Source organism: Atractosteus spatula, chromosome 7 (genome assembly GCF_055471065.1).
Source record: "Atractosteus spatula isolate fAtrSpa1 chromosome 7, fAtrSpa1.hap1, whole genome shotgun sequence".
NCBI lineage: Eukaryota > Metazoa > Chordata > Actinopteri > Semionotiformes > Lepisosteidae > Atractosteus > Atractosteus spatula.
This window is the reverse complement of record NC_142712.1, coordinates 35,175,556-35,247,644: the sequence shown is the minus strand read 5'-3', so window position 1 is coordinate 35,247,644 and position 72,089 is coordinate 35,175,556. Positions and strand designations below refer to the sequence as shown.

Below are 72,089 nucleotides of genomic sequence, written 5' to 3'. Positions count from 1 at the left end.
TCTTTTTGAAACCCAATTCATTTATCTACAGTATATAGTGAAATCCAGTATAGCACATCATCAGTGTTTTAGTCTAAGCATTGCACAGCATTAGTGTTTTAGTCTAAGCATTGCACAGCATTAGTGTTTTAGTTTAATTCTCTTATACTCCATAATATTTTGCACTGACTAAAATGATGAAAAAGAAACCACACAAAATGGAGGTCTTCGGTTCACAATGTGTCTATTTAGTAGCATCATATACGCTAAGCATACGTGACGAATGTACACAATCCTAAAGAAGTATGTAAATCCATATAAAGAAGTTCTAAATGCACAAAGAGAATGACAGCTACACTCTTAGAGGTCATTTCATTCCAACCATTGAACTGTTTGCCAGAAACAGAAGGCTAAGAGCCAAGTCTCCGTTATTGGAGACATCTTAGTATCTCTTCTCACTGCTCTTATCTCTATCAAGCCAGTGTACCACACTCCTGATATAAAACGGTGGTCTACTGCACATTAGTGTTAGCTTATGTCCATCATTATTAGGAGCTATTTTGTATGTACTCAGGCATCAAGTTGAATGTTTCTTTGCTGAACATAAAACTTGGTACTTAAGCTCAAGTTCATAAGGGTTTGTCTGAATTGCCTATACATGTTGGAGGGGCATCGTTTTGCATCTTGTAAAAAATAAGACTTGTGTGTATCAATATATAACTTATCACCATGATTTTTTTTACTTTTGGACAGCTGTCACATGTCATCTCAGCTACAGGATTAATACTATTCATTACAAAGGAGAGATCCATATTAACCCCTGCTTCTAAACAGCTTGGCAACACTGCATGACTACTTTTGATTTCTTGATAAAGCCCAGTGAGCTCTGGATACCAAACAAACAAAATGTCATGTATGAGTCACAGTTTGCACACCCTGTGAAGCTGATTCCTGTGCGGCAACCATATTGTCCCACGCTTTCCAGCCTGCTATGTTTAGAACAGCCTTATGTTGCTTTGGAATACTGCAGAAAGGGGTATAGAACTTTTCTGGTTCTGTTCAGTACTTTGGAATATTGCAGAGATTGCTACAGTGCCTTTCTGGCTGTGTCCAGTATGTGGGTCATTCCCAGTTTACTGATCTTATGTGACACAAAAGAAAAGAAACTAATTCTAACTCTAAAATAGTTAGATCTTGCATTTTCTTTCTGTTAGAAATAACTTGACATTGGGTAGCACAGTACCATAGCGGTTAGCTTTGGTCTCTCACAGATCGTTGGTCCTTGTTCGACTTTTACCTAGGTCCCCTTCTGTACTGAGTCTGTATGTCCTCACAGTTTGTGGGTAGTTTCACCAGCTGTTCACGTTTACTTCCATTTCTCAAAGACATGCCAGCTAGGTTAACTGGCATCTAAATTGTCCCTGTATGTGTCGTACTGGTACTGCACTTGTTACACAGACCTACCTGGTCTTCTACTGACCCTTACCAGGAGTAACCGTCTTTCTAATGAAGACAGAAACATTAAAAACAAGAGGAGGCCATCTGGCCCACCTCAATGGTTTGATAGGGAGTACATAATTGTTCTGAGAATCCCATCCAGCCATTTCCTAAATGAAACCAGGGTTTCATCTTCAATAACAAGGCTGGGCAGCTTTGTTCCACACTCCCACCTCCCTTTGTGTAAAGATGCATTCCCAGTTTCAGATTTAAATGTTTACAGTCGCCACTTGTGACATTTGGATCACATTTCACAGCAGATAATTAATCGAACCTAAATATTGCAAATCACAAGCTAAAACCTCTGTTCTAACGACGAGTTTGGGATCATCTGGTGATGGATGATTAGAAGCTATGGCATCTAAATATTGATCTTTTACTAATCCACAGCAACCATTTTCATTTCTTTCACTTGAATGCACAGATCGAGTGTCTCTTTTGAGGTACACAGTTCATTTACTGATTGGTTATCTAGCCATAATCAGACATGTCTTCAGAATCACCAGAGGGGTTGACTTGTTATGTTTTTTCGCTGTCACGACCTCCACTACTCACTCACGCTGTGTTACATTCAATTTGAGCTGCCATATCAGCAGTTAAGAGTTGTGAGGCTAATAGGAATTTCCTATATGGGGATTTAATGCTTTCTGTGCAAATAAGGGCATATAGCAAAACTGCAGTGTACAGTACAGTACATTAACAAGTGAACTAAAAATCAAGCTGCGTCTTTCATATTTCAAATGAACAGGGATGAAAAGTCATTATTAAATTAAGTCCATGGGTAATATGCTACATAACATTTAGCAGACTAGGGCAATTAGCCAACATTTGCATTTAAACATATTTGAGGTTAATTAGTTTCAACCTTTGCAATAATGAGAAATTGAAATGTCCATTAAGTGGCACAACCACTAGTTGTTTAGTTTAAGATTAAAAAAACTGTAGTAATTGATGTGGGATTATTTTATAGTTTATCACACCATAAATTTCAACAACCTAATGCTATACAATCTCTGCTGCAGCAGGCACTCATGAGTCAAACTGGATGACTCCGTGTCACCCTATAATTAGAGTGGAGATAGCAGCTACGCAAAGTCAAGCCACTCCACCATTTCAGCCAGTCGACATCCTTAATTATAGTCCAGGAAACATTAATTAAAACAGTGCCAAAAGAGATGGACAGCCCTCTGAGAACCAACTTTGAAAAGAAAAAAAAAGAGACTGGTCAACAGAAAAGTGATGTGATAGCTTAATAAAAAAATATTGAGTGGTACAGTGTGGTGTGAAGTTAGTTCAGGCAATACATACACAGGGAGGCGGAATTAAATGTTCATCATGAAAGGTGCTTGATCATTGCTGAAGGTTTCCCTGGTCTTTGGTCAGTCAGACCAGATTGTAAACCATTTGTGACCTTTACTTAAAATTTTCCAGCCTTCAATAGCACCTGTGATTATCATCACACACACCCCACACGTATACTTTAAGAACTGAAAATATTTTTAAAAAATAACATCTAGCTCTGTCAAAACCCTAACTGCAATGAAGACAGTACCCTCTTTCCTCACACTACTGCAAAAGACCCTTTTTACCATTTTCGAAAGTAGTGACTACTGACAACAAAAGAAGCACAACTAAAAATGTAAAAAAGATTCAACTAATCATTTAGTAAACTGCTCACATCGGCCTCTAGTGGCGCCCCATGGTCACTGCGATATTAAGACTCAGATTTTTAGATTTTTTTACATGAAATACAATCACATTGTATGCAACAGCATAGAGAAAATACTGAAATGTTAAGTATATACACTCACCAGTATCTGCCAGATATTTTTTGTGATCTCACAGCGTCGGTTATTTTTTCCATCAGTGTCAATTTTCCCAAACATCTTCAAGGAAACTATGGAATGGGCTTGACTACGTGTGGCAGTACGCACATACCTATATTAGTTGATCCACTCGCATCTGTGTAATTGAAGATCGCAGGTAATTCTTTTCGAGGCTGATTGAGGAAAAGCCTCACCCTGCAAATACTGTACGTTTTTCTGGATGTAGGTTCATTTTTTTCGGAAGGACTGGACACAAATGCATTATTTTGTGTCGACGCTTACTCTTGCGTGGAGAAACAGCACCGTACACTTAAATAACGCAAAGTTTTACAATTAAAGTATTTTGATTAAAATTAAACTAAATTGAAATCACAGATCGAGCTGGCTGTTATGATGCTGTTCTTGGTTCATCGGGTATGTGTATCTTTTAGTCTGTTGTCTGCTTTAGAAGGGAATTTTTGCAACTTTAGCTTAAGGCTTAAGCAATTTAAATATCTACACGGGTGGATCGGGAGATAGGAAACTCGACATCTGGTGCAATGAAAAGACCGTCTTTAGCTAATTTTGTAGTTTTAACTTTTTACTCTTTTTAAGTTTCAGTTTTTAAAGGTGGTAGAGGCATGATCCGCCTCGTTTTTAGGTCTGTGACAAAATGTACTGTATATGCATAAAGTTATTACATCTCTTAAAGTCTATTACTTTTAGAAAGAGCGCTTGTAAAACAGCGTTAGCATTTAAGAAACCCAACATACAGTCCAATTAATTGAAGAATTCAGCATGTTCAACAGATTAATGAAAAGTGTCTTTCAGAAAGAATTGTGGAGAAAATAAAGCAGACTGAGTTTATATATGTGTAATTAATCACAGTAATTAATCACTAAACCCCCATTGATGAAAGAATTGCATTTTTTTCCTTCTCTGCCTGAAAAAGCTATTCCATCTTTTATACACAAAACATTTGATGTTACCTTTGTCTCATAATAATTCTGCTTTCTGAACATCTCCCCTTTGAATTGTTTTTCTTGCAATGAAATTGTGCTGCATTTGGTACAAAACAGTACTATACACCTATCAAGGACAAGATTGATGGTGCACTTTTAGAAAAGTGAAAATGGGTGATGACTAAAAAGCCCATTTCCAGAGGTCTTGCAAATATTGTTTTTGGCAGTTCACTCCTTCAGCAGGTTAAAAACATCACTGTATATCAGCTTAAAAATGTTTCCATAATACTTTTCCTCTTCATAGAAAAATGAAATATATTTTACAGGAAAAGAAAGTAATAAAGTTTACATTTCACATACTCTTTTTAAGTTAGAAAAAGGCAGAGTCAGATGTCTGGTTTCTTATCAGTCTACTAAAAGGAGAAAAGGATCAGCTAGATTTTGATTATGTAATCCATCCATCTTCTAACACCACTTCATCCAACTCAGTGTCAGAAAGGAGCTGGATCCTATCTCAGCAAGCCATGGGCACAAGACATTTTTCAGGGCAGACACAGACACACATGGGTCAGTTTTCCCAGAAATCAGTTAACCTACCAGTATGTCTTTGGACTGTGGGGGGAAACCTGGAAGAAACCCACACAAACACAGGAAGAACATACAAACTCCACACAGATAGCACCCCTGGTCCAGTATTGGACTCAGGACCCCAGTACTGCGAGGCAGACGTGCTAACTGCTGTACCACCTTGCCACCACTTTAATTCTGTATTATTTCTGCAAAATAATGGTTCTTCTTTGATGTGCCCTCATAATTTTAAAACCTTAGTTCTGGGCACATTGAGGTACAATACAGCTTTTGAAAGTCAGAGATGTCAAGAGTCCCCACTTGTCATCAGTCATTTCCAAACATATCCAAGTTCAATGTGATAAGCTGCATTTCAGATAGTTTGAATTTAAGGACAACAACTAGTCTTGCTATTTCTGCACTGTAACCTGAAAACGTTTAATTAATTTGCAACAAAAAAATAATAAATCATTTTCTACCCATCGTATCAGCATTCTGATTTGCTTTTGGCAAAGAACAGTTTTGTAGAAATCAATCGTGGCTTCAGAACTTGCATCTACATTATTTTTGTTATAGTTAATTAGGTGTCAATAATGTCTTTTTCAACATAAAGGTAGCAAAACATACAGTACCAACATATCATAATTGTTTCCTGCAGCATGTGGCTTTATTATGCATGTATTTAAAATCTACCAGTATGTCTTTGGACTGTGGGAGGAAACCAGAGCACCTAGAGGAAACCCACGTGAATTTGGGAAGAACATACAGATTCCACTCAGACAGCACCTCAGGTCTGGAATTAACAGTACAGTAATGCTACCACCATTCTTCCTATATTCTTTCATCCTAAAGTCTGAATTCTGATAAGATTGGAATGATGCCAAGTGCCTCTCCTTGTGTATTAACTTTATTTGAAAATTGGTTATCCTGCAATCTAAAAGGAGAGCTAATCTATCAAAATATTTCACTGCTTGCACTCTGATTGTACCCATTTGGAGACAGAACTGTAATATCGCCGATGCAGAAAAAAAAATCTTCAGTGAGATTAATTGCATAATGTCACAGAGATCTGAAAACAGCTAAAGCTGGATTATGACTCAGGCTGTTGAATCACAGCTGCTACGTTTTCATGATCTGAGTTTTAACATTTTAATTTCAGATTAGTTTTCGGTGCAATAATATAATATACAGTATATATATTATTTTTTTCTTCTCTTGCACAAATATTTCAGCATTGAGTAAATCTGTTTGAGAAGTTTCTATATAGAGTGGACCCTACAAATATGATAGTGGCTTAAAGCTTATTGCACAAACCTCTTTATTGCCGTGTAATAGTGATGTTGTGAAAGGCTTCAATTACCTTCACTACCACCATCAAAGTTAACGCCTGAGTTTTTGATTTGAGAATCAGTACACATTTTTGATGTCCTCATGGTAAACCTGAAGTAAAAAAAACCAACAGCTGCAAATTTCAAACAGTACTTGAAGCAGCTTTCCAACAAGCAAAGAGAGGAAGACCCTCAAGCAATGAATGAGAGATGTATAGCTGGCATGAGGGTCAATGTTTTGTATTAAATTCCCCATCTTAGTCAGTTTATTATTGAAAGACACTCGTAAAACCTACAAGACTCCAACCCTTGAAGAAAGCAGTTGCTCTTTTCCTGGAATCTGTGTCATCCTTTTGCTCTGTTACATACTGTATGTAACATGAAATCCTTACAAAACACTTGCATAGAGAAGTATTGGGTTTTCTTATTACTTGCATGGTTTTCTTCCCCAGGTCATGAAGAAACCTGTGCGCAACTTCCCCAAAAATGTCTTTGAGTGCCATAGATCACGACAGAATGCTTCACAAGAGGGAGGCTAGGTAAAGCTAACCCTTAATTTTGCTAAACCCCCACCACCTCAGAGTGAGAGGGTGAGAGACGGCAAGAGGTTTGTAATTCTCTCCGATATTCTTGGCTCCTTCTTCATCCTATCCTTCTCTTCCACTCCTCTGCTGTGTCTCAGAACCATTCTTTTGAATTTTCTGACCTTTTTGTTACAAAAAGGTCTTTTCCTCATCATTGAAGACGAATGGTAAAGTGGTTTATGTGCTTCAAAGGGCAGTGAAATTCTAAAGCAGTGATGGCCACTCGCATTGCTGAGGTGCAAACGGTCCCGTTGGCAGGGACAGATAGGAACGCTCTGTTGACAGTCTGTCAGGCTTGCGACAGAGGCCGTTTTGTTCTGGAAACAGAGGGGTGTGAAATGCCAGGGAATGTGAGAGAGAGATAGGAAAGAAAAATGGAGAAGTGCTGACTGCACACAAGAAAACTGAATAATCAAATCTAAATATTCCCATAAATAAAAAGTGTGCGTTTGTGTTTGCACACAGTCATGCTGAAAGATAGCCGGAGTGCAGAGGAAATGGAGAAAGCGTGTCGGTGTTAGAATCCCTTTCTGAAATGTTGGAATGAAGTGATAATAAAATAAACTGTCGAGTGTGAGATGTGTGCTAGAAGAGGAGAGAGAAAGAAACTCGAGGCTCTTAGGCATCCCTTCATGCACTTAAACAGATTTTACTCAACACAGTAATTTAAGGGACAATCTGCGAGCGTTTCATCCCAGAATACTGTATAAAATCGGGTTCTTTTATTAATACAATTTTACTTCTTTTAGTGGATTAGCTTCCCCCCTCTGTTGGAAGACGTGTCAGGGGAGGTCAGGCAACACCTGCTGATGTTCTATTCTATTTTTTTTTTATCATCAGCTTGATCAGTGTCAGTCTTGGCAAAACAGAACTGTGTTCTTAGGCTTCTGCCGCTGTTGAGTCTGCTGAAATGTGATGTTTAACACACGGAGACCACAGATAAAAGTGACACAGGCAACAGAGTTAACCTCCTGGTGATAAAATCTACCAGTGGTGCTCCCTTTCTTACTCAGAGGAGGTCATTCTAAACACATGGGTTGTGAGACACAAAGGGAACATTCTTTCAGAACGAAACCATTTTCAAACAGGATCTAGAGAGATGATTGTTTTGATTTATTGCCTAAATGTAGCCGTTTTAACTGATTTTTAAAGCATAAAGTATTTGTTTTTAATTTCAGTGATTTCATTAGAGGCAATTAGAAAACTGTAATTATTCTCTGTCTCAAGACATTATTCCCAGCAGGCACAGCATGAAACTGACACGTATTAAAATTTGGTATGATTATGGTTACTGAAGAAGTATCTAGACAGTGCCTTAAGCAGAATTTAGATGTGCTTTTCAGTTTTCTGTTCAGGGCCACAGAGATGGGCCATTTTGAAATATCAGTTGTAAATTTTTTAGTACACAACTGCTGACAAGCTTATTTTGCTTAATACTGTATTCATTGCCACAATAAAACACAGAAACCCATGAGCCTTCAAAAACAAAACTATGGAACGAAGAGGCAAGACATTTTAAAATCTCAGACAAATTAAGACAATGTGCATTAATGTCAGTCTTCAACACTGTTGTTTGTTTTAATTGGTTAAGACAACCCATTGATATACTATATAAACTGAAAGCTCAGTGGTCTCGGAAGAGAGTGAGCCTGCCCTGGTTCTCAAGACCCCTGTGTCACCCACCTAAGCTTTTTTTAATTGAACTGTAACTCAAAATAATAATTTGCATAATTCAGATGGTTTAATTGATTTTAGCTCTTAAAGTGCTGTGAGATTTCAGGTTAGCTGTGACATTTCATAAGCGGCTTAAAGTACCATTAAAAATGGTTGTATCTAAGCAGAAAATTAATTCTTTTAAGCGTTCAATCAAGTAACTCTGCCCAAGTAGAAGGAATACCAGCAGAAACGGGGGAAGGAGGGCCAGGAACAGGAAGCCTTGTTTAAAACAGAATTTCTTCACTATCCATTGCTTGGGAAAACAGTACAATAGGGTAGTGCTCTCCTTGAATAGAAAGGTTTATTCCTCACTTGGCTTGGCAGAAGACTGCACTTCTCCAATTTAGTGTGAGAGCTCAAGTGAATCCGAATGTGTTGGGAGTCCTGAGCAGGCAGGAGCCAACGGCAGCGGTCAGGCAGAGGCCTTCTTCCTCTCAAGCAGAAAGCACTAATGGCAAGTGGGAGGGTGAGCTGATCTCCACTTATCTGAATACATGCCGTCCCTGTAGAAATGGCTTTAATTAATATTTTTCCCCAATGTAAAAAAAGAGTTTCCTTACAACAAACACTTTTCTACAATTTCTGTTGCTTTTTTCTTTATGTCTATATTTTCAGCACTTATTTATGCCAGGTGGGTAGCTGCATCAGCATGCGTGGGCTGCAAAGTAATAGGTTTATTCCATGCTGAATGGAGAAGAAAGAAAACACAATGTTTCAACTGTGGAGCCTTCTTAGGCTTATTTATGCCTTCAGGGGTCCAGAAAAGGGCAGCACAGTGACACAGTGACTACCATTTCCGCCTTGCAGAGCTGTGCCCTTGAGTTCAGTTCCTGGGATACTAGCTCCATGGAGTTTGTATGCTCTCCCTGAGTTCTCATGAGTTTCCTCCCACAGCCTAAAAACATACTGGTATCTTAATTGGTTTCTGGGAAAACTGTCCCTGGTGTGAGTGTCTGGGTGTACCCTGAGATGGGCTGGCTTCCCATCCAGGAAATAACTGGCTTTGGATAGTCTCCACCTTCCCTGCAACCCCGTGTTAGATGAAGTGATCAGAAGATTGATGGATGGGTCCCTTTAGGGAATATATTTTAAAGGATTCCAGGGTGTTTCTCTCACACAATACAATAGAATGTAGCACAGTGTCGAACATAATCCAAATCTTAAACAGTGACATCACACAAGAAATAATTTTCCAGGTCATTATGCACTTTGCAAAAGCTAAAACATTAACTCAAAGATATCAGTCTTGCACTGGGATACACAGAGACAGGTGCAGAGTCTTGTTTGTAATGTTCTTATGTATGGGATATTTATATTGCCATGATATGTAAACTGCAGTGCAATTTTATAGGGCTACCCTCTTTGACTTAAATGAGAGAGAACGTTAGCTCAAGGGGTTCCTATTCTTGGTTCTCAAGGTCCAGAATACAGCCAGTTTTCTATAACTCATTTAGTCATAAACCACACTATATCTGGGATAACAGTTCCGTTTGCTCAATATTTTACTGTATGTCTTTTTTTTATGAATGTCTCTTCTTCGATACCTTAAGCTACTGGAAAGCAGCATCTGGGAACCAACCAGATGTTTTTTACAGCAGCACTAAGACAAGATGGGGTTGCTTGGTAATGTCTGCTACAGTCTGACACGTACAATATCTACTGCTGGGGCACCCATGGGGACAAGAACAGCTCTATGATTAGGTACAACATGACACATATCACTTTGGGCTGGCTTTCTTTCTGGACATGGGTAGTTAGATACTTCAGTGTTCTCAATGGATTTGGACTTTATTAAACTGAAGGCTTGAATAATTCATGAAAAGTGGCTCATTGAAAGGAGGACAGCAGAGTTTGAAGAAGCCAAAGCCCAAGAGATGAAACCCAGCTATTTCCTCCTGTGGAAACCCTGTGAAAAAGGATATTTTTTAAATCGGGAAATAATATTGATGGATCATTTCATGCCTGTGAATCTGACTCCTATCCCAAGTTGCTATAGGAGCTTTTATCTTATAAAAGACAAGGTCTGCATCTTATAAAACATACTTATGTAAGGGCTTCACATTGCTTTTTACTGTGCAATCCAGAATAGAGTGCCACTGTCAGTTTTAATGGATTTTACTTTTACGAGAAAACTCTAAAATGCATTAGGCACTGTAGGAGCTCCCACAGAAAACATTTCCTAAAACCAATCACACAGGGACTGTAGATTATCCAGCCTTTAGGGGCTACCTGAATAGAAGCAATCCAACACAGGACATAAATGGCAGTGTCTAAATAATTAATAGGAATGCCAACTGCTTCAAATAAACATGTAACCATGCAAGGTTTTGTAAAACTCAGGTGTCACCGGCCAAGCGACTAGGTTTGGCTTCATAACAAACACTCCCAAAACAGTGGTCTTCAAATGCAAACAAAATTGATCAACAAAAAACCTCAATAGAAGCTACTCTCAGCCCACCATTTCCCTTCTGAGCTCTCCCGGTCCCAGTACCATCTTTCCTTAAAGCAACTTGCTCATATCTTTTATAGAAGTGGACAATTTTTAAACAAATAAAGTAATATAAATCCAGAATAATTTACAAAACTTATAAACTTCAACAAAGTCATGTGAGGTTTTTTATACTTTTAAGCAAGAAAAAATAGACATACAGTACAGTCAGTTATTTATGACTGGCCTACCAGTAACCTTTCCCCTTTAAGAACAGCAGTTTTTCATCAGAGTTTCCACAATCTTCCATTCATTTGATTAGAAAATTTACTTCACTGCATCAAAATATTAGTCTGAAAAGACTCAGCAACCTCATGAAAACAAAGAGAATGTATCAAGAATGGTAAAACTAATTTTTGACAAGGTTTCTGTTTTATGACATTGTTTTGCTGAATGGGGCCCTGAATGAGTATGGTTTCGGGCTTAATTGGCATTAAAGTCAGAAACAACTAACATATTTTGGCCTTATTTGTTAATATGCCTGTGCATACAATGCGTAATGCAAGAGCTTGAAAAGATTAATCAGTTTTTTTCCACCATTTGCTTGTAGGGCAATTTAGACCACGTTCCCTTTTGGGGCAATGCACTGTATACAGGTATAGGCATATAAGTCAGAAAAAATATTTAGAAAAAAGCCAAATAACTGTTTTCCTAAATATCATATCTGTCCTAAAACACAGCCATGCCATCAAAAATTGTCTGAGTTTTGTGGGAATCCTAACCCTAACCCTAGATTTGGATTTCCCACAGGTTAGGGTTAGGGTTAAGACCTTCGTCAAGGAGTTTCCACAATGTTAAATTCATCTGATTAGAAAATGTACTTCACTGCATCAAAATATTAGTCTGAAAAGACTCAGCAACCTCATCAAAACAAAGAGAATGTATTTTTTCCACATTTGCATGTAGGGCAATTTAGACCACGTTCCCTTTTGGGGCAATGCACTGTATATACAGTACAATATATGCAAAACAAAATGTGCAGAGAACATTAAAATATAACTTTTCCTAAATTTCACTTCTGTCCTGAAACACAGCCATGCCATAAAACAACCTCTATGTTTTCTAATACTAACCCTAACCCTAGCTAAGGGTTTCGGTAATTAGGGTTAGGGTTAGCCTTGCCACACCAAGCAAAATGTATAAACTGTGGTACAGTTTCATTTTTTGACAAAAATTCTGTTATTGGAAATTTAATGTGGAATGGTGCTCTCCATGAGCATGGTATCAGTGTTAAAGAGGTTAAGAGTCAGGAAAACCCAATAAATCTTAGCTACACCTGTTAAAATGCCAGTGCCTTCAATGCCCAATGCAACAGATTGAGACATTAAACCACTTTCCTTCAAACTTTTGCTTTTTGGGGATTTAGACAACATCCCCATTTAGGGCAATGCAGTATATAGAGCCATATATGCAAGGAAAAAAAAGGAATAGAACATTAAAATATCACTTTTCCTAAAATTCTCTTCCGTCCTAAAATACAGCCATGCCATCAATCATACTCTATGTTGTCTAATAATACTAACCCTAACCCTAGCTAGGGGTTTGGGTAGTTAGGGTTAGGGTTCAGATTTTCTTCAATGCAACCCAACACTCATTTAAGCAGAAAATATAACTCAGGGCATCAAAATATTAGTCTGAAAAGACTTAGCAGCCTTGTCACACCAAGCAAAATGTATAAACTGTGGTACACTTTCATTTTTTGACAAAAATTCTGTTATTGGAAATTTTGTGTGGAATGGTGCTCTCCATGAGCATGGTATCAGCGTTAAAGAGGTTAAGAGTCAGGAAAACCCAATAAATCTTAGCTACACCTGTTAAAATACCAGTGCTTTCAATACGAAACGCAACAGATGAAGACATTTAACCACTTTCTTTCAATCTATTGCTTTTTTGGGAATTAGACAACATCCCCATTTATGGCAATGCAGTATATAGAGCCATATATGCAGGAAAAAATGTGAAGAGAATATTAAAATATCACATTTCCTAAATTTCTCTTCTGTCCTAAAACACAGCCATGCCATCAAACGTCCTCTATGTTTTCTAATAATACTAACCCTAACCCTAGCTAGGGGTTTGGGTAGTTAGGGTTAGGGTTCAGATTTTCTTCAATGCAACCTAACACTCATTTAAGCAGAAAATATAACTCTTCTTCATCCTAGCGTTAATCCCGCATCGGCAGGGTCCGCTTGTCGGCATGCCAGTCTCCATTTAGCGCAGTCATAGGTGTCTTCCGGGGCGACGTTCACTTTCCGCATGTCTTCAGTGATCCGATCCATCCGCCGCTTCTTGGCCGCCCTCACGGCCATCGACCCTGCGGGCTCAGTCGCATCGCTTTCTGTGCCACCGTGTGCTCACCACTTCTCATCACATGTCCATACCATCGCAGTCTTCCTTCTCGCATCTTCTCCGTTATTGGTGCCACTCCCATGCATCGACAGACATAGTAATTGAGGATGTGGTCAAATCTTGTTAGGCTGAGACACCACCTGATCATCCTTATTTCCATGACATGGAGGGCCTGCTCGTGCCTGAAAGTTGCTGGCCAGCATTACGATCCATACAGGGCGGATAACGATCTGCCAAGAAGACATCGTCGGCGTAGAGCAGCGACCACGGGTGAGGTGCCTGGAGGTCGGCCGTCGCCGTGTCCATACACAGCACAAAGAGCAGGGACAAAAGGGCCGATCCTTGGTGAACGCCGACGTTGATGGCGAAAGGAACTGCCCACCGGGCCTCAGACGACACTGGTGACGTTGCGGTAAAGCAGCTGGACCCATTGGACGTAGGCCTCAGGGACACTTTGTAATCGCAAGGCGTGCCAGATGAGCTCATGTGGGACCCGATCGAACGCTTTCTCCAAATCCAGGAACGTCATGTGGACGGACTTGTTCTTCTCCTGGTACTTCTCCAAGAGCAACCGGGCAGCGTGGATGGGGTCTGTCATCCCACACCCTTTGACAGAGCCACATTGGTTCAATGTGACACTGACCGTCTTGCGGAGTCTGGCGTCGAAGACCCGCTCAAAGCCTTCTGTGCCATGCAATTACGAATTGGTCGGTAATTTGAGCACTCCATGACGTCACCTTGGCCCTTCCAGATGGGCACCGTGGTCCTGGTTTCCCAAATCAGTGGGACTGCGCCTTCGTCGGTGATTCAGTTTTAGAGGCTCACGAGAATGTCGGCTCCTCGACGACCGAGGATCTTCCACACTTCAGCTGTGATATCGTCAGGTCCAGTTGCCTTGCCATTCCTCATCTTCTTGATGGCGGCTTCAACTTCCGCGGTGGTGATAGGTGGGACAGGTCCAAGGATGGGGTCGGCGCTTTGAATTGGTGCGTGGTGAAATTCTTCATTGCAGATCCTCAAGAAGTAGTCACTCCAACGCCGAAGGATGGTGGGCGGGTCTCGCAGGACCTGGTGGTCGTCATCCTTGACTTGCCTTACTTGGCTGATATCCTGCGTTGAGCGGTGGCATGTGCTGGCCAGGTGGTAGATCTTATACGCAGGCATGTACAATTCTTCATATAGCTGGTCACAATGTGCTGTCTTCGCCACAGCCACTGCCCACTTCGCTGCCGACTTGAGGGTCTTACAATGTTGGTAGTCCACATCATTGCAAGATTGGAGCCATGTTTTGAACGCCATCTTCTTCTCCTTGAAGACTCTCTGCACTTCATTCCACCACCATATTTGCTTGTCGATAAACCTCTTCCCAGGCTTCATCTCCCCAAGGGTGTCGCTAGCCACTCATTGGATCTGACTAGCCACATCGTCCCAGATGGCCGCTGCCAGCTGGTCGAGGTCCATGTCGATCGTACCTAGGCTGGTGACTAGCTGGCTCTTGCATTCCGGGAGACGCCACCACTTGATCCTCTTTGCAGCCGTCGTTCACATTCTCCGCTTCTGCCCAAGGTCAAGTCGGATGTCCATGACAAGGAGACGGTGCTGAGGGGCAACGTTGTCCGACGGGATCACCTTCACATTGGTCACCAACTTAAGGTCTTGCCGCCGGAGTAGCCAATAGTCGATTTGGGTTGCTTGCCTGCCACTTGTGTAGGTGATCAAGTGCACTGGTCTCTTCTTAAAAAAGGTGTTGGCCACAGCGAGGACGTGCGCCTCTGTGCAATCCAGGATGCAGCTGCCATCGTCGTTGCAAGCACCGAAGCCTTGGCCTCCATGACACTGTGTGTAGCCGTCCCTCGCTGATCCGACATGGCCGTTGAGGTCACCTCCAATCACCAGGTGTTCGTCGGGCTCAAATGATTGTAGATGGGCATCAAGGCTTTCCCAAAATTCGTCCTTCACACCGTCAGGGCAGTTGGTCTGCGGGGCATAGCACGAGACGACTCAGAGGTCCACTGCACCTGAGTCAGTCTTGAGGGACATGAGCTGGTCCAATACACGGCTGACTACAATGATGCTGTCCCGGAGTCTGTTGCTGACCACCACGCCGACGCCATTCTGAGTCGGCCGCTCACCATTGTAAAATAACTTAAACCCTTTTCTCTAGGCTTTGCACCCTTCCATTTCGTTTCTTGGACACACGCGATGTTGATGTGGGGTGAGGGTGTCGGCTAGTTCGCGGCTTTGTCCAGTCATTGTGCCGAATCGTAATTGGACTTGCTTCTTTAACACGCCTCGGGTAGCCCTTGCCAATTCCTCATGCCGTTCGGGCGAGGGGGATGCGCTACCCGTTTGAACCAAATCTTGAGCTGACATTGCCATTAGATGCGACCGACTATACTCTAACCGGTGCATCGCACCACCTGCCATCGAAGACCTTCACAGTTAGTTCCAACAAGTCGTTGTATCCAGCAGGCACCGCAAGGAGGTGGTGATAGGATTTTGCCGGTCAAGCAGAAAATATCACTCAAGGCATCAAAATCTTAGTCTGAAAAGACTTAGCAGCCTTGCCACACAAAGCAAACTGTATCAACTGTGGTACAGTTTCATTTTTTGACAAGAATTCTGTTATTGGAAATTTTGTGTGGAATGGTGCTCTCAATGAGCATAGTATCAGCGTTAAAGAGGTTAAGAGTCTGGAAAACCCAATACATCTTAGCTACACCTGTTAAAATGCCAGTGCATTCAATGCCCAATGCAACAGATTGAGACGTTTAACCACTTTCTTTCAAACTTTTGCTTTTTGGGGATTTAGACAACATCCCCATTAAGGGCAATGCAGTACATAGAGCCATATATGCAAGAAAAAATGTGCAGAGAACATTAAAATATCACTTTTCCTAAAATTCTCTTCTGTCCTAAAACACAGCCATGCCATCAAAAATTGTCTGTTTTATGGAAATCCTAACCCTAGGTTTGGGTTTCCCATAGGTTAGGATTAGGGTTCAGATTTTTGGTCAAAGAGTTTCCACAATCTTCCATTCATTTGATTAGAAAATGTACTTCACTGCATCAAAATATTAGTCTGAAAAGACTCAGCAACCTCATGAAAACAAAGAGAATGTATCAAGAATGGTAAAACTAAATTTGGACAAGGTTTCTGTTTTAGGACATTTTTTGCTGAATGGAGTCCTGAATGAGTATGGTTTCGGGCTAAATTGGCAATAAATTCAGAAACAACCAACACATTTTGGCCTTAGTTGTTAATATGCCTGTGCATACAATGCGTAATGCAAGAGTTTGAAAAGATTCATCAGTTTCTTTCCACTTTTTGCTTGCAGGGCAATTTCGAAAATATTCCCTTTTGGGGCAATGCACTGTATATACAGTAAATGTTTTGAATTCTGGCATTACCAGTGAACCAATAAACAATTTGCTGAACAAATGGGGAAACTACAAAAGCCAGTCACAGACTGTCAAACACCAAATTCTTCTGATGGTTGGGAGTTCAACAGAGGCTTCAACATTACTGTACAATATTTGGGACATAGCGGTAAGCAAAGCTGATGGTCAGCGAGTGTAAAATAGAAAATAAAAGTGCAGAATATGGGAAGTTTTATTTTGCTTTCTAGGTCTAATGGGTGATGCAGGGGATTTTTTCTGAGGATACTGTCATAGCTTTTTAAACGCATCACTCAGAAATATCCGATAATCGGGTAAAACAGCCTCTAAGTTCACAGACTGACATTCAATAGTGTCGTTCCCATCCACCTGTCCCTTGCAGACCCCAGAAATTTGGTAGGTGCCCTCTCAGTGCACTCCAGCTTGTTGCTGAAATATGAATTTTCTATTGTGGATGACCTCACTTGACACTAGCAGCATTGGATAACCTTCCCCTCCTTACAACCTAAGACTGAAACCCAAGAATGTCATTAAATAAACACAATGGGTTTGAAAGCATGTTATGTGCCAGTGTTTCTCTGCTCTCTTTGCTTTGCTCAAGTGTGCTGACACCTCTGTCTCCATGGAGCAGACAATAACTCATATTTATTTTCCTTGTGTTGGCAATTAGAGGCGCTGGGTTTTCCACGAGCGAAGGGTCACAAGAGACAGATAGCACTAAACTTCCTAATATTTTTTTCCCTTGCAGCTAGTGATTGCAGGAATCCTCTGAGCTGTTTGACATTTATTCAATTTATTACCCATACAGTCCTGTAGCCTTTCCTTGCCTAAACTGTTATTCTTTTAAAATGCATGCACACTGAAAAAACACACTAAAACACCGGTGCAAGGTTCTCGTAGTCGGAACATTTGCCCTCATTCCTGGGTTGGGACTGGTTACTGGTGCTTCTCCCCACCCTACACACGACTAATCAGCATTCAGAGAAAGAGAGATAAGGGCATTTTCAGAAAGAATTAAGGCATGTTAGTAGATCAAGAAAATAAGAGAAATATGTTAGGTTTTTTTAAATACTCTTTATCGCATTCAAATTCTATCCCATGAAAAATAGCAGGCCTATTTCTTGAGATATATGAAAGAAAAGGTGGACAAGGTGGTGATAAGGAGGTGCTTGGAACCCTTGGAATCACCAGAAGAAATGGGTAGAAATGTCAGTCACTTTTACAGAATGCAACAGCCAAATGAATAAAGTGTACTTAAAATCCTTAGATTTTTTAGCTTGATTTTAGCTAACCAGAGTAATATAGACACTGTATTTTACTGCTTTAACTGTGCAGACATGGGGAAATTCTTTAATGCTGCACACGTACTGGGTGCACGAAGTTACCAGCAGGTTTAGGCATCACCACTGTGTCACCATCTTTTTCTGAGCAATTAATAATAAAAGCCCCTTTTACATTAAATCTAAATTAAATGACAATCAACATTACATGACAGAGATCAGTTACCATTAGAGACACAGCAAGGAAGAAAAAAAAAACAGACAACACTGAGCAAAACCGACTTTCAGCTAACCGCCACTCTAAGTCTGTGCTGCTGTGCTTGTAAAATTAAAACTCCACAGAGACAAGGTTTAAATTAAGGATTACTGACATTTTGGCTGCTTACCAACCTTAGTTTTTGTTAGTACTCTGCAGGCTCTTTAGATTAGGTTTGAATTTAGCGATGCCTGAAAAAAAAAGTGACCTCTTATGTTTGAAAATATACTTCAGTTGTTTTAGTCTTAAAGGATATCGTTTTTGCAAACATTATCTTTGTTTGGCTCTTAATTTTATGATTTGTTGAGGAAGCTACACACTAATTTCTCCTAATTCCCACCTCCTCAAGGTGGGTTGCCTGACATTTAGAGAATGACATCAGTCAGCGTGTGTTGAAGCTCTAACAGTGAGCACGCGTGGAAAAGGCTGCTGTTGACATGGAGGTTAATGAAATCGATGAGCATGAGCTGTTTCTGCTGGCCAGCTGCTCCTGTACCTCCCATCGCGGGCTTCTGACAGCAGGCTTCACTGACCAGCGTCACACAATAACACTAACAATTAGTATCACATTTTCAATTATTTTGGTCTTCAAAACTTAGACATCACAGTCCAAAACTTTCACAGACAGGAATATTCAGTGTAAACTTAATTTCTAGGAAACAAGTTTGACACTCCAAATCCAAAATCGTTGAGAGCATTGCATTGTGGGACGTACTGTACCTGCAAGTACTTCCTTTGAAAGCACAGCCCACCCGCATCTACATTGGCACCAATGAACTTCAGCTACGCTTACAGATCCTACCTCATCCCCTATTCTATTTGGATGCAGAAATTTCCATATTGCAGAAAATAGCACTTTGATAAAAGAAATAGGCATATTTCCTATTGCTTAAAATCTTCAAAGAATCTACCAGATGGTAATTGAAAAACCATTTGGAGTAATGGACTCCAGTAAGCTTTCTAGGGGGCCTGTGCCTCTTCAAGATGATTATTTCCATATGAAATACAACACAAAAAAGAAGCTTATGTTCATTAAACTGCTTTAACTAAATCACATTATACAAGTGTCTTATGTGAAGATTAATTTTTATCTATCCCGTTTTGTTCAGGGTATGCCAAGCTCATTTGTTAACAGAGAAAATCAGATACTACCTCACTAATTAAGGTCTTAATTTTGCCTAGCGTTTTATATCCTGTACCTTATTTTCTATTTCTTGTCCTTCTGTTTCCTATTCGGCTAGCCTCTCAGCATCAAATGTACAGACTCACAAATACAGAAAATCCATAATGAGATTTAAATTGTTGCTTAAGTGTCAAAACAACTTTAGACAATTCAATAAAGATTCAGAAACCACCAATTTATCCCTTTCCTCTATTACAACCAATTGCATTTATTTTATATATACATACTATATATAATACATAATGACAATGGCAACACTGGTACTCAGACCAAGGAGGATTAGAAATGCACTCAGGGTGACATCCAGAGAGAGGCAGAGCTGGAGACATTGATCAGGATGATTAGGACTCCTACAGGGGACAGCAGGCTGCCTTTACTACATATAAAATGACATATACACATTTTAATTCATTTTATACTGCATGCTCTTAAGGCACAAAGTCAAAAATAAATAATCCATCCCGTCCATTACCATTGAGACTGTAGTGCTGCAGCGGGTGAATCATGTCCGAGTTTCACGAGGAGCTAGGAGGGACTGAGCACACACACACTTGCCCTCACCCTTAGCAGGCCAGTCCATCGCAGGGCTACTGAGAGAGGGACAACACTGAAGAAAAATTCCAGCACCATACACTTATATAGCACATTGCATCTCAAAAGATCCCAAACTTACATACAGGAGGTGACCCACTTCACCCACCACTGCAGCCCCACCTGGGTGACTCTGTACCAGCGGCTCCACTACACAGCAGCTCAGAGGGAGGAGGAGGAGGGAGAAATTATTTCAGTAGTTTAATTAAAAGGGAAGTTTCGGGAGGCCATGTCATACAGGCCCAGAGCAGAATTTAGCCATGACAGCAGCAAAAACAACCCTTTTCCTACATTGCCACAGGATCTTTAATGGGCGATCAGGAGCTAAATCTTTTCTCCTTCAGGACTGTCCCTTTCCCATACGGGGGCATTGATCCAGAAGGAAAAGCACTGATGGTACACCAACACCACAGAGTAACATGCTGGTTTTCCTTCGAGGTCCCCCACCCCAGTAGGAAGGAGCCCAGCATTGGATCTAATGTGATCAAGCTAGGATTTGTCAGAATGGTGAACCCTAACCAGCATATCTTTGAAAGCTGGGAGGACACGTGCACTCTGGGATGCCCTACCCATAGATAAAATCTTTTTTTTTTAAATGACAGCCAGCACTTGGAGCACCACCGGCCTTTGCAACCAAGCCATAATGGGTCTTTGCACTACACGCCCAGCTTGCTGTCCTGCTCGTCAATTAGGCAACCAAGTGCAAACCCCTCAACAAGTAGACCATTGCACAATTGCACAGTGCCGATCATGACTGGACATTTAACATACAAAATGCTAACATATAATCAAAGTCACATTTTTTCATGTTTCTATCCTGAAATCCAGCATTTGTAAGCACATATTGAAATAGAAAAGTGAAAGCCTGCTGCATTGGGGATGGTGTGTCAGTGTTGCCAAACCTTTAACATGCAATTTGTACAGAACCACAGTTTCATTTGATTCCCGAGATCATCTCAGTAATCTCCCAGTCAGTCAAGGCAGAAGACTCTGGCGATTAATGAGATTTCACCATTATGAAAACAAATCGGTAGGGTTTAATTAAAGAAACCTCTTGTTCAGGTTTAAAACATGAACTTCCAAATAGCACAGTCACACTTTCTCTCTCATACCAATACTGCTGTCTAGCAAACTCAGATTTTTTTTAACACATCTGGGTTCTATAACTGCAGATTTATACTGGAAATAAATTCTGCAAACCTTTTTACCTTTCACACTGCCAACAATTAAAATACAATGTTAAAGGTTCGGTAAATTAAACTTTCAAATTAATTAATCTCACCCAAACATAGCATCAATTATCACCAAATTTAGAAAAACTCCAATAGGTGTCATTTTTCATACCTACAACAAGGTGTGCGTGGGATTTCTGCATGGTTGGGCGTTGTAGAAGCACTCTCTCCTAAATGCGATTTTAGGCTTGAAAGGAGAGATCAGTCCAAGGCCTTATCAGTCAACTCACACTAGGCAAACACTAAGCCTTCTGGACTCACATCAGCAGATATGATCCAAACAAACCTTTACACTTCTAATGTGACTGTTGCCATCTGGTGTTTGTTTAGCATTAAAACAATTTTCCTATGTCCCAATATCTCACATAATAGCATTTTTATGCTGGGCATATGTGCAGAAAAAAAATCATGGTTAAAATAACAGCACTAACTACCTGCTGGTCATATAAAAATGATTTAATCTTGCAGGTCTCACACTGCTCCAGTTCTAGTCCAAAGGTGTGGAAGAGTGGGCATGTGTGGTTTAGATAAAACAGGACAAGCAGTCACAGAAAAACATCTATACTTTGGTCACTTCCAGAATCCAGGCAAATTATCAATACTGCTGAAGACAACCGAGATTTCAGTATGTGCCAAAGAACTTTTTAATTAAAAATTAATCTCAGTTGCATCTTATTTTTCAATTCACGTGTTTTCACAACAGTCTAGTAAAGATTAATACACAGAATCAATTTTCAAGCTGAAGTTTGACAGCAATTTCCTCCAGCATTTCCAAACATTCCTGCAGCAAAGAAATTACATTTATAGCACAGAAAGGTGAAATCAATTCAGAATTCTTGAGACAATTTAAAAACTTTTAATAGAAACAAAACCAGTGTCATCTTTTTAAAGATCTGAAAAGCAGTAGTACCAGGGAGCCAGTGCATGCAAGTTCCAATGGACTGAGGGTTTAGAATTAGAATGGAAAGCGATCATGCGCTGAAGCACAATAGATCTTGGAGCAAAACACTGTACCCATAGCCACCGATTTCAGCAGCAAGTGTTCCACACACTGCAGAGCAACTCTACTTAGCAATTACGAGCAGAAGGGAAAGGGGAACCGTGTCAGAATTAAATAAGCAAAAAGAGCTGTGTGATCCAGAGCCATCAGCCTCAATTGAAAAAATCCAGTAGAGAGCATCCAGCAAGAACTGTTTCATTAGTCTATTAAACCAGTGTAAATCAACTTCAGCAAATCTCAAGTGATTCAGAATATTCCCCATCTTTAAGCATCTGTCTTTATTAAAACATGCAGGTTCTAAAAAGGTTTATGAAGGCTTGCAGGTTCAATGCTAAAACGTATCACCCAAACAAAGCATGGAGGGCTGTAACGTCAGATCAGATCAGAGTTTACAGTGGTCCTCGATGCTATGAACACACAAGTGGCTATGCACCTCTTCCACTTGTTTTCCTTTTGTCATGCTCTTTGAGCAAACCAACCTAAAACCAAGTTGTTTTTTTCCTTCTTGCCTCCCAACAACCAAGATTGATATAAAGATGTAGATCACAACCATTCTAACCTGCACATTTTGTGACAGAGTACAGAAATTAATAGAGATATTATAAGGTTGTCACGACTGAATGTAGGAACAAAATATGCAAATGTTAACTTAATTTCACAGTTAAAATTAGATTTTTGTAAAGTTTTAATTAAGGCAGTGGGGGACCGAAAGGTAAACCTTACAATATTTCCACCACACAGTGTCGCACATTAGACCAACTGGACACCAAGGAACAACCAGATATGGCTGTTCATAAGAACCTGAACTAAAACAATGTACAAACAGCTTACTGGGTTAAAAAAAGTGCATACATCTTAGAATGTGTGCAGTTAGAACTAAAAGGTTTTCTTCACACAAAAAACAAATTTATTATACATAGATGTACACTGGATGGCTCAACATCTTGGTAGTTATGAAAGACAACCTAAATGATTAAGATGGGATGGTGTTTTGTCCTTCCAACCACAGTAGCTCCTTCTGAAAACAGTGTTGTCATACTAAGCAAAGGGTAGCTAGGGCTTACTTCTTGGACAGGATCCTCTTTCCTTCCTTTCAGCGCTTACTTTTAGTGCTCTTTCTGTGCTGAAATGACAATTGCGCTGTCACATCACACTGTGGTGATGCTGCACTGTGCTTGAACAGTATATTACCCATGTCGGTTACATGAAGGTAGGACAATGCTTCACTATTACTAACAGTGTATACAGAAAATGCAGGAATGTCATATCAGTGAAGTTAACAGACCCAACGATGCACAGCTCTGTTAAACATTATGCACAAATAAAACCAACTACTTAGAGACCGGTTTTGCAAGCTGAATAACTGTTGCAGCCTTAAAAGAATGACACCTTTCCAATGACCAGAAACGGGGCAGGGAACTTCACCGAAAACCTATCAAATAAATATATACAACTCATGTGCAACATGTTCCCCATCAACACGGTGGATAAATGATTTTGAATGACCTGCCTCCCATATTAAGACACTGTACAGCCAAGCTTTCCTGTACCTTGGTTAGTGTTCACATCAACCCATTTTACCATACTACATGCTGATCTCCTGGGCATCCGCCACACACACAGAAGCTCATCTGGAAAGAATGGTAAGGCAATGAGGTAAAACCATAACACTAAAGCTGCAGAGTATTTGAAAAATGATATCCTTCATTGCTTTTTTCCTTTGTGGCTGCCAATGGCATAACCATACTGCATGTCCAGCATCCTTAATGCTCCTAAAAGCAAAGGTCAACACCAACAACACAGATGCATTCAGGATATAGTGGTCCAGTAAGATCAACTGTTCACAGGATGTGGATGTGCATGTATGGCCACACATGCATGCATCTTGCAGATGACGGTTGAAATTTATAGTATACCAAAGGGGTTAGGGGGCCTTTTTAAAAAGCAGAATTCACAATGGATTTACAAACAAATAAAAAAATAAGAAAGAAACAGGTAATTAATTTAACAAACCAAAAGCAGAGCAAATTTCTTTAAATCTGTACAAGCAGTTTTTTTTAATTCTAATACTGTCTAAAGACGTTTTTTTCCCCAAGAAAAAAAGTTCCTCCCAGTGTCTTTGAATGTCCGCAACAAAAAGTTGAGTCCGGTTTGAAAAAAAAAGCACAATACAACAGTTCCCGTCTCTTCAGAGAAGCTTTCTGTTCAGTTTAAATTTTTTTATTTTATATGCATGGGCTTCTCTTCCGATTTTAATCGTTTGCGGCGTGGCTGCACAAAGTCGTCGTCGGAATCTTCCGTCACTTCCTCATCCTCGGGCTCTGTGTCCGGGGTGGGTGGGAAGGTCTCGTCTGGATACAGCTCCTTCAGTTTTTCCTCAAAGTAACAGGCCACCGCCTTCCCTGCCTGGGCCACTTCGGAGTCCGCCTGGAAGAGAAGGGAGGACAGCAGGGAGGGTCAACAGACGGCCATTGCAGGTTCTGAAGAACCCTTCACCGAGGTATCAGAAAGAGCTTACCTGCTCATTAATCTGGGTTTTCTCATCATATACTTGGATAATTCGAGACATCTAAAAAAGGGACAGTAGAATAAAAATACAACAACAAAAAGTTTTATACCACACGCAGAGAGGCAAACACAGAGACCAGACTTTAGTAAACCGTTGCCCAAATTGGAAAAAGGGCAGTTGTTTTCTTTCCTGGAAACCATACACAGCAATGCCAAGTGAGTTTGGGATAATTGGACACCTATGTAAGTACACAAACGTCGAGGTGAACCAGGACTGTAAATCTGCAAGCCATGTCCATTATGAACTGCGGTTAAGGGAGCCTTAAAGTCACGTGGAGAAGAGTCCACAAATGCTCAACAGGGCCTTTCGTGTGTGGTGACTGCACAGGCTATGGCAGAGACAACAGAAAGGTTTTGATCTAATAAATAAAGTCGCTTGTTGGAGGGTGGGTTGGGGGAGGTGGTAAACCCAGTTCTCACCACACAGTGCAAAGGCAGGAGGATGAAGCTTCACAGCTCTGCCCAGCTTTGGCAAGTCACCAGTCATGAGAACTACTGACTATGAAAGCAACCTTGCAAAAATGTCTCAAGTAAGGTCATAGCTTAAGGCCCCCCATGTAGACCATGCCAGGAATGAGCTGCATTTCTGCAGGGCTGCCAATGTCATCAGCTCAGTGTGGAAAAACACTGCTACCTTCAATGAAACATGGCAGCAACAAAATTTCCCCAACTTTGTCACTGCTGTGTACGGTTCCAGAACAAATGAGTGTTTTTTTTAAAAAAACTTGCAACTTGGGATGTGATTTACATGTCTTGCCTCTGTGTATTTGAAACCAAAGCGTTTTGTTTAGTCTCCAAGTACTCAAAGGTAGTGTGCATGACAGAATTTAGAGGTATTAAACACTCAAACGGGGCACACAAGTTAGGGGGGAGGTGTTGTTTCTCTTGCGGGTTATGACCCGATTTTGACAGCAACACCTCAGCTTCACTCTGTGGCTAACGGAATGCCACCAAGATTGCAAAGCGAGACACAAAAACAATGCACTGGCACCACAGGAGATTCTTACAGCCCCCATCAGGTGAGCAGACGACCAGTGTGAAATGTGATTCCTCTGTGAAGCCAAGCTCCCCATTCATCATGTACACATGAACAGCATGGCGTGTGGTATAAAGTGTGTATCATGAGATGAACAGGTCAATGTCATGGAACAAATCTGACATCTACAGTAAGACGTACTAAACAGCAACACAGACAAGAACTGTGGCAGGTGGAAAACAGACAAAAATACTCATGCTGCAAATGAATTAACACAGCAGTGCTGATGCACATGCTAAAGCAGAAGCAATAAATTCCTCAAGCATGTGAAAAGCATTTCTGCCCTACTTCCCCTCTGCCTGTCATAGCTGCATAATCACGGTGATCCAAACCAATGGCAAATGAAACATGAGAAACTGTGGCAAAAAAAAACCTATGAAATGTTCAAACTTAGTTTTAATGTTCTGAAACAATATGAAGCGAAAAGGCAATCTTGTTTTCGAAGACATTTAATTTGCAGCAGGCCATTAACAGGGTTTTGCTTTTCACAGAACTTAAACTTGTGAAATGTCCTTATTTCTGAGCTACCCAATCTCAAATAAAGGTGAAAGAAACATCCATCTCAACTTCACTGTAATGGATCAGCATCTCAGACAAGGCTCAAACCTTAGTGCCGATGTAGACACGGCCTGATCCATCCTGGCTCGAGACAGCCAGCAATCATGAACTGGGACTACTAAATCATGATGCTGGATCAATCCAGGCTCGCTTTTGACACCATTTATGTTCAATAGAGACTGTTTTGTTAAGTTGAACGAAAAGGAAGGGAAAAATAAACAGCTTTCCATCTGTGCTGCTTTCATGCACGTAAAAATTTACATCGCCTCAAATTCATCTTGTTACGAATCCACCTTGCTTAACACCTAAAACTGGCCATACTCATCAATAATTGTTGATTGTTAAAGAAAAATGACTAATCCCAGCGAGGAGCAGTAGAGATTCCCAATGAAGGAGGTTAACAGCCTCAAAGATGTATTTTCACGGGGACTAATCCCAGAAGCCCTGAAGGACTGTATCAAATTTCAGCAGGATTTCTGAAAACATGCAGGGGGTTCCATGCATCACCTGATGACACATCTATTTCTGCAAGGCCTACACGTGCAGCCTCGGTTTTATAGGACTACGGTTTTCAGATATATGCACCTGTGAATAAAAGCTACGTCTCACCCACTAAAGTTCAAGACCCCATCAGCAGAAATCCACTACAACATGAGGAAGTGCATTTAAAATGCCACATGCTCTAGTTGTAGGATTCAAAGTCATGACAGAGTGAACACTTCAACAGACAACAGACAGCAGGGGCTGGCCCCTTCAGCACAGCTGCAAAAGAGCCAACTGGGGGGTCACTTACTTCATTGTATCTTGCACAGTTTTTAAAGATGAGCCGAACATCTGCAACAAAGTCCTGTGGGTTCTGGTAGTGCTGGGAGTGCTTCATCTGCAGCTTCTTCTTCACAGTGCTCAGCTCCATCGGCTTCTTTATGATTTTGTAGTAATTAGGGATCTGAAAATCAGTAAAATTTGTTCCAGCAACAGTACATTTCAGACTTTACGCAATTGAAGAAAAGCTCAAACGGTACCAGCAAACTAAGACCCTAGGTTTATGGTGTCAAAAAACTGTTGAACAGCAACTAAAGGGAAAGCAGACAAAGGAAGAGGGAAAGCAAAGTCATTGGCAAGGCAGGTCTGGCTCTACTACGTCAAATGTCAAGTAAGAGTAAGATTTGATCCCCACACTTATGTTTTTCCAAACAGATACCAAAAGCCATCAATGTAGGTGGTTTGTGGATTATTTTGTTCCAGAAATGGAAAATATTGCGAAGAGCATTAAACATTAAAACTTTTCTTCTTGTAGACACTTCTGTTGCACATGATTAGATTATGAGTCAGATTATGAATCCTTAAATTCCAACATTAAAGTGGAGTTCTTATTACCACGTGATATGATCAAGATTTGATCCTAATGGCAAATGCATGAAGAGCGAGGGGAAGAAAAAAACCACCTTGAAGCACTCTGACTCTGATGGTTTCAACAAAGCTAGGTAAGGAGGTGCCATTTATCTGTTTATTTATGTTATGGGTACATTAAATGTATACCTGTACCTGAGCTGTATGTTGGCAACATATCTCAAAATAACAAGGAATGTAATTATTTCCCTAAGTCACTTTGCAAGAAGCTACATTACTTAGGAAGATAAATGAGATTTATAATTGGATCCTTTATACTTTATTTAGTTAGCTAGAAGCAAAACAATCTAATTTATAGTGGCTAACCTGACTATTCTATTTATTCTTATGGGAAAAGCCTCCCCCTTTAAGTAGCATGGGCAGTCCTGAACCTACAAATTTACATTGTTCTTATGGGGAGAATACATATATATTTTTTAAAAGTCTGCGATACACCATGATTTTCTGGTCTTCATTCTAAACGTATACTAGAAACCACCTGTATTTCTTTTCCCTTGTTTCCACTCTTCTCAGTCCTGTATATAAAATGCACTGAAAAGAGTAGTCTTGGACTGCTGGCAGTTTCAATTCAATCATCGGTGATTAGTGTTCACAATGCACTGCACACATTCTGCGATTCCAAATAGAGCCCTGCCACTTACTGAAGCTGGAACTGGCTCATGGAATTCAACACTCAGCTCGTGGCAAAACAGATACAAGAGAAGTCGCTCACATTTCTGGAGAAAGAAAAGAAATCAGTTTATGAGATATGCCATGTACAGTGATTGTTATTAAACATAGAAAAAATACCTGTATTCTAAAAACTTTTGTTTAAACAAAGGCTGTGACAATTATCAGCAATTACTCAAGGTTTAAACGGAGGGGGTGAGGTTTACAGATGAGATAGAATTCTTAACAGCTCAAAATGCACTTCTAACTTAACTGGCTTTTAACGGGTAATGAAATAGTGTGGACAGGAAGCTGCCAGTAATCTAACAGACTGAAGCTCTTCTGCTCTCTGCCTTGTCCATTTGTCACATTTTGCCCACATGACTCACCCTTTGGTCTATGGGGCTCAAGCCATGCACTGTCTTTCCTTTCTTGCTGTGTTGCAGGTTGTCACAGTTATATTCAACCTGAGGATTGGAAAGGTTTCTACAGAAGGTGCAGATCCACTCCCCACTGCAGGAAAGAAAATATTGAAGGAGGTCATAAATACTGCCAGGACAATCACCATCTGCACAAACAGTGACAACATTTGGAAGTACTTCATGTAGAACGAACAAGGGTACAATTAACTTATGTTAATGAATGGAAACATCTGTGCAAAAGTCACCAGCACTTGTATATACTGCTTTAGGCAGATTATTTTATTGGAAAATACAGGGCTTACTGGGGGATTTTAATAAGATTCAATCATAAATTACATTATCTTAGTTTGTTTTTAATTTCCGAAACAAGAAGGATGGGATACATACCACCCCTGGAGAAACGTTCAAAAAAGGCTCAGATCATTGCTGGCACCAATTACTGAAGTGGGAAATCAGTTTTGATGGATTTGTGCTGCCCCATTCTCCTTGAGGCTTCACTGACATGTTGTGAGGTAGCTTGGACATTAAGAGAACGGACAATTAACAGGGAGGTGGTACCTGGGAAAGCTGAGCAGCGTAGGTACGTGGCATGTAAGGTGGAAGACTTTGGGGCACATGTCGCAGCACAGCAGGTTGCCCCCGTTCTGGCAGACTGCGCACCAGTCCTCGTTGGGATCGTCGTCCTTGTTGTCGCCGCTGGCACCGGCAGCCCGGGGGGAGCGGTGCATCAAGTTGCGCGACGAGCTCTTGCCGTTAGTCAGGGGTGGCGTGGCCTGCTGCTGGCAGCTCTCCACCGCCTCTGTAGGCTCCACTTTGACGTGCTCCTCTAAGGAGCGCAGCGTGTCCATCTCCGCGGTGTCCGCTGGTGCAGGCGCCGGCAGGGGAGGCGTCAGGCTGCTCTCAGGGCTGCTCATCTGAAAAGCACACAGGCTCTGTTGCAGTGAACTTGCACTGGTGAAATACATTTACTTTCCGGCACAACTAAAATTTATATTGAAACAATGAGCAAGGGCTCAAAGTATACACTTATAAGTGATGCAATTATTCAATTGTGTCTGCAATTGTTTTTTTCCTTGATCTACATTTTCACAAGCTTAAGTCAGGTGCTAACCCCCTCCTCTTAGCCATCTAACAGCTAGATGACTGTACTAGCTTGAGAACTAACTAGCTATGACAGTATTTTAACCAAACAGTTATCCTCAACAAGACATTAACTGACCAATAGCTTAGATTATATAGGAATCAAAGATGTAGTCTATTGATATTGATGCTGCCTGAGGAAGAGCTTTGTGCTTGAAATGTGTTGCTATTTGCTAAAATCCTAACAAGATGTCAAAATCTGTGACTGCATACTATATTTAGTTTCTTGATGTTTTTTATCCATTTTTTAATTTGAATTTTATTTGTATTAAAAAATTAACAATCATGAGTCACTACAACAATTTCAAAATGTTCTATTACTTCTATTAAATCGAGGAAGCAAGAAACAGTCCCTACCATGCAGGCACTCCGCCTCCCATCCTCGCTACGCTCCTGCTTGACCTGCGTCCCTGAGAAGCCGCACTCTTCCTCGGTGCCTGGCTCCTGCTTGACCTTCACCGGCTCCACCGCAGGCGCCGCCACTGCCGCTGTCCTGCCCGATGAGCCGCAGCTGGAGACAGATTGAGGGCAACTGTGCCACATTCATCAAGCGCACTTAAGAATCAGAGCCAAACCTGGTTTCCTCTCCGTTAAAAAATTTCCCTAAGTATCCATGCTGCATTAAAGACTACAAAAGAGCAACATTTAAATTGACTAAAAGATTTTGAGGTTACAATGTTAAAAGGCACAAGTTGCAAGCTTTCAGTTTTCCCTTCATATTCTACATAAACACACAAGCATTCTACCTCCACATTTATTCAGACCAGAATGTGGATGAAAAATCTGGGGACAAATTTGGTATTTCAATAAAAAAAATACTAAGAATTGTACAATAGTTAATATTGTAAAACAGGAACAACTTTCAAAAATATATTTCTGCTTGATGCTCAAAAGTATTCATTATCTGCACTTTGTGCACCCTCTTCTTGTTTTAAATAACTGAGACTTGTAGTCTTGTAATATGCATTCATGCAGAACCACATCTCCAGTTTCGATAAGCTGAAGTCTCGATCTGCCTTTATTCCCCCCAAACACATTTCCGTCAAAGTTTGTGATAACTAATCCTGCGCGATGCAGATCTTGTAGCGTTAATTTTTTCTACAAAAGAAATGAGGAATTACCTTCTTTGGCAATTTGTCCTCCTATAACATTTATCAGACAACATGATTTGGTAAAACTTTGTCTTTTGACTGATGGGGTAGCAACCATCCAACTAGCCTTGAAGTTCCCAGAGGACACCAGACCCAAAAGGGAAAGTCTAATGGATTATTTGTAGCTTTCACTGAAGCTGTTATATACATTATAAATTATTTTTATTTATGCTACCTGTATTTCAGGTATGCCATAAATCACATTTTAACTCAAATGTTAAAAACCATGAATGTACATCTATATTGTTTTCTAAATCAACTCAGTAGATTCAGTGTACTGTAAACATATTAAGCTGTACTTATGACAAAAGCATGTAATCTGGTCTGCAATGCTTTACAGATGCAACTGGTAAAGAGCATTTAGCACCACGCTCGAGTTGCTCAATAGTGATGGAGTTCAAAATGTTCTTGAGACAGGCCTATCGACATTCTACATTCTCTAGGAGCAAAATTTCACAAGAGTATTGCAAAATAGGACGTGGAAACATGAAGGTACAAGGAAGCATGGAACTAACTATTTTCCTGACTATCATATGAATTACTCATGACTCTAATCTCATCTATCCTTTGACCTCACAAATGAAAACCATCAACATTGGGAACAAACCAGGGTTGATGTGCCAACACAAATGTGTCACAATAAATGATAAAATGACCAACTGGCTTTAAGACATAAGTGGATAACATGGTTATTCAATAGGATCACTTAAGAAACGGTTTATTATTCATAAGCTACTATCATCCATCTACACGACTGGATGAACAAGATGACCCCAGTTGCTTCCTTCTCATATATACTTAAATGTTCTTAAAAGATAAGCCTTTAAAACACTGCTAAATCTCCCATGAGCCAGATTAAATGCAGTCTTTGACTACATCTCAGATTATATTTTATGACAGACCTATGAAAGATGCTGGCTTTTTATTCAACACAATTGCTGCAGTTTAAATAGTGATGTACCTTACGGCTGGAGAAATCAGAAAGGCTACCAGTGAATTTTTCATATAGATGTAGAACTTGCCACTGGAAAAAACACAAAGCTAACGCCCACCTCCCAGCAAAAAACTGCATTACTACACTGCACTACAAACATTACACTAGCAGTTCTGATAAAGTACAGAAAGGGCAATATCAAAAGTGGACAAAATGCAAGACAAATAACTGAACAGGTACGATTGCAACACTGTCTCTGAGTATCAACTGAATCTTTGTTCTTTATATGAAGAACAATATGAAGAAAGGCAGAACTTCTCAAACTGAGAAGATCATGCTCTACTACCAGCAAGCAAACATGAAAATGGAACCTTATATTCTACCTACAGTCTTGGTCTCAACATAAAAGGCGATATTAAAACTAACCTTCCTCGACTCCCAGTGCTGGATGTGCTTGAGGGTCGTACAGGTGTGTGTGAATTTGAAATACCTGCATAAGACAATACACAGATGAATGAAAACACAATCTCAAACTTACTCAAACTTAATAAATAGTGAATTAGTGCTTAGCTATTAGTGCTTTAACAAAGGATAAAGCAGAACCTTAAAACTCTGCTAATCCTTGGAAATTCTGAACACATCGGGTTTTATTTACATTCTCAAACAAAATCTTTCAGTGTCCGTAAACTACAAATGGAAATCTTCATATTTAGCCTATTCACTGCTTGCTTCCCCATTTTCCCAAGTTTTGCAATTAAGTTCTGTCAAGTTATTTTCCTAATTCTCTAAATTAGGAAAATGCCCATGTACATTACATCTAAATGTACATTATAATAGAGCTACTTTAGATAGTTTATGTGAATAAAATGTGTGTATATTGTCTCCAAAAACACAAAAGGGCTACATGGTATTTGACACTAATGAAGGCTGAATCAATTATTAAATGATTAAACCAATGTACTGAGTAGAAACAGCTGAAAATAAATCCGGAGAAAGGGCATTTTTACAAAAGGAGAAAATTCTGTTAAATGACTGTGGACCACTTCTGAATCTTTAGGAACTTTTGTCCTTTATACATCCGTGAGAATTACAATAGGCACCGTCAAAAATAGGCCAGAAATGTCACAGCTTTTACTGCTAAAATAAAGTTTCAGTAACATATCACTTTTCCCCCAATGCCAATAAACTTGCTTGCAAGCCAGCAAATTCATAAATTTATGCCTCCTGAAATTGAAATTTGAAATGTGAACTTTCTTGCAGAAGGATATAACAGTGGCATCCTGCTAAGGATTTGAATTGAATCGTGACTGATATGGAAGTCAAACAAGAGGTGTGAGCTGCTCTCTCAGGGCAAAGGGAGCACACACACTGTAGGCAAGGGCAGGGAAGTGGTAATCCTACCTGTGGATCCAGGGGACAGCGAAGATGGGACTGGGGAGGGGTTCATACTTCCAGACGGGCCAAGGGGAAGATGGTGGGACGCAGAGATGTATCTGCTTAGCAGATTATCAAGTGTACTTGATCCTGCATCTTCCAGCTGCAAGAAAAAGGTGAACTTTTAAAAACATGATAAAGAAAAACTCAAATGAAACATAATATTTACAGACCAGATATGATCTAAAAGTGGAACTTTTTGGCCTGAATGCTATGCAATATGTTTAGAGGAAATCAAACATCGCACACCAGCCAGGTAACGCCAACACCACTTTGACGTATGGCAGTGGTAGCATCATGTTATGTCAGGTAATGTTGATGCTTTTCAGTGGCAGGGACTGGCAATCTCAGCAGGATCGATGGGAAGATGAATGGTGCACATTACAGACAAATCCTGGAGAAGAACCTGCTACCCTCTGCCAAAAAGCTCAAACTGAGGAGGAAATTGCTCTTTCAACAGGACAATGATCTGAAGCACACTGCAAGAGCAACACTGGAGTGGCTTAAAATGAAGAAAATACAAGTCCTTGAGTGGCCCAGTCAGAGTCATGTCCTTAACTCGATCGAAAATCTGTGGCAAGACCTCAAACATGCAGCCCATCTATGCTCACAAATTAATCCGACCCATCTTGAGAGATTTTGCAAGGAGGAATGAGGAAAATATTGATACATCTTGGTGCATCTTTCTTTTTTGGGGGGGGGCTGTGTATGCAGTTCACACATTCATCTTCACAAAATCCCATTCTTAAAAACAGCCTCTCACAGCCTATAATTTTAAGTGTGAAAAAAGGGCATACTTTTTCAAGGCACTGTAAAACATGTCTAATTAAAACCTTCAGTTAGAAAAAAGTATTTTTATGCATTAAAATTTAATCAAACTCATTAATAGTTTATAACTTAAGCAAGCTGTATAGAAAATCATTTGCCAGCTTAAACCATCACTTCAAGCTCAATACAACACCAACGCACACGAATGCAAAGGACTTAGGCATTTTCAAGAAGACAGAAGGCCTTCTTTTATACAAAGATTTAATAATGTTGGGAATTCTTCCTCATGGAAAGTGTCCTGATCTTCATGAGAAATGGGATAGTGAGTGGGCACCACTGTGAACTAAAATCGATAAGAGGACACTCAATGGTACTCAATGAAGAGTTCTGACGAAGATTACAGTGGATTGGATGTACATTTTAATATTACATACTTTGATGAGCAGTGAGCTGCAAAATGGAGTCTTAGGTGGGAGCAACAGGTTGCGAAGAGGACCTCTCAGTCAAATTCTACAGATGTGCCAGACAGGTTAAAAGCCCTGTTGCACTGACCTGTATAGGAGGGATGTCCGGCAGACAGGGCAGGTTTTCTGGATTCGTCACTGAGGGGATAAGCTCGATGGAGGTGACAGAGGGGCTGGTGGGACCGCGGTTAGCACTTGCCATGCTGCCTGTGGTAGGGCTGGTTGGATTGGCAGCACTGTTATGGATTGAAGCCACTGGGAAAGGGCCAGCGTGACCTGGATTAGAGTGCTGGGAAAGGAGAAAAGATGGACTGTCAGAGAGGTCTTCTGTTTAACTGGAAGCAATTAGCGTCTATTGCCAATATATCATTGCTAAAGAAACATTAGAATTAATTAAACCAAAAGTTTACTTACACTTTAAAAGAGAAGAAAACCTATTCACAATTTTAACGATGCATTGCAAGAATATAGCTATTCACAAGAACGGGGTCTGAAACGCATAAGAAAAATGCCTGAAAGGCTGCATAGAGATAGCCTCATCGGGTAGAACATGTAGGCACGTGGTAACCCATCACCTGATTAAAGAGGAACTGCAGTCCCAGTTTCTCAGATCAGTTATTAAATCTCAGTAATTAAATAAAATCGTGACTTTATAGAAAAAAATGACAAATTTCAAATTAAGCACAAAATCCCGAATGTTTTGAAAGTATTGCAAGTCGCTACGTTCTCGAAAACTCATATCTGAGTAACCATGAATTGCGATGTGAAGCAGCCTTTCCTGCTCAGTCATCACCTTAATGACTAACGTAACGTGAGGATCAAATAAATACAGGTTGTGCAGCAGACATTAACCGCAGAAATATTCCAACGTGATTTGCATGCAGAGTTAACAAAGTATTTGTCAGGAAAATAATCTTGAAATCCAAAGTAATATTTCTATTGGATTAAAAGAGCTGTATTCACAAGTCTGTTTACTTGATAAGGCTGCAAGGTCACAACAAGTTTTGTTGCCTTGTTCCGATTCGCAGAACATGGTGCTGCACATTCCTGGAAATTTAGTTTATTTTGTGATGTAAATTGGAGGTTTTACAAGTTACTGTCTAGATTTTACTTTTATTGTGGTTTGATGTACACTCATCAATGCTGATTCTAACCAAAAAATATGAAAATAGCATTGCAGTTCCCCTCTAAGTGATCTTATATTTGCATTCCCATTTTTAGTTAATGACAGAACAAAAAGCCAGGAGTATCTCTTACTTCCACACCCAACTTGTTATTGTAATTGGGTACAATAGAGCTGTTGTAGAGGAGAAAAATGTTAAAATTCAAGCTCACTCCACCTGTCTCTGAAGCTGTGGCTGCATCATGGGGTACTGCTGCCCATTGTGCCTGGGGATGCCTGGCATACGGTTCTGACTCTGTGCCATCCGCATTTGGTGTGCCTGGTAGGCAGTGCCGTTCATCCCACCACGCATGGACTGCATACTTATCAACCGTGGAGGCTGTGTGGAAACAAAAATGGTACATCAATTGATCAAAAACCAGATCTACAATTATACAAAAAATAGCAACAATCAACAAAAAGCACTTGTTCACTCAGGTTTCGCACAGAATCTACCTTGCACAAAGTACGTAGAAAAACTGCCATGTGTACAAATAATGAGAAGCATCTACACCTATCAGCTCTACTCCATGGCTGGTCTACTCCTTGTGATCTCTATTAGCAAAGGAACCAAATAAAAATGAGTGCAGAAAGTAAAATAAATGAAGCACGTCCGTGTCAACACATTCACCATCCATATCACTCTTTAATGGGCAACTACCACAGGGATCCTGGATCAGCTAGACCCCAGCAGCCAAACAATTAGTAGTACATTAATAGAGTAGGGGTGTAACCCCAGCATCCCGGCCAAATTTCCCATTGGCCCTTACCAATCATGGCATCCTAATAATCCTCATCTATGAATTGGCTTCATTACTCTGCTCTCCTCCCCACTGATAGCTGATGTGTGGTGAGCGTTCTGGCGCACTATGGCTGCCGTCACATCATCCAGGTGGATGCTGCACATTGGTAGTGGAGGAGAGGTGTTTCCATTACCTGTAAAGCGTTTTGAGTGGAGTGTCCAGAAAAGTGCAATTTAAGCGTAAGCAATTATCATCATCATCTCAGTACTTGTTGCTAGTGTTACATTACTTTTACTGTTGGTTGAGTCTTATTTCAGTTAGAACTATTAAAGCAAGCTGCTTTTCTCTTAGTTCAGCCACTGCATGTCCCTCATCAGCCACCAGAGATTGGTTCTCACATACTAATTATGCAGTTCCACAATTGATGTGTTTGCAGGTTTTCATGAACCAGCAAAAATACACAAGCCCTCTTGACAATATCTGTTCCAAAACATGCATGTAATAACCATAACATTACCACAAAATCACAAAAACTATCCTTAATCCAGAAGAAAAGGAATGTTTCATTAAACATACCTATTGAAGATTACAGTGATAGTTAATTGCCTAAATTCAGAAAACACTGCACTTATAACAAAAAAATTCTAATGTATAATATCAACATGTATTATGTTGATTAACAACTTGGTGAGCAGAATCTGCTGTGCAGTGGTGCCTGGTGACTCCAGAGGTAAGGCAAAATTCGTAATTGCTGCAGTTCTAACCTATTTGAGAAGTAGGTTTTATAAAGTCCATAATTTATTCCCTCATTCAAATGTTTTGTTCTTGCAACGTGTAAAACGTAACTCCAAAAAATATCTTTCAATATTCTTATCACAGCTAAGCATCTGCAGTGATGTTTGTGCCTTCAGTAGGGGAAAAGAGTGTATTTTCTTGTTCTACTTTTAACCACTATGAAAAAAACATGTAAACAATATTATTATATTGCAAAGCTTCTCCACATTCAAATTGTACTGTCCAGACGCATTCAAATTCAATCAGCAGAGTAAAAAGTGAAACTTGTTTACTATATAAGGTATGCAATTTCAAGAAAAGTAGACCTAATAAATTACATTTTATTGAGATTACATAATTGTACTTTACATAATTTTTAATTTCAATTGTTTTATTGAGATTACATAACCTCAATTAAACAATTGAGATTAAAAGTCTACTTTCAAGTCAGTCTTTCATTCCTTCTGAGTTGCATAATGCTCAATGATCTAATCATACTAGCATGCGCTCTTTTCCAAAACTTTCAAAAGCTTCAAGGTTATACAAGACTTCAGTCTCTCCGAGTAAAAAATCTGCAGCGATTTTACAGGCGATCTACATCAAAGAAGCCTGCACAGCCCTGGTACTAAGAAACGTATTGCTTCTTTCGCAAATTCTTCCGTGCAGTTAGTTGCTGCAAAGTTATCTAAATTCAGCCTGCTGTGTTGTCGTAAACTCGAATAAAATAGAGGTCGCTCGGCTGACAGGTACTTTTTCTCTCAAATCCAAATATCCTAAGGGGCCTTCAACGATCTACAAACACACAGCTCTGGTCTTCTATACGCGACAACACGCAAATAATTAAACATTTGGGACTAGAAAATAAGAGGATTTTGCTCTGAAAATAAAACAATCGATACCCTATGCCAATCACTTAAATGTGCAAATCTGTAAAGCCACAGAAAAAATAAAATCAAATAAGGCTCGGCCTTATTTTCTTCTAAGGCACCACTCTAGTACCTCTTCTGTTTACATACTGCTGCACATGCGCAACAGATTAAAGGCGACGGAAACCTGGGGGAGAATAAAAAGCCACCGTCTTTTGCTTTAAAAAAAATCAACTCGATTTCAGTATCACGTGGAAGAGAGGTTCCTGTAAGAAGCCTGTGGACAGACGGCAGACTAAAGCACGCGTAGAAAATACCCCTTTCCATAAAAAATACCTGACGAATGCTCCAATCTAAGGTGCTGTTGCCAACAGAACAAGATCTCAAAATGCTGCGTTATTCTCCCGTTTGAACACCTGATGTCGCCCTTCAGCCCACTTTTCCGTTTTTACTCCGTGTTTCTGTACCCATTTGCTTTGTACATTTGATATTCAAATCTAGCGGCGGTTTATGGGGGTTACAACTGCAGTAAAGTATATTGTACATGTCAATTTTGGACAAGAATTCTTTACTCAAAAGCAAAACTGGACTGCCTGCGATTCATTGAACTAATGAGAACTGAAAGAATGCGTTATTCAACTGGGGTATACGGGTTTCTTTGAAGCAGATGTCCTGAAGAGGGCAGCACTTCAGCGTTCAGTTTCATGATGGTTGCAAAATTACCGATTATAAATCTTTAAAGTCAACATGTAATTAGAATCTTAAGTATTGGTTAATTTATAACAATTCTGCAGAATTAATCTGAATGATATAGAACGCAATCTAGTTTCAATTATTGAGATAAACATGCACAAAGTTGATTTATTGTTACTAAATTGTATATTATAGTTAAAATATTGTAATTTCATCATTTTCCCTAATAGTTAAATAGAACAATAACCTACTGTATACACAATTTTAAAACTATACTAATTATAAAAATTTTAATTTCAGTTCAGTTGAGAAATTTAATGAGGTATAGATGGGAAGATTAGGTTGTTAGACAATCATACACCAAGATGCACTGAAAAGTCTTATCAATGTCTTATTAAAGTCTTGTCAATACCTGTTAATCCCCATCTAGCACAGTAAAACCCTGTTCATTTCAGTGGACTGGAAGCAAAGACCCATCAAGTAGGCATCTCTACAGAACACCAACTTAGAGAAGGACTGCCAGACTAATTTGTCACAGCAGGGTAGACTGGATTTAAATATGCTTATATTTCCATGTAAATGTAAAAGCTGGCCTCAAATACCATTAATTAAAATGTGTCACAACCACTACTACAAATATTAATTAATTTGTAGTGTTTAATAGTGTTTAGTGTCATTTCACAATCGCATACCCCCCTTTAAAATACAATGGGTATGGGGTGTTATTTTAAATTCCAGATAATGCTAAAAATCAGTTGTGAGTTATGAACATTACTTGCATATTTGTTCTATTGAAAATAGCTGGAACAACCTATTCAACAACTTTAATAACTTTAGTCTGCAGGACTAAAATGCTACAAAGGAACAAGTAATAGGTTTATTCCATGCTGAAAAGAGAAGAAAGAAAACACAACGTTTTGGCTGTGGAGCCTTCTAATGCTAGTTTTGCTGGTTCTAGGTTAGTGATCAGCATCACCTGTAAAAATCTGATGGAGCTACTGATAAGACTACACACTGCAATGAGATGTGAAAGTAGCTCAGGCTTTGCTTGGTAATTAGCAGTACTTTGTCAAAAACAGCCAAAGGCAAGATTGAGGGGACACAGCATAACAAAAAATACACATCTTGCTACATAAGGCCATAATAAGGATGTCCAGCTATGGCCCTTAAAAGCCAGTCCAGTAGCTTTTCTACACCTCCCATGAACAGACTCATTACAACAGAAACCAATTCAACTGTTTTTAATGGGATAACCTGTGCTTTGAGGTATAGGGTCGTGTTACCAAGTGGATAAACTGAATTCAACTTTTAAACTTAAATGAAATAAAGCACATTATTACTTTCACACCCTGCTTCAACGGCAACTGTCAGTTACCACCCATCACCGACTACCACTGATTTAACAAAGCTGCTCGACTGGCTTCTGGCCAAGACAAAATTTAACTCAAGTGTCTTGTCTGATAAAAATTTCAATTTCAAAAAACAGAAAATCTAAAAAAAAATTCTCGGCAATGTATAGGTCTTTATTCAATGCAATAAATGGGATAGAAAGAGGGCAAAACCAACCTGCTGCTGGACCATTTGGGGCCCCCCTTGCCGTGAATGCTGGGAAACCTGGGGAGCCATGCGCATCTGTTGCTGTATCTGCTGCTGTTTTTGTGCATAGGCTGCCTGCTGCATGTGCTGGAGCCGCAGCTGTGCCAGGTTGATCTGGCCTGGGTGCTTGCCTGCATGGTTCGGCACGTTGGGCACCTGCCCGACCACCATGTTGGGAGGGTGGACAACGGGGGCCTTGTTCTCCACCACTAGGTTACCTAAAATAAACAGCAGCAATTAGGAACTCGCATTGTTAAAATCGCATCCTGGTGCCTTGTGAACGCACCGGAGAAAATGTATACGCAAAGATAATATGGAATTTACAAATGCTTCCACATAAAGCAGCTTCTGAAGAAATCCTAATGGGTTATAAATCACAGGAGTTTTCTACGCTTATGGTTGTTTCTTTAGGAACATGTAATCACATGCAAGTAAACGTACCACATCGTAACATGGTATTCAAGTAATAAGGTATTCAGGGAGTCCAAAAATAAAGAAAACCAAAGAAAAACTGTGTGGAAATGAATTTTCTTCAATACCGCAACGTATTGAGGGTATCAGGGGTCAATCATTTTAAAATGAGTATTCTTGACTTGAAGAACTACGATTGCAAAAGATTACAAAGCACAAGTTGTACCACAAACATCTGGTATTTTGTGCACTTTTGATTAAGCTGGAGGAGTTAGGCAGTGAAGGTTTGTATAAATAAGACAAATACCTCTGTTTTGGGAGGTGCTAATGTTTTTATAGCCAGTATTGGTTTGTATTGGCTATAGAAGCATGGTACTATACAGTTTAATTCTGATTTTAAAAAATACACTGGCCCCAGGGAGCTACACTAAGCGAGGACTCACCCAGGTTTACGACATTCTTGGCCCAGAAGGTGGGGTCACAGAAGAACCGCACAGCCCCATTGGCTGGAGGCACCGGATCACATCGCGCCTTTAGGATGTGCCTCAGCTGGAATGTTATCTAGGAGGCAAGAAGAAGTCATGACATGCTCTTCCAGTTTCACGGCCCATCATCTCAGTTAACAGCGGTGGAGAAATTAGGGCAGCCTATTGTGTTCATCCATAGCAAGAGTGGGGGAAAAATATAAATCTGCACAACCCTATCAGCAGCACAAATCATGTTAGTACTTTCACATCTCCAGTACATCTTTGGTATCCGAAACGTAAGAACAATGAGTAGCAAAAGTCTGAAATGACCACAATTACAAACTATAAGCCCAGTACATGGTGGCTGGTTTCTGGCTTTCTACAAAACAGCATCAAAAGGCCGTGGGCAAAACCGAAAACTGCTACAAGTACCAGGTGTGCGTTTTCCATTGGCCACAAGATCAAAATGATTTAATCTGTACTTAAAATAAAATCTGTGATGTCGCATGCAGTAATATACTGTTCTATCTTTCACCCCACTTTCAAGCTTATGGGCAGCTCCAGGGTCCTAAGTAAAGATAAGACAACTAATATTAACGTCATCAAGCTGCACTGCCTGGAACAATGTGAGATGACCCTTACCAGTCTTTTGCTGTAGAGCAGAGCAGTGCTGCTCCCACTGCCGATTGCCCAGTTGGCAAAGTTGAGAACGTGCATGATCTGCTGGGCGAGGCTGTTGATGTCACGCTGCTGGTGCATCAGCTTCACGTTGCGCTCCTTCGTCACACTCTGCGAGTGGGGAGAGAGACAGCAGGTGAGCGGCGTGAGTCACGGCTTCTCTGTGCCAAGACTTACACAGAAGTTGGTGCACACACAGGATTCCCATCCAGAAACTGTCTTTCTGCCTCACTTAGCTGAAAGAAATGGCAATGCCCGGCATACAACACACTCCAAAACAGATAACATTGTTTTAATGATTCCTGTAGTTGTCGATATCTGTCAGATGTGAAGTTTACTATTAAACTTCACTACTATTGAAAAGAGTCAGGCAATATAGACGGCAATTCATTGCCAAATAATGAACAAAAGTAACATAAGAAAAACAGAACAGACCATTCAGCTCAGTCAAAGCTCATCACACCTTTTAACACTGGATTGTTTTGTTCAATAAAAAAAATATACTAAATGACCATTATCAACTCCTAAACTGATTTATCTTCGACAAAGGCGTTATTTAACCAGTAATAGATGCTTGAAAGAACATACAGTTTAACCATGTGCATGCCCTAGAAATATTCACACAGTCCTAAAAACATTTTTCGTTGTGTGTGCTCTAAAGCAAAAGTGGTCCTCTATAGAGAGCAGCCTTATACAATGGCCAACATCTTTTATATACCTTTTCACCTCAGATCCTTAACATTCAATAATGTTTCCAATTACCTCAAGATGTCTGGTTCATAACCCAGCACTGCCACTACCTCACAGTGTCATCTCAAGCGTCATAGTTCTCGTCTATTAACATCCAGGACAGAGCAACCCACATGCAGAGTGTACCAGCATATTGTGTAGGCCTGAAGAATTCTGTGAGAAGCAAGACTCAACTTATGTAGTGATATATAAGCACAGGTAACAGGCACCCAAACAAGATGTCAAGTATCCTACAGCCCTCCTGAGATCCTGCCAGGAAGCAACAGCTGTTGAGGCCACACTTAACCCCCTTAGTCACTATAAGTAGATCAGTATGGATAAAGACATCAGATAAACTAATTATTATTAGCAGTATTTAATGCCTTGGTACGTACCTCTAATTGCTGTAGCAATGATTTTCCTTTTTTGTTGATTTCGTTAATCAGCGTGAATACAGCAACTTTGATTTCATGTTCCACCTTCCTGTGCGTCTCATTCACTTCTTTAATCCTAAAGACAGGGTGAAAACAGATCTAAGCCCACTTGTCTATTACAACATCTACACCAAAAAAAATGAATGCAAAAGAAACTTCCCGTTACCTGCTCTGAACCTGAGAGGCCGAGTACTGCACATAATTCTTCTTTTCTTGGAGCTTGGCCATGAAGGTCTCGATTATCCCTTTTTGGTTCTGGAATGCCTCTTCTAAAAACTGGTACCTACAAGGAAATCAGGTGTGGGTTTTGCACAATCCAAGCAGAGTAACAAAGCAAATGCCAAATTAGGGTTGAACAGTTTGCTCACTAGCGCAAGTTTATTTTCACATCAGAAATGTCATTCTCCCCAACAGCTCCCAAAAGCACCAAATCAGAGGGAGCTGGGGGAGAGTGTTCTGGATTCTGTGCTTTCTCAACAGGATTACTACTACAGTCATTAGTATAAAGCCTACAGCACTCCCATCATATTAATATCAAAACCACTGAACCTAAAAAATAAATTCAATAAAATGCAGGTAGACAAAACACTTGAGGAAAGACTGCAAGGTGACAGGAGTGTTTATTTCAAAGCACAACAGTGAAGCCAGGTAAGAATGAAACATCTGGCAGCCTTTTTGGAAACTACATGCAGCATTTTAAAATGACTTATAAACTGAAAATGCATGTTTCAGGAATTTGCATAATGTTTTCTAGTAAAACTCTATAGAGAAAAACGTCCACTTTAAACTGACCAATAAAAATGGGCAAAAGAGCTGACAGACAACTATCCTTTGCTGAAACTCCTTTCTTCATAATATCTTCTGTATGTCACAGTGGATATGCCAGAGGGAACTGGCTCTACAACATCATTTATAACAGTGTAGAAAATCATGCAGATTCATGTCACTTTCCATGACTTGCTTAAGTTAAATGTGCAGCACCTTTTCTTGCCTTGTCCTGGGGCATAGGGAAGGCCTTAAGTAGTCATATGTGGTGATCTGGGAGCAGAAGACTGGTACCTACCATCCCTAGCTACATATACTCAATCTCATCCCATGAGGGAGAGGTGAAGTTAAGTAGACACCACTGTGGAATATACACAAATACGGTAACATAAATGAAGGTTAAGAAGTGAGATAGCACGGTAATCCATAATCATCTCTCTCATCCTTGGGAGAGGAAGAAGAAACTGAGCATAATTCACCTTAAAGACCTAAAGATATAAAAGGGCTTTGTACAAAAGAAAAAAAGATCAGACCTCAAGGCTGGCACAGGCAACATAGCCTAACAGTGCTCGTTCCGGCTGTTTGAACTGCTGCACTGTACACTAGCTGAGCATTCAGCCATCAAACGAAGGAACACAAGGACACCGGCTTTACTCTGTTGGGTACTCTAGTATGGTACGGAGAGCTTCATGGCATGGGGGGCATGTTTCATGCAATGGTTTGCAATATTGGGGTTTCATCAGCGGTGCTGACTACAATGCTATTAGTTTTTCCCCCGCATTAATCATAAACCGAGTGCAGGCTCATTCCGAAAATGACCTGCATTTTCTCTGCACTCTTCTGGAAGTAACACCTTGGCCACATACAATAATAAATTTTAGTGAAGCAGTTTAGTGAATAAGCACTAAACAATTACTTGACACACTCCATTGCCAAATTAAAGACCCCCTATTTCTCACCCCCTCCTTCCTCCTTCCAGTCTGTCGTTTCCAGTGCTTGCCTACATCCTCGCTTGTCCTCTCCACTGCTGCTCTACTGGCTGACCCAGGATGTGTTCACTTTTAGCCCCATTCCCATCTTCCTGGGCTGCATCTCTTCCCTGACCCCCTTGTGTACACTCAGCTACAAATGAACATCAAAATGTAAGCCCTCTGACTGCCTACATGCACATCACAAAGGCAAAATGTCTGAACCCACCAGGTCTTCCCTTGGAAATGAATGAGGTGAAACAATATGCCCATAACGTGATGCGCAGTTCTGAGATCAGTTAATGCATCTTCTGTATGTGCATGTTATGTCCCATTAAAGATTCTTCTTTTACGAAACACTTTTTACCAAGGAGGGGATTTGGAAATCAGTTCTAGAAAGTACTTGGACAAAAAAAAACTTCTTTTGCATTGCAAACGTTTTTGGGTTTTTTTTTTGCTGCTCCAACACTTAGCATCCCTTATTTGTCTGCGGTTATACATTTTGGACCTACTCACACATTGCCCATGCAAAGTTGAAGAATAAAATTGAGGTCTTCAGTAACCACACCATTCCTTATATTGCGTTCTATTCTCCTTTTGTTCAGAAAATATGTGAAGGCTTGTAAATAATCTAGCACACTGTTTCAGTGTTGGACTTTACAGGCCACCTGATGCAGTCATACCTGTGCTCCTTGTGTTCCAGTAGCTGGCAGTCCCTGCAGGTCAGTCTGTCGCATGTCTCACAGAACAGCTTCAGTGCCTCTTGCTTGTGCACTGGGCAGAAGACAGGCCGCTGGCCAGAGGTCCCCACAGACTCTGCAGGAAGACAACTCAACGTTAGGAGCAACAGAGTATAGCACAATGTGACAAGTCTAGATTCAGCATCGCATCGGGCTCTTCATTACACACTATAAATAACTCTCAATTACTCTTAACCAATGGTGGGACACATTTCAGCACCTAACAAAGAGGAAAAAAGTTTAAAGAGAAAGGTGCTGATGAGTATTTCATGTATTTACAGTGACTTGTAAAATTACATCACAAAATAGACTAAAATTTCCAGGTAAGAGCAGCACCACATTCTGCGATTCAGAACAAGGCAGCAAAATGTCTGGTGACATGAAGCAGCCTTATTATATTGTAAACGGGCAGGCTTGTGAACACTTAATTCAATAGAAATATTGCTCTTGATTGAGACTGTTTTGGTGACAAAAATTAATCACTTGTTAAATTTGCATGCAGATCATGTTGGAACATATCTGCAGTTAAATGTCTGCTGCACAACCTGTACTTGTTTGCTCATACGCCACATTATATGAGTCATTACATTGACTAGTGAGCAGGAAGGGGCTGCATCACGTCACAATTCAAGGAAATTCTCGCTCTTGCCCATGGCAAGACCGGGTGTTTGCGACAACATAAACTTACAGTACATGATGTTGTACTTAATTCGAAACTAGTCAAATTCTCCCATACCGGCAATGAATTCATTTTGTTACTGAGATTTATTAACCGGTCTGAGAAACTTAGACTGCAGTTCTCCTTTAATCTTAAAAAAACATCTTTGAAAACCCCAGCAAGATGGAAAAGTCACAGTCCTGAATGAATCAAACATTCCCTAATTCTTGAAAAGGAGGTTATCATATGTTATGGTTACAGGTTATGACAAAATTGACTAGACTGAGAAATACTGGTTAATAATTATAATTAATAATGGCTTACACTTATATACACTCCACTTAAAGCACTTTAGAGGTAAAGGGGACTCTCCTCCACCACCACCACCAACATACAACACCACCTGGATGATGCAACGGCAGGCTTAGTGCACCAGTACCCTCACCACACACCAGCTATCAGTGGGGAGGAGAACAGTGATGAAGCCATAGGTGGGGATTATTAGAATTCCATGACTGGTAAAAGCCAGTGGGAAATTTGGCCAGGATACCAGGTAACACCCCTACTCTTTTCAAGAAACGCCCTGGGATTTTTAATGACTAAAGAGAGTCAGCACCTTTAAATCACATCCAAAGGATGGGGCCTTTTTACAGTCTAGTGTTCCCGTCACTAAACTGGGGCATTAGGAGCACAGGGTATATGGTGATGAACGCCCCCTACTAGCCCCACTAGCAGCTACCTTAGCTTTTCCACGAGCTTTGCAAATTTCATCAATTTCAGTTCAGGTGGGTAGCTGCATCAGCATGCAAAGGAACAAGTAATAGGTTTATTCCATGCTGAAAAGAGAAGAACGAAAACACAACGTTTCGGCCATGGAGCCTTCTCAGGTGTGAGAAAGACAGGGCAGTAAGCAAAGGTAATGTAGCATAGGAGAACAAGAGCTGGGAGAGAGGAGGGGCCTGAGGCGGGAGCAGGGGACAGACAGAGTGGCCAATCAGGTAGTGTGAAGTCAGGATGGGTGAGGAGAGGTGTGAAATGAAACCAACAATGAAAAGAGTATTTAGAAGAAAATTAGTCTGTCGTTGAGTCTGTCTCTAAAACGGTCTCCGAGTCTCCTTATTTACTGTATCTCTTACTGTATCGTTTCAGAGAACGTGCTAGGGCTGTGAAAAAATTAAAGAATTCTCCAAGCCTATTGTTTCTCATTTCACCTCTGACGTCCATGATCACACTAATCTCTCCGTCTGTGTTCTCCAAGATGGATTTCCTAACTCCCACATCAGAGAGACTACTGAAACTAAAATTATCCTGCAGCTAAGATCACACCTTTCCCCCCCTCTCTCAACGACAGACTTGTTTTCTTCTAAATTCTCTCTATTCATGTTGGGTTCATTTCACACCTCTCCTTACCCATCCTGACTTCACAATACCTGATTGGCCACTCTGTCTGTCCCCTGCTCCTGCCTCCCACTCCTCCTCTCTCCGAGCTCTTGTTCTCCTGCTACATTACCTTTGCTTACTACCCTGTCTTTCTCACGCCTGAAGAAGGCTCCATGGCCAAAACGTTGTGTTTTCTTTCTTCTCTTTTCAGCATGGAATAAACCTATTACTTGTTCCTTTTTTATGTTAAAGCAAGGGCTTTCCCATCCAGATACTGGCCAGGCTCACACCTGCTTAGCTTCAATAGGTTGTTGGTTTTGAATTGTAGGGTTATATAGCTGCTGGCTAAATACTGGTTCATACAGTATGATATAAATCATTATTCCGATCCTGCACAGTCAAAAATCAGAATTATCAGTAAATGCGCACGGGAAATAAAGTAACTTTCACAATAGTATTGCACAAATACTTGTTTACTTATGGGTGATAATCCAGATCATGGTCATATTTGTTTCATTAAACTAAAAATCACTGTAGGCTTGGTGGGAAAAAAAATAACAAACATTCACATTTTCAGGACACAATAAGGCTAAATAAAAGTCTTTCCTAACCTGGCACTACCGATGCAGATGATAACATGTTTAATAAATGCAAATAAAATAATAAAATCTATAGTAAAAATCTTAGAATTAACATCAAAGGGGTGTTAATTTACAATGCACTAGTAAAATCCAAGTAGAATATTTTGTCCACCATATTATAAAGAAAGATTTGTTGCTCTGGAATAAGTCCAGAGAAGAGTAACCAGAGACATTCTGGGCCTTAAAGAAATATTGTATACTGACAGGCTGAAAAAACTGAACCTTTTTTGTTTTGAACAGAGAAATCTACGAGGAGCCCTGATCCCAGTACAGTATACCCTCAGTCTAACAGACTTTGCTTTATGGGACCTATTCTGCCAAAGTGGAATTTTGTCAGTAAAATAAGAAATTGTGGAATTTGCACAAATAAGGTAAAAATTCACAGGTTTAAGTCAGGAAAACCAGTGGTGCCCTAGAGAGGTACTGTAGATCAATTGGGTGTTTGTGTTAAGTATGCTTTAAAAATGTTATTTTTATGATACATGAAATAAAGAGCATGTTTATGAAAAAAGCACAGGAACAATTTTCATTGACTCCGTTGACTGCCCTTTCTAAAATAATATTTAAAAGATCCATATATAATATACATTTCTCATAAAATAGTGTGTTTGGGGTGAAAAAAAGTTATTTAATGTACACACGGCAATAACGGGCACCCTTCCCCCCATTATTCTGTTAAAGCAAGGGCAGGCTGAATTTAAAATCTTCAAAAGCGATAAAGTCAATCCAATGGATGTTTTCAGAAAAAGTAAAAAGAAATACTTCAGCAACACTAAAAAACAGAACACAAACCAGAGGACAAATGGTAACTTATACGGATGTGAATTTAAAAGTAAGAACAAAAGTATAGAAACAACTAAATAACCAACAGCTGACGCTGTAATTCTTTTGTTTTGCCACCACTTCATTCATTTGCTACTATCCATCATCCTAGCTAACAATAACTTGCAACCCAGGGGGTGAGGACACAACCGTATTCCTGTGAACCACCTGCTGCTAAGCTTTCCTGCTTTCTCTCAGCATCTACTACTGTGTGAAAATATCGAAGCTACAGCAAGCACTTCTGCACAGTGAGATGCAGACAGCCTCACCGAATGCTAACTCATTTCAGGCAGTCATAGTTAAGACAGCGTAAAGAACTAAATTACCTACAATAAAAGACGATGCTACTAGGTCACTAAGCAGGTATGTCTGTAGAGAGCTACCCGCCCTGTACTGCAAATTAATGGTTACTACAAAAAAGATTTTTTGCAAGTAAATATTTTCTTTCATACCTGAGTATATTTTGGCAAGATGGTAACTAAGTGAACATACACTGAGGATGTCAATTAGCCGGAAAGCTTGACGGCATGACAAGAATTTGATTGCATGTCCATTCCTCTCTGCAGTTACTGCAGCATCAATGCCCCGCAGGTATGGAACAGGGCATCTGAACCACTACCTGCACAGTCACATCCTGAGCCAATTGTACCTCCTTGAGATTTGTTAGGAAGGCAACTGAATTGAATAGGATGTGTTATACCCTGTTCAGTGCTTTTTAGACTATCCATTTTTAGTCCATCATCTTCTCATTGTTCACAACCACTAACAGATTGTACTGCCGAATGAACTTATGCTTGAGAGTTTCAAGTATACCATCCTAATGAAACACCTTGAGTCTTTAGAAACAGTGCCTTAATATTGGAAGAAAAGTGCAGCACATTTTTGATATTGCTGAGCAACTGGGGAAAAAAAGCAAAGCAGAAAATAAGACAAAAATCAGTGCATTTTATCAGAAATGTCAGCTGGTAGAGCTGCAAAATCTCCATGGCAACCAGCCGTGCTGGAAGTGAAGAGGCCGGTGCTCCCAGGAGAGCTGTCACACACACACACACACACACACACACACACACTCCCAGAGCCTGCAGGGGTCTGTTGGAGGCTGGAACACCACCCATCATGCGTTCAGCCGCTATGCTTTGCCAAAACACTAGACAGTTGCCTTCAAATCCCCCCAAGGTCCATGATCACATGCATATACTGTACACATTTCTCTGAAGCAGTTTCTGTCCCTTACTTGGGTAAATGAGATAAAAAATGCACTTTTCCTCTACCTACCTTTTTATGAGGAATTTCTTACACAAATATATCCACACCAGTAGGTGGTACTCTTACGGGACCTGATATTGGAAAGCAATGCCCCAGTGCAATGAAAAGAGACTGTTCCGACAGGAGGTGCTGTGCTATTGGATGAAAAGTTTCTCAGGTCTGGGCTACTTGGGCTATTAGAGATGCCATGACACTTTTTGTAAGAATGGGGGTGTTAAACCCATGGCATCATGGCTAAATTCTCCCTTCTTAATTCTGCTGGTGAAGCAATTTCTCTCCTCTCCATCTGTTTGGCTATTGCTTGTCACCCTTTTCAATGAAGGGAGAAGGGAGCCCCCTCCTGTATGGGAAGAAATCTGGGGATTTGTACAGCACGCAATTACCATGTATGCTTCTCTGGAAGCATCTCAAACTGTACCACCTCAAAATAAATTTTACCTTAAATTTAATGTTCAGGCTTGCTTTCAAATTAAGTTCAGAGCTGTTATTACAAAGAAAACTACCTGATGAGACATCCTCCTTCTTCCTGATTTTGTGGTCCTTGGTGAACTTAACTCTCTGGTGAGCTTCAATGCAGGTTTTGCAGAGCCACTCGCCACACTCCACACAGAAGCCCACTGCAGTCGCGTTGTCTTCACAGCTTGTGCACACCTGCACCACAGCAAAAAGAGGGTAGAACTCACTCGCTTACACAAATGCCACAAAACTACTGCAACAGCACACAATCGCGATCGCAAAGTATTAAATATCCTGATCAGGACAAAGGACACATGACCATCCTTCTGAAATATTTTTAAAAATTGTGAAACAAGAAACTGAGCACAGCTGAAACCTTATTTTACTATACTGTCGATAGCCTAGTTGTACTCCTCTATTACACTTTGCTGCATTATGATGTGCACAAACCAAATCTGCATTTTTAATTAAGCACCACATTAATAATTAAAGTTTTAAAACTTACTTATAAAATGCATTACTAAGACCTCATGCAGAAAAAAACAGTATTGTCTCCAAGATCGACAGAATGAAAACACTGAATCTCTAATTGTGACGAGACAGGACCTAGGGACTTGATCCAAGTACACCAAATCCTGTAAGGTTTAAAAGCCAACACAAGATAAACAGTAAAACATTAGGCGAAAGTACATTCAAGAGAATAAGAGGCACTTATCACAAAGGGAGGGGGAGCCTGGACCAAGCTACATGGTCTGAGTGGCCTTCTCTCCTTTGTAAACACTCTTAGTTAAAACTAGCAGGCTCAGTACATGTTTTATTCTCTGGCAAAGCTCTGGTGAGAGAGTAATAAATCAGACTCAGACTTGGTCAAGGCTTTAACAATAAAGACAACTACCCAAAGACACATACAGTGCCGTGAAAAAGTACTTCCTGATTTCTGCTATTACTGCATTTTAATGTCACACTGGATGTTTTCAGATCTTTAGACAAAATCTAATATTAGATAAAGGGAACCTGAGTGAACAAATAACACTTTTTACTCCGATTATTTCATTTATTTAATAAAGTTATCCGCCACCCATATCCCATGCGTGAAAAAGTAATTGCCCCCTTACACTTAACCGGTTGCGCCACCTTTAGCTGCAATGACTGCAGCCAAACGCTTCCTATAATTCAATATTAGTCTTTCATATGGCTGTGGAGAAATTTTAGCCCACTCTTCCACACAGAACTGCTTTAATTCAGAAACAATGTTTCAGGTCCTGCCACAGCACCTAGATTGGGTTTAGGTCTGGACTTTGACTAGGCCACTCCAGAACTTGAATTTAGATTTTCAGCCATTCTGATGTGGACTTGCTTTGTGTTTTCGATCATTCTCTTGCTGCATGACCCAACTTCGTGTCAGCTCACAGACAGATGACCAGACATTCGCCTTAAGAATTTTGATACAGAGCAGAATTCATGGTTCCTTCAATTATGGCCAGTCATCCAGGTCCTGAGGCAGCAAAGCATCCCCACACCATCACACTACCACCACCATGTTGGACTGTTGGTATGATGTTCTTGCTGTGAAATGCTGTGTTTGCTTTACGCCAGAGATAATGGGGCCCATGTTGTCCAAAAAGTTCCACTTTTGACTCATCTGTCCATAGAACATTCTCCCAAAAGGCTTGGGGATCATCCAGGTGCTTCTTGGCAAATGAGAGACGAGCATTTATGTTCTTCTTGGTTAGGAGTGGTTTCCACCTTGCTACTCTGCCATGAAGCTCAATTTTGCCCAGTCTCTTTCTGATTGTGGAGGCATGAATACTGACCTTAGCTGAGGCAAGAAAGCCTGTAGTTCTTTGGATGTTCTTTTAGGATCCTTTGTGACTTCCTGGATGATTTTACGCTGTGCCCTTGGTGAAAGTTCCTTAGAAGATTCACTAGTGTTCCAAGTGTTCTCCATTTGGAGATTATGTCTCACTGTGGTTTGGTGGAGTCCCAGAGCATTAGAAATGGCTTTTTAACCCTTTCCAGACTGATATCAACAACTTTTTTCTGATCTCTTCAGAAATCATGATCATGGCATAATGTGCTTGTTGAATCTTTGTGCTGGAACTTGACTCTGATGGTAAGGGTCAAAATAAGTGAGGTTTATATTGAGCAGGGCTGGCTGTGTTTAAACAGCGGACTCTAAATTATCTCTTTAATTGGGTTGATTGAACTATACAATTACTTTTTCTCATAGTGCCAGTTGGTGTTGGATAACTGTTTATTAAATAAATGAAATAAGTTATAAAAGTGTTATTTGTTCACTCAGGTTCCTTTATCTAATATTAGATTTGGGCTGAAGACCCGAAAACATTCAGTGACGCAAATCTGCACTCATAGAGGAAATCAGGCAAACACTGTTTCACGACACTGAATGTACAAATCTGTGTTCCAGAAGGTACATCCTACATACCCAGAAAATCCAGTATTCTAGCCCCATTACCCAGAAACATGAAAGCAACACCTTAACAGGACAAAAAGAATAAAAGACCTGCATACTAAAGAGACCTTTATCCATCATATGGCCAGCAGCCATATCACTCTGCAACTCACACCTGGCAGCCCACTGAAGCTAAGCAGGTGCGAGCCTGGTCAGTACCTGGATGGGAGACCTCCTGGGAAAAACTAAGGTTGCTGCTGGAAGAGGTGTCAGTGGGGCCAGCAGGGGGCGCTCACCCTGCGGTCCATGTGGGTCCTAATGCCCCAGTATAGTGACGGGGACACTATACTGTAAACAGGTGCCGTCCTTCGGATGAGACTAAAAACCGAGGTCCTGACTCTCTGAGGTCCTTAAAAATCCCAGGATGTTTCTCGAAAAGTGTAGGGGTGTAACCCCGGCGTCCTAGCCAAATTTCCCCCTGGCCCTTACCAATTATGGCCTCCTAATAATCCCCATCTATGAATTGGCTTCATTACTCTGCTCTCCTCCCCACTGACAGCTGATGTGAGTGTGAGTGTACTGGCGCACTATGGCTGACGTCGCATCATAAGCTGCAAGTTCACCGTAATGTTCAGATTACTTAGCCAAAATCTGGTCTCTGAAACTGAATGGAACAAGACCCTCTTGCATGACACAAGCTTTGAGGAAGAGGGGGTAATATTCTCTCTCTCAGTTTCAGTCTCATTCTCATTCCCATCTTCCTTTTCTCTGTATGTATACTGTATTTATGGGTCTTGAATTTTTATCCTTCATTATTCATCCATCCATTTTCTAACTGTGGGCGGAGCAGTGGCTCTGTGGCTAAGGATCTGCACCTGTGGCTGGAAGGTTCAAATCCCGCAGCCGGCAGAGGAATCCTACTCCGTTGGGCCCCTGAGCAAAGCCCTTAACCCCAACTAGAAAAAATTCCTAATGCAAGAAATTGTATAGGGCTAATAAAGTGATGTTATGTTGTCCAATACAGGGTTATAGAGGGTTATGGGGGAGCAACGTGCTCAAGGCAGGATACACCCTGGACTGGACACCAGTCCATCACAGGGCACACACATACCAGTACCAGTTTTCCAGGAAGTCAGTTAGCCTACCAACATGTCTTTGGACTGTGGGAGGAAACCCAGGCAGATACCAGGAGAACATACAAACACCTGAACTTAAGTATACCATGAGAAACACCCTTTGACTTGTGTTCACTCACCTCTTAAGGGGTTTTGGTTAGCATCCTTTTAGGGAGATTTGTCCCTGTGCAGGATCTTGTACTTGTTCCTCATTTACAGTGTTAATTTTTGTTTTACCGGTTCTGTTGAACGCTTGGCTCAGGTACTCAATTCCTATTCATAAACACCATTGTGCCCAGAACAAAGAGATAATACATCTTACCACTCAATATTCTCAGATACTAGAAAGATAGTTATTAAGTTTTACAATTTGATGCACAGATTTTATGTGAAATTTTAGCCTCTTATTTCAATTGTCTATGCCTCTCCCCCAACTTGCAACAATACTGATGCTACAATTAAAGTCTCAAAGGCAAAAACTCCAGTCCTCATGAAACACGAACTCCTCAGGCCCTTGGCTGGACAGCAGAAACACGGTATTACAAGCAGTGAAAGTGCAAGACTAACGAATCTTTCACATAAAGATCAGATGTTGTTCACTTAACGCAAGTTATGAGGCCATATGAAAGATCTGTTGATCAAAAATCATTTTACTAAATAACACAGTGCTCAGGAATTTATGAAGAAATCACTTTTTACAGAGTAACCCAGTTTCCCCAATTCAGAAGAGCCCACTCACCTGTGTTGAGTTCTCATCTGAGCCATTGGGAACCTCAGAGCTGTCCTTCACAAAGTAATTATCCACCAGGTCTGTCTGCTTATACTCCTGTCGACAAACTGGGCAGCGCATCACATTCACTGGGAGAGACAAAACAGAGATAACATTACACACACTTCAAGGGTTCAAGGGTCAAAAAGAAACTGAATCTACCAAAATGTAGGTACTAATGAGAAATGTCTCTACAAAAGGAAAAAAAGTCCAGCTCATAATCACCCTATACCCAGCAGCTACTTTAACCAATATTTACATAATAACAGTTTTCACTTATAGCACTTCACATCCCAAAGTGCTTCAGGCGGGGATCCTCTCCATCACTGAAATACAACCCCTTCCTGGGGGAATGGCATGACAGCCTTTCTGAGCTTGCAAGCTTGCTGTACAGCAGATCAGGTGAAGAAATGAGTAGTGGCCAAGAAATGAACAGAAGCTTTGCTCTTCATCTTACTCTCTTCCACAATGTTACACAATTGCGCTGCATCAGAAACAGGGATCTGTTACAGTTCATCAGAAAGATACATTGCCAACACAAAACAACCTTAGGGAAAACACACAGTAAGAGCACAGTAACTGACTCCATCACCACTTTACACATTTGTTCCTCAGCAGTTTTCCTGACGATGTGCACCACACACATCACAGAGACAACGTACCTATAAATACATCTGAAAACAGTCAACATTTTCTCAACAGGCAGATTTTCAGAGTAGAGCCCAGAAGGGTGTAGGTTATATTCAATTACTGGGTACTGCCAGTTGCTGTCAACCACATAGTTTAAAGTTAACCTGCTTTAATATTAACAGCTCTGCAGCAAAATTATTTTAGCAAATTGCCTTGATAACCAAAGTGAACAAAACTGACTTTCCAGAAGTAAGACATTTTACTAGAAAGGTACACCACAGTGACATCACTAGGTCGTGCTTCAGTAGTTTTATTTAACACATTGTCTGCATCAAAGGGCTGGGCAATATAAAACATTTATCGATACCGACGTTAAGAATCTCTCACTGACCTTATTCTGCTTGTATCGGTAGGTTCAGTAAAAGCTTTCCCCACTATGTCTTTTTAATGAGTGGTCCCCTTAAAAAAAACTACAACACCCAGTCGTCATGCTTCTGCCTCGTCCAACCTCCGGTTTGTTCAACCGGAGCGTGCCGGGCGTGAGACAACATGAGCATTCATGTTGAACCGCAGTCAGGCAGGGATGACTCAAGTACAAATGAAGACGAGCTGGTATCTAAAAAGATGTCGATCATTTGGTCATATTTTGGCTACAGCAAACCGGACACTCAGATGGAAGTCCGGAACTGGAAGTCCGGAACTGGAAATCAGATGTAAACGCTGTTGGAAAACCGTTTCTGCGCCCACAAGTAACACGAGCAACTTATTTCACCACTTGAAACAGAACCATGTCGTGGAATACGAAGAGTGCATGGCCGGTAAAAAAAAAAAAAAAGAGACTGACAAATGCACTCATGGCCGAAGTGATTCCCCCAAACAGCTGTCTCCAACACAACATTCACTAATGCCACTCAATATGCAAAAGATTTATGCAGATTTAACGAGACGACTAACACCATTAAATACTACACAGCGAAGGACATGGTTCACATAACTAAAGTGGAGCATAGTGGTTTCAAAAGACTCGTTAAAGCCCTTAAGAGATGCGTTGTGCCCTCAAGAAAATATTTTTCTCAAACTGTGGTGCCTGACATTTACTAAGTTTAATAGTTTTGCATATTTAAAACATAATTTTTCAGCATATCATGTTATTCCAAAGGTTTTAAAAAATTATCATTAATTCTTCGTTATTGAGGTAAATGTGGGAAATTATCACGAGATTGATTTGAGGTCATATCGCCCAGCCCTACTGCATCATTACATTTTCAGTGGTACTTTGGCTTCAGTCCTATCTTATTCAGAACCTGACTTAACTAGATTTTTAAAGCAGATTAGCCAATATCCCTGCAGTTACAAAAAATGGACATTACAGACTTGAGAGGAAAAAAAAACCTTTCAAAGTAGCTATAACACAACACCTTCAAAGCTGGTCATCTTTGAAGGCCAGAGTAGGTGTTGATCCAGGCATTAAGTTAACCATATGACACCTCTAGCGCGTGATTGCTATATATCAGAGACTGGTGCCAAAAGTTAACAGCATTTGTGTAAATGCAAGCCTATCTTCACACATCTTGAAGACAAAAGGTGACTTGACTTTCACAACTTTAGAAAAATGAACAATGTTGATTTCAAGTCCAAATCTTTGTCCTTCCTTAAGGTTTTAACAGTATATTATGCACTTATAATTAAACAACACTCTTTATACAGACTGCCATGGTTGTCAAACTAGAAAAAAAACATTTACGTAACCAAACCAAACTACTTATGGACATTTACAGATAAGAAACTTAATGTCTCCTGAATTGGTAAGTTAATGTTAATTACATACCACAACTGACTGGATTCAACACCTAGGTTTCCATTCTGAAAATACGTGGATGCATTACCGTAATAGAATGAAAAGCCATTAAATGTGGCAATAGCAAGATTTGCTGTGTGATGATTCACAGTAACAGGTTTCTTTAAACTCATGAGCCTCTGTAAGCCATAGTACACTGAGCACTACCTGTTACACATGGAAAGCATTAATATCTTAACTCTTAAAGGACAGAAGAACTGATAGAACGCTTATTTTCCCCCATTTGAGCTTAGCCACAGCATGCAACTCTGTTGAAACTGCGTCAACTAATAACTGTGTATTTTTCCAGTTGAGGGGTCAGTGAGAATCTCCCCCTGCCCCCCCCTTCAGCCCAGCAAGGTGACTGTATGCAACACAAACCAGCTCTTTCCTGTACAAACCGGTTCCAGCTGGTTTGAGCTGCTCAGAGCCAGTTCAGTCCCTGAGGCAACAGGCATTGTGCAGTGCTATTGAATAAAGCTGCCTGCAGCTGGAGAGAGGCTTATCAGATTACAGCTTGAGCATGTGTGCAGTGACACTGCAGCTGTTGTGGTTTTAAACACTACAGCTCACTGAAGCAAATTCAGATTAGTAGGCAGCACACGGGGTGAAGTGCCTGAACTTGCCTTTATCTGTGCAGGAACTGCCACCTGATAGATGGACTGACAGCTACAGTACTTGAGCAACATGATCACTCCAGGGCAGAGTTTAGACAACAGTGTTTGCTGGCAAGAATCAGGGCTGGCATTTAGAACCTCAAACATGATGAAATACCCTTATGTAAATAACACAAACCACAAAATAATTTTTGAAAGAAACATCAGCATTAAAGGTGGTATTTACAAGAGCTTGCACACTGAAATCCACCTAGGAGTGGCAATGGGAAACAGCCGAAGTATGTTGGGAGACAAAAAAATCCCACCAAACTTGACATTACATTCTTGAAGGAATGTAATGTTAAATATACAATTATTGCTACCGTTTTAAACAAATGCTATTACATTGAAAGAGGAGTCAAAATAAGTACATCCTCAATTTTTTCTGCAACTATTTTGTGCAACTATTAAATTAGGTTTGTGGGGAAAAGTGGACTGAGTGCTAAAAATAGGTATAGTTTTTATATAGAAAGACTGGTACGCTATTTCCCAGCATAATTACAATAACAGCAAGAGCATTTCAATTCCACTTGTTCCCAACAAATCAATCATTAACCTGGAGTCTCTAATAAGTCACAAAGCCTTAAAGGAAAGACTACATAATGCTCAGCGTACAACCGTCCTTTTTCATTTGCAAACAGCAAAAATTGCAATACATGGGATCTTTCATTAAAGCAACTAATTAAGATCGCCTGGCTTTTGAAGCCCACAGTTCTACTTGAATAATATATTTTTTTCTTTAAATGTTTATCCATGAAAAAGTCTTCCTATCATTTACCTTTTCTTCCATTATCTGGGTGTTTTCTGCTGGGTGACAGGTGAACTGCATTACAGATAAACGTGCCTTACATACGAGGTTTTGAGCACATCAAAGGTAGTTCAGAACAAGAAGCTCATGATGTTCTCACACTTATAATATCACTCTTAAGAAAGGCCATAAGGTAGTTTTATTCTGAAATCCAATTTTAAGCATGTATGGGTACAAGGGGGTCTTTTTTATAATGAGGCCCAACATGGGCCTGTTTACCCATGTTGGAGTTTTTACATGACAATTCACACAAGTATTTGTCTACAATAGAGGATCCCTTCATACATGAGCTTAAGGGAAAAAATGTAAACCTATGCTGCTTATGTACCCAAAATCTCTCACAACTTATGATCTTTCCTCAAGTATAAAAAAGGTAACAACTGAAAAGTGAGGCTACTGGTTTCCAAATTGTCCTGTGCACTACACACCTGTGCATTATATATTAAATGCCAAGGTACAGGGAGATGCTAATCGATGCTTCCAGGCACAAAGCTCCAGAGCAAAGGTATAACCACAATTCCCAATGCAGACAGCCTAGGGAAATATAGAAAAGAAATCTATTACAATTCTAAATTTACAACCGATCAATATTCATCCAAGGCAAACTGGACTGGAAAGCTCAAGTTTTATAGGGTTACTGATTTAACCATACCATCACATTTACTTTGATTCACATTCTCCTCTGAACTCCCTTCCAGACCGTGCGCTGTACAGTTTACCCGAAGAGAGGATTCAAATGTTCTCCACTCATGGAAACAAGACTTTTAGGGGCTCTAAAACTAGCATGAAAACTTTACTGCTGACCCTACACATGGCTAATTTAAATACTGACCTATATCCCTCCCTCCACTGACATGACAGCCAGAGTACTTCTTTACTTGGATCATCCTGGATATCCTGGGTAAAACCAGAAGACACGGAAACAAAGCCAATGTTTACAATCAGCCTAAAGTGAAATTAGAGATTATCTCCAATAAACCCTCACCCAGAAGTCAATCCCTGTAAAGTTGATTTGCTAACCAAACAGGGCCACCTCTTAAAGAAATCAACGACATTTACTGTAAGCTCTCCTATATACTATGCTATACTGAAGATACTTATTCTATGAACGAATTAAGTCACTATCCTGCTATGAAGGCAAGTACAATCAATAAATTAAAACAGTCAGAAGATTAACAAAGTAAAACAATTTTCCCCTCAATGTTAAGTACTAAGTAATATGGCAACAATATGATTGTCCCCCATTTAAAAAAAAATGCTTACTTATAAGTGGACACTTCACTCAAAGTGCTTTACTTTAGTAATTAGTGGACTGGTGTACAAACAACAACATATCTCTTAATGTAAATAAAACAAAAGAGATAATCATTGACTTCAGGAGGGCCCGCGCTAATCACTCCCCACTGTACATCAACAGCTCTCCTGTGGAGAGAGTTAGAAGTTAGAAGTTTCTTGGTGTAAACATTACAGATGACTTCACTTGGTCCCTCAATACCACCTCTCTAGCCAAGAAAGCACAGCAGCATCTCTATTTCCTGCAGCGCCTGAGGAGGGCAAACCTTCCCCCACCCATTCTTACCACTTTCTACAGAAGCACCATTGAGAGCACCTTGACCAGCTATATCAAATTCCCCCAGTGTTTCTGTGTATATTTGTATTATGTATTTGCCTTAGTAATTTGCACTATGTGTATCCTGTCTACAATGTCTTGTCAGTGTCCTGTCTGTATTTGCTTGGACCAGGAGGAACAATATTCCACTGTATACTTGTATATGGCTGGAATGACAAACGTGAACTTGAACTTTACAGGTAATGGGGACTCCCCTCCACCAATGTGCAGCCCCACATGGATGATGCAACAGCAGTACACTCAACACACATAAGCTATCAGTGGGGAGGAGAACAGAGTGATGAAGCCAATTCATCAGCTGGGATTTCTAGGAGGCCATGATTGGTAAAGGCCAATGTAAAATTGGGACAGGACACCTGGTTAACATCCCTACACCCCTATATGGGACATACAACATTACATTAGGTTATCATTTCACTCAATGCAGAAAGCCAATTTATCCTCACATTGGTTCTAGTTTTGTTTCAAGGTGATATATTAGCTCAATCAAGCGATGCATGTTACTCCCACCAGTGTTCATGACCAGAATGACCTCACTTGCATCTACACTTTGCCATGTCCATCAAAGCAATCTCAAACACATTCTCGTGTCCTTCAGGTGTAGAGCAAGTTAAAGTTGACAAGAATGGCATCCAACTCTCTGTAAAGACAACCTATCACATTTCTGATCCTTCAGTTCTTACAAATTCAAAACCTTCTGCAAAAACAAAAGAAGAAATTCCAGTTTCTCCATATTCTTCTGCCGAGTCCATAAAACAGATCAAACCTGACTACAGGGGAGTCACATCTATAACAAACTATTATGTTTGTTTTCTTCATCTGTTATGTTGAGAACACAGCAAAAAAAGTTGACTAAAAACCTTTTTTGTGTGTATTTCTCCTCTGTAGGTCGCATGTACATGCCTGTTTTAAGGCAAAGAACGTTTATAATAAAACATACTATCACAAACAGCTACAGATCTTCAACCAGTAAATAAAGAGCAAAGAAGGATTGAGTAACCAAGAAACAAATGGGGTCACAAAAGGACCTGGGCTGTTATGTTGCACTTCACCATCTGATGTTCAGGATAGAAAAGGCACTTGGCATAGCACCCAGACAGCTACAGGTTTCTCATGTAAGCCCTTCTGGAGTATGCTGCTGTCTAAGCACAGAATTCAGCTCCAGTTGAAATTTGAAAGCTAGCCCAGATGTTTTGGATTCTGACTTAAATATACAAAAATAAAAAAGGTTTTATTTATCAGAATTACAGCCCTCTTTTGCCCAAATTATCAGCATTTAACTTATCTGTAAAATATGCCAGACAACCAATTACACAAATCAAAAGAGAAACAAGGCTACAATGAGGGAACTGTCTGGTGGTCTTAATTTATCACATATTTGTAGCAACGATAAACAAAATGACAAACTGCCCACGGCTTGTATCTGAGTCACTACCATTGAGTGACCAGTCAAGATATTTGAACAGTGACATAAGAATTACACAACAATGCAAATAAGGCAGGCTCAAGTGTCTCTGGTTTTTAGGGAGGTGATAGTGAGACATGTCAAAGACAGCAGTACAGAACAACAGACCAGTGTTTGTGCTGTCACTAGGGAAGCCACAAATCTTAGACTTGTGCCATGTGCTGGACTATCGTCCCGGCATATCTTGCATTTTCCTCACTGCTTGCCAGGACAGGCTTCGGCTACCCCAAAGCCTTGTATTGGAGAAAGTGGCACTTGAAAGGACTGTATGCAAATCTACTAACCTTGCTAATTAATTTGATAGGAGTGGAGCATTATGCTTCATGCCCCATCCGAGTTTCAATCAAGTAGACAAGCTGAGAAAGGGTCAAGTTATTTCTACTCACCCATCCCCATTCCTCCCTATACTTACTGTATGCTAAAATGAGCCTGGAGCTCCTTAAGGTTAAGCAGTCATGCCATTCACTTTCAGTCCATAAGCAAACCTCTCCAGACAATCCAAATCCACTATAGAGTTATCCAGGGATCAAAAGCACAACCCAACAAAGCAGAGTATGGCAAGACAGTACTGCAGAAGGGCAGAGATAAATGCCTGAAAGAGAGGAACAAATCATAAGACTACATTTGCTTTAATGCTAGGAACATAAAGATTCAGATTTTGAAGCATTTTAGGTTTGACTGTCCATGAAAGAGTCTTACCACACCATTACTGACAGCAAATTAGTTCTATGTCCTGGACTGGCACATATACAAAAGGATATACAATGCTTTCTGCTGGTCAAGTTCTTTAGAAGCAAATTCCTTCAGTTACTGGCATATGTAACAGGGCTCCTGCAATTCAGGGCTCTATCATCAGTTCAGTAACTTGTTTTTCAATTCACATTGGGCATGTCCAGAATACTATACTATACTTTTGAGCATACCACCATTCTACCTGTAATAATTAAGATAACTGCTAGACAGGGACCCTACACAAGCACTACCAAACTATTTAATTATTACAGGTGATAATCAGTCTTTCTACAACTGTTTTTAAAACATGATAATATTAAAAAGGCCCAAAAACACCTGACTTGTTTGTAGATCAATGGTAAATGGAAGTAATTTACTGCTGTAGCAATTGATACCTGTAATGATACCAGACATCCGAAAATGAATGCTCTTTCATAACCTGCCTTTTGAAGATAAACCCAACACTGCTTTAGCCAACATGTGACTAAGTGAAAAGGGAAGACTTCAGTGTTAAAGGCTATCGTCCATTTAGCAGGTCGTTTTAAAATGATTTCAAAGAAACCTCTGAAAACTGACAGGATGGAATTTAACACAAGTCAAAGCTACTAGGTCACTTAAGAAGGAACTTTAAAGCAGCCACCTAACTGAATTTTATTCGATAAAACTACTAGAACCCAAACCAGGAATCAGAAACGAGAGAAAGAGTTCATAAGAGCCAGCTTTATTCGATCTACAGACAGGGAGATTGTACAGTGACAGTCCACCATCATATGAACAGCTCTCAAAAATCAAAAACTGTTTCAGCTGCGTATTACACCTCAGTTGCGTCACAAAAGCTGTTCATTTTACGAAAGGCTATTCAATCCAACAGATGTTTTTGCTATTCATTATCATATCTCAGGAACCCAGTCAAGTGCATTCTGTCCTCCACCTCCCAATTACACTGCTGTTGTTTTCCCCTTCCTGAGCATCTCAGGTGCTCCTTGTTAGTAAGTCTTTCTCATGCTCATTAGTGTGCTAAGCTCCTGCAAGTTGTTAGGTGTTTGTTCTGCACAGCCCTAGCCTGTTTATTAATGAGGGTGGCATAGTTGCGCATTGATGTATTAGTTAGTATTGATGCTTCACAGTGCTGGGGTCCTGGGTGCAATATAGGACCTGGGGTGTTATCTGCATGGAGTTTGTATCTTCTCCCCTCATTCGAGTAGGTTCCCTCTCACAGTCCAAACACATGGCAGGTTAATTTGCTTTTGGGAAAACTGGACCTGGGTGTGAATGTGTGCGTGTCTGTGTGCCCTGCGATGGACTGGCATCCTGACCAGGGTGTATCCAGCCTTACGCCCACTGCTTGACAGGACAGGCAGTCCTGGTTGGTTAAGCAAACTTTACCTTTCCTAAATCCATGCTCCATCTAGACTCTTCTTTCCTCTGGTTCCATTTGTTTTAATAACCTCACATATAACAAGTTACACTTACTGGTCTATAATTCCTTGATTCCGTTTTTTCATCCTTTTTATGGATGGTTACTATCCACATCTAAAGCAATTTTTGGAATAGTCAAGATTGATGGCATATTGGATAACTTGTTTCAAAATGCTCAAGTGGTAGGACAACATCAGGCTCTAGACATTCATTATTCAAACATTTCTACTACTCTACTAAACGTCTTCCCTTTTTTATGCCAATACTACTTCATAGTTTAGTCTTCCACTGCCTGAAGCATGTTGATTACGTCTTCCTTAGTGAACACCCAAATGCAATACTAATTAAGTACATTAACCACTTCACTATATTTGTCTTCATGTTTCCCATTAATGGTTTGGAAGCATTTTACTTCAACCTTAACAGTTTATTTGCTGTTGGATTGCTGAAAGAATCTTTTACAATACTCCTTTCAAATTCTCATGGCCTAATGTCATGTGCTTGTAATTCATTGCTCTCCTTTAACTAGATGCTGTTTTTTTATATAGTTCCTTCTTTTCCCTTACATTTTTTCTTAACTGATTTAGTAAATAATTCAGGATACAGTTTTTTCAGCTTTTGATTACTCTAAGGATAAACCTTTCTGTGCTTCAAAGCAGATCTCCTACACTGTTGCCATTCAGCCTCCACCAGCTGCATCTTTCTCCTGTTCCCGTTTCATTTTAATGCTCTTAAGCTCCAGTTTAAGAGAAACTAAACGTTTGCTTTGGTCTCTGCCTGCACAGTTTCAAAGTATATTTAAGGAAAGGAACATTAAAGGATTTGTCTGAGATTTGAACCTGTGACCTCTTACAACCCAAAGCAAGAACCCTACAGCTAGAATAATTCAAACACCGGTCAGTATTGTCCACAATGAAACTAAAGCAGTTTCTTCCATATGCACAAGCAATTTATTTTTCAACAATCAGAGAAGTGGAAGGTTTGATTACCTATCATTTGAAATATAATTAACGAGTTTAATGTATTTTATGGATCATTTTGAAGACAGGTGAGCAGTGCTTTACTGTGACAGCTCTGCGTGTTGCCTGCAAAGAAGCTTTCCAGTTACGCTGAATGAGTACCACTGATGGGATGTTCTGCAGAACAGTTCTGTCTTGAAATATTAAAACTAAACTGTTCACAAACAAAAGTCATCACAGGTTTAAGTTGAGATCTGTACAAGCTCTGGTTGGGTGGCATTGAAGAAAGTCAGTTATAAAAACTGATCTTATCAGTTGATCCGACAGGACACACAAAAAGAGGGGGATTAGAATATAAGCATTTAGCATGATCATAATCAGTTCACAGTGTTACCAAAAGTCTTGACAGAGCTGGAGTAATCTTTCAGTCTGACAATATTCATGACACTGCAAAATAGACATCACTGTGTATAACACCACTAACAGAAGAATGAATCAATCTAAACCTGCCACCAACTGTGAACAGACAACTCCATTTACATGCAAAAGTCCCAAGATGTGTAAACACACACTGTAAACCAAAATAACTTCACTATCTTCAGAACAAGTATTTTAAATTTATTTTACCCCCTTCATATCTAACCGGCAGTAACATAAGCATCACTGTAAAGTTTCAATGCCATGACAAACCATGGATAAAATGTATCATTTCTGCTTCCTACAAACACCATAATAGGTAAGACTGTCTCTACTGCAATTTCATTACAGAACATGTTTAAGGCTGGCAAAAACAGAACAATTTGTTCCTTGCAGGCATTAAAGACAATTTTGAAGTCCTGTTATGTTCCTACAAGCAGAAATTAATACGTTTTCTTAACGCACTACTATGTGCAGGCCATGGCCTTAAGACAACACAGCAAGCTCTCTGGGTCAATCAAGAAAAACTAAACAACCAGAAACAAACCCAGGACCACAGAGCCAAGAGGCAGCAGCAGTAAGTGACATTTCTTTTAGTTCTCATCATCCAGAATGCTTTAACATTACTCTGTTTCCTGTACTGTGAATACATTAGAGGGGACCTGATATACATATTCAACATCCTCAAAAAAGGCATTGACGAAGTCAGCCCAGCAGACTTCATCAGAATGAGCAATCTGCATGGAAATGCATTTAAAACACAAAAACTAGAGACACATCTTTATACAAAGGGTTGTGAGAGTATGGAACACACTACACAGCCATGGTGTCCAAGTTAATACTCTATCCAAAGGGCTAGTTAGGTAGAGTGGCTTTCTAATGTTTCCAAATGTTATTTTCTGCATAGTTTTCAATCTAGTCTCTGATAAAAAAATATAGTACTCAGGAATACCATTTCCAATCCTTAAATTCTTCTCAATTGAATAAATAAAATACCATAAAAGTTCAGCATTAATTATTGGTTGGGTAAGACCTCATGGTATTAAGTGGCTGAATTTTAATCAAATTGTAAAATTAAATGCAGAGCACTCCAGACAAAACCTGGAAAACCAAAAACTTGGAGCAATCAGAAAAATGGGGTGAAGTAGCCACCACACTTCAATAATGATGTCATTTTTTTTGTGGCATAAGAAAGGATCAAAGTCTGCTCCAGATGCATCCTGCAGAGTCAAAGTCACTGGGACTAACTCTGTCATTATCTGGCAGATGCCATTTTAAAAACAGTAATGTCTCAGAACATAAAAGATGTTTTGTTTCGATAATTTATCATGTTAGCATTCTCCAGTTTGAGAGCATGTATTAGGAAGATGCATTATTTAAGCCTGAAGAAGATATAGATGCCCCATGATTATTTGCAAGATTCAACATTAACTGCTCATAAACCACTACATGTGCAATCACATCACTGTTTTCAATCCCCTGGGACTGCAAATGGAAAACATTTAAACTAATTTAATCAGCACAACTTGCTAAATGCAGAAAAGCATGTTACCACTACCAATTAAAATTAAAAAGATATCATTACTGCATGAAAAAGCAGCACATAGTAAATTTGGAAATTCAGGAACAACCTATTCTCAGTCTTAATGAGAATTCTCTTAAGTTTCAGTTAATTGTACCTGAGGATCTGTGCATCAAGCCAACACGACTTCACTCTGGCATCACTGCAAAGAATCCAAGTATCATCCATTGTGCTGCTATAAAAACATTGCAGATGCACTGTTTTCACTTGCCGCAGCCAGTACCTTGGCCATTTTCACAACCACTGCCACAAAACCCTGTCACAAACAGAACCGTCAAGGCTGGGGCCAATTTCAGCTTTTCAATTCCAATTCCCCCTTTCAAATCAAACCCAAATTCCGAGAGTGTAAAAACAGAAACGAAACTGGGATTTGGTTTGAAAGAGGGAATTGGAAACAAAAAAAAAACTGGAGATGACCCCGAGAGGTAGGGTGTATGGCAGACAACTCGCACGTCACACCCACGTCACTTAACATCACTCATCCCTCCGCTTGGACAAATCTGCTTCAACATCCAGCTGCGCCTCTTCAAACCACTCCTTGACAACTGCTCCACTGTCAGAGCCTGTCCCGGACTCCACTGCCTGTAGTGTTGCCTCGAGGAAAGACTGCGTTAACGTGCAGATATAAAGAAAAAGACGAGACAGGAAAACACAAGATCCAGTTGTGCCAACAGCACTAGTTTGCTCAAGAACCACCCAATTCCACTGGTATGATACTCCAGCACAGGGGGTAATGCTCTGTTGTGAGCATAACCTTACTTAGCTAGTGTTTGGATGGAAGAGGTTAGTGTTAGACCATTAATCACTGAGACATCTAATATTAAAATAAGGATTCCCGCTCACCTCAACCCAAAATACCGCAAAACTAACATTTTTACCACCGTACTTCTGTACCAAAAGAAAACTTATGAGCCTTCTGTACCGCTATATCTACTCCTTACATGGGAAGCAAGACCAGGCTTCCTAATTTGTGTGTCCGTCTTCTCTGTTTTGTGTTTAGTTTCACAAACAGACCTTTTCATCTCCAAAACCATTTTTAATAGTGTTTGCTTTGGTACCTGTTAAGTGAGGATTTAAAAACTGTACACAAACACGTTGCCCTTCAGCAAAATAAGACATCGCTCAGTTGGATAATATCCCAATGCTTTATGTGGTTATGTATTTGAATAAAGTTTTTTTACAGTGTACATACATCCTAGCTTAAGTGTTTGACTACAGGAGGATAAATGAAAATTAGGCATATAATGTTCTATTTCATTTTAATACAAGTAGCGTTTGCACAGCACACTACAAATTGCTTCATTTGAATGTCCATTCTTATTTGAACATTCAAATGAAAAATGAAAAATAAGCATCCTTTTCAGCCGAGTATTTATCACAGGATAAGCAACGGTTATAGATTTACCTAAACCAGCAACAGGTTTAGGAGTCACAGAATTACTAATCGTTCTTATCGTCAAAGTAGTGATATGCAATAGTAAAACATATACAAATTTTGAAACTGTAACCTAATAACCTTTTTAAAAAGGGGGGCATTCATAAATCTTAGTGTTTAGTCCTTCAACAACAATAGCTGCAGTCAGATAAATTCCACAACTGAACAATACTACGGCTTAAGATCACTCAATATATTAAGTGCAATGCATAACATATCTTCACCATTAATGAAGAACACATTAGAAGAAGACCATGAATAACACCTTTCAAGGTTTTAAAGCCATTTAATAGCCTCAGGAAACATAACTCTCTAGTACATCACTAGTTTAAGCAAACTGGAAGTAAATGTATTCAAGAATTACCTTTGAATTTATGGCACTTAATGACTAATGTACTTTAGTGGTCTTAAAACTTAAACTTTCTTACATCCAAGTGTGACAGGCCAGATTCTGACATCAACCGATCTGCAGACCATTCTGGGATTTCACCATCAAGTGGGTCTAGTTAGCAATAGGTACCAGTCCATGCACTACTACAAACAACCATTACAAGATCTGCATTCAAAAATAAATATAAAGGAATGTGTAGCAAGAGAAATCTCTACCACAGCCCCTTCCTAGTTCATGCTGATCTCAATCATTTACTACAACACCACAACCAGACTGTACCCAGTGCTAACCTCCACTTTCTTCCAAATAAAAGAGGATCATATTTAAACCTTAAACCAGCCTCAGTGTTACCATAGTCAGTTGTTAGTAAAGTTACACAGGCTATGACAATAAAAATAACTGTTTACCTTTAGACTTGTCCGTAGTTGTTTACATCAAACTACACGGTATGAGGTGTTACATTCCATGTAAAATACACAACAAGTCCAATATTTGTTTCAGACACAGGAAACCTACAAGGTAACAGGAGCGACCCGGCTCACCCATGAGAGATGTTCAAATTTCAAAGGTGGCAAATCAATGAACTATCTGAATTAGGTCTCCCTTAAGAAACATTCATGTTTACCTCTGATGAGCCCTTTTAGTTTTGGGGCATCCCATATTCCAAACCACATGGGTAGAACAAAAACGGGCGATTTCGGCCAGAAGTCGCCAGATACGTTGAAACTTTCAGATTTAGGACCACTAAAACAGTAGACCATGTGCCAGCCCCAGCTGCCCATTTCTGCACTCCAAGGTGTGTTGTTGTTTTTTTGCGATTGCCTGCACGACGGGGTGTTTATTTCCAGCAATAATTTGGGCTCATGGTTGTGGCTGAACAGACCTTAACATCCAGCCTGGCTACCAATAGCCAGCAGGAGGACTTCAGTCCGTGAGGGACGGGCTGAGATCAGACTCGGCCGTGCGGTCCCCCCAGTGGGTTAGCAGGCGTGCTTGCTTGACCACGGCAGGGGAGCTCAGCCCGAAAGCATGAAGGCGGAAACTCCACGGCCAGCGAGCAGCGAGGTGACCATGACGGACAGACGGGCAGCACTTGATGGCAAGATCACCGCGCACATGCGCACAAGCAGGGGGGAGGCATACATCCGCGGGGAGTCGAATTCGATCACAACAGCTGATGTGCTGAAGGGAGGAAAAAAAAAACACACTACACGAAAAAGCACTTTCACGTACGCTTCTCGGTCTTTCATTCCAAGCACTGTAGGGACACTCTGCTTGCCAAAATGAAGGGGTGCTGCGCCTGTAAACTGTAATCCTACAGATGCAGCACGTTACAGCTCGGCAAGCAGCCAGCAGCGCGATCGAGATCCGTGTGAAAGACCACACGATCGCCACACCAAATCGGCTGCCGCTGGCCAGTCAAGCCTAGATGTTACACATCATGGCTGGCCAACAAGACCTCCGACTCGCCGTTTTGGCTGGGCTTCCCACTCGCTGCTGTTAAAAGTGCCCTGCCGCTGGGAAACGTTAAAGCTGCCTAGGAACAGTGCAGTCAGCCCCGCACGACGTGGTTTGCCGATACCCGTGCCGAGCTGCCCCCCTCTTACCTCCAGAAAGCCGATGCCAGAGTGATCCTCGGCTACAAACCCCCCCACCTCCCGACTCACCTATGTGGGTGTCCTGGCCGTGCGGGCCCGGCAGCTGCAGGCTGATCTGCCGCTCGGGCTGCGGGATGCAGCGCAGGCAGAAGGAGTGCAGACATGGCAGCAGCTTGGGCTCGCAGTCGCGGCTCTGCAGGCTCTGTTTGCACACCGCACAGGTATCCAGCAGGTTGATCGGAGGTGCCGGGGGAGCTGGTGCCGGGGAAGGGGAGGACACCTCCGACGTGGAGGCCGGGGCGGGCTCCTCGGCGTCCCCGGTGTTCTCGGTGTTGCTGTTGGCTGGGCTGCCGCTGCTCTCTCCCCCAGCGTCCCTGCTCGGAGTCGAGCCTAAGTTGTTATTGTCGGGCTGACCCTCTTCCTCGGCACTCGGGACCGGGTCTATGATGACGAGGGCGTCGCTCTCTTTCACCGCCGGGTTGCTGCCGTCGTCCTCCCCGGAAGGTTCGGGATTGTTGCTTGCGGGGCTCTCAGTCTCCCCTCCGTCTTTGTTTTCCGCCATCTTGCTTCCTCTTTGAACCGTTTGACGCTTCACGCACCAACAAAACGCCGCAAGGCGGGTGTGGTGACGTAGGAGAGAGCCGCCCAGGGTCCTATCGCTAGTAATGTCTGTCGCATTTATTTGTTACCTGTTATTTTCGACAGAGATCAAAACTTTATAGTTAAGTATTAAAATGTGAATGTTGGATGTAAGGAGTTTGATATGATGTTATACTTTGCAACATATCATATAGAAGAAATATTTAGATATAAGTATAGTTAATGTTAGTAATATGGGATAGATACCACATTCACGAAACAAAAAATGTATTTTTAATTCCTTGTGTCCTAATTTGTAATAGAAGCGTATTCTTTGTGATTTTTTTCTTCACTTATACCTTTGTATATCTTTTCTCCTTTGGTTGTATTAGTTAATGTTTAATAAAAGTATTAAAACAAACTATCAATCTACCTCAGTGGAGTATATGGGGAGCAAGATAAAACAGCACACAGTACTATACACAGCACATGACATTTCATTCGGCCTATTAGTTAGTCTGGTTGCCTTCCAATTCGGTAGCTAATTGAACCACGAATCCCACCCATTAACTCCTCCAAAAGTAAGACAAGAGCTCGGCTTCAACAACGCGGATGGGTTGCCTGTTCCAGACTCCCACAACGCTTTGAGAAAAGAA

The 72,089-nt window shown here is 40.5% G+C and overlaps 1 protein-coding gene and 1 pseudogene across 4 annotated transcripts; both read right to left on the bottom strand.

Annotated features, from left to right (window-relative positions):
- Positions 1 to 13,425: 13,425 nt before the first annotated feature.
- On the bottom strand, positions 13,426 to 15,528 carry LOC148830849 (uncharacterized; annotated as a pseudogene).
- Positions 15,529 to 19,568: 4,040 nt separating this feature from the next.
- Positions 19,569 to 71,424, bottom strand: trim33 (tripartite motif containing 33). Of its 4 annotated transcripts, none has more exons than XM_088921026.1 (20): positions 70,924 to 71,424; positions 55,266 to 55,384; positions 51,046 to 51,193; positions 45,719 to 45,851; positions 43,469 to 43,585; positions 43,264 to 43,378; positions 42,104 to 42,250; positions 41,438 to 41,555; positions 40,554 to 40,801; positions 36,090 to 36,251; positions 34,838 to 35,038; positions 33,485 to 33,620; positions 32,510 to 32,573; positions 30,356 to 30,530; positions 29,417 to 29,772; positions 28,826 to 28,949; positions 28,430 to 28,504; positions 27,172 to 27,324; positions 24,735 to 24,785; positions 19,569 to 24,643 (listed from the first exon to the last, which is right to left on the bottom strand). In XM_088921026.1, the coding sequence occupies exons 1-20, from the start codon at positions 71,414 to 71,416 to the stop codon at positions 24,437 to 24,439; spliced, it is 3,342 nt and encodes a 1,113-aa protein (XP_088777152.1). In that variant the 5' UTR covers positions 71,417 to 71,424; the 3' UTR covers positions 19,569 to 24,436. The 4 variants fall into 4 exon arrangements, with proteins under 4 accessions (XP_088777152.1, XP_088777153.1, XP_088777154.1 ...); XM_088921027.1 differs by having other exon boundaries at positions 30,356 to 30,509; XM_088921028.1 differs by lacking the exon at positions 24,735 to 24,785.
- Positions 71,425 to 72,089: the final 665 nt, after the last annotated feature.

Excerpts from the sequence above, each read along its gene's own strand:
- trim33 (XM_088921026.1), bottom strand. The coding sequence starts at position 71,416 with ATGGCGGAAAACAAAGACGGAGGGGAGACTGAGAGCCCCGCAAGCAAC. Across the intron at positions 45,852-51,045 it reads GAAGGAGGATGTCTCATCAG|AGTCTGTGGGGACCTCTGGC; the intron begins GTAGTTTTCTTT and ends GTCTTCCTGCAG. Across the intron at positions 43,379-43,468 it reads GCCTCTCAGGTTCAGAGCAG|GATTAAAGAAGTGAATGAGA; the intron begins GTAACGGGAAGT and ends CCCTGTCTTTAG.